The sequence below is a fragment of the Eucyclogobius newberryi genome, unplaced genomic scaffold (assembly GCF_026437365.1).
Source record: "Eucyclogobius newberryi isolate DKJ021-1_F unplaced genomic scaffold, fEucNew1.0.hap1 SCAF_10, whole genome shotgun sequence".
Classification (NCBI taxonomy): domain Eukaryota; kingdom Metazoa; phylum Chordata; class Actinopteri; order Gobiiformes; family Gobiidae; genus Eucyclogobius; species Eucyclogobius newberryi.
In genome coordinates, this window is record NW_027315724.1 from 35,146,703 (window position 1) to 35,207,650 (window position 60,948).

The 60,948-nt window shown below is 43.2% G+C and overlaps 1 protein-coding gene across 4 annotated transcripts; it reads right to left on the minus strand.

Annotated features, from left to right (window-relative positions):
• Nucleotides 1-24,150: 24,150 nt before the first annotated feature.
• Nucleotides 24,151-60,716, minus strand: fam131ab (family with sequence similarity 131 member Ab). 4 transcript variants are annotated; one of them, XM_072455808.1, is made up of 5 exons: nt 60,543-60,716; nt 42,052-42,145; nt 40,673-40,852; nt 29,324-29,455; nt 24,151-24,780 (listed from the first exon to the last, which is right to left on the minus strand). In XM_072455808.1, exons 2-5 carry the CDS (start codon nt 42,119-42,121, stop codon nt 24,173-24,175), a joined length of 990 nt encoding a protein of 329 aa, XP_072311909.1. In that variant the 5' UTR covers nt 42,122-42,145; nt 60,543-60,716; the 3' UTR covers nt 24,151-24,172. The 4 variants fall into 4 exon arrangements, with proteins under 4 accessions (XP_072311909.1, XP_072311917.1, XP_072311902.1 ...); XM_072455816.1 differs by lacking the exon at nt 60,543-60,716 and adding an exon at nt 60,439-60,537; XM_072455801.1 differs by lacking the exon at nt 60,543-60,716 and adding an exon at nt 59,890-59,939.
• Between the last annotated feature and the right edge of the window lie 232 nt (nt 60,717-60,948).

Genomic DNA, 60,948 nt, shown 5'->3' on the forward strand with positions numbered 1-60,948 from the left:
ACACCAAAAGGTAGAAATGTGACATAATAATGTTTTTTAGTTTTGTGTCCTTTGGTATATTTAATGCCTTTAATAAGATGTATTCTTTGTATTCATTTGACTTTCTAGGTGAAGCTAAAACCTCTCAAACATTGATGCAGAGTGTGGTTCTCCCCTCAGAGTGGAGTGCATCCTTCAAGTTCATTTGCCATCGTCTTCAGACAGAACACATTGCCGCAGTAAAGTGAGGGGTCAAAGGTCAGCCTCATTGTGGTGAACAGGGCCCGAGAGGCTCCATTTGTGGAGAGCAGTTTCTCCTGACGCTGACGACCAACACTCCATCCGAGTTCATTATCCCACTCACAGACAGAGGGTCCATGTCCTCCGGGAGCAAGGACTTGTGGGTAAAAGTGTCACCCACTCTCCCGTCATCCAAAACCTGAAGGACAAGTGCAGAAGAAGAGCGTTAAAAGAAGTCTATAGCATTGATTATTGTACGTTTTTACACAGAGAAAGGCCCAAAACCGCCCGGGAGCCGTATTTGATTTGAAATACTTAAGGATCGGTCAAAAACACACAGACTTTTCAGGCAAGGGTCCACCACTGTTATTATTTCTTATTATGTAATCAAACTTATCTGTTTTTATTCAAATACCGGTCTTTTTATTGCTCAAAAATACCTTATTGTAAGTGGAGTCGCCTCTCCGCAGACACAACCTGTAACTTGGCTTGGTGGCTTACCCTGCTCGTCTAAATGGAGAGCAGTTTTTGGGCCCTTTCCCAGAAAAGTGATTGTTTAAATATGAGAAACAACCGACCGAACCAGAACGTCTCAAACCCAATGAGAGTCAATAATGCAGAAAACCACAACTACCGTATTTTCTGGATTATAAGTCATATTATGCGACTTATGCGACTTCTACTCCAGAGTGATTGATATGTGATATTATTTGTTATTTTCACACTGGCAACTGCAATTTCACATGTTGATTATTTCCACATGACAATCACAAGAGGGCGCTCTAGGCTCTAAACGACGCAGAAGAAGAATCTGCACTTCCTCTTCCTCTGGAGTTTGTGGAGTTGTTTAGAAGTGACACAGAGGAAGAAGAATTCAATGGATTTAGTGATTTGGGGTAAAACTGATGCTTTGGTAAACTTGTTAGCATGTTCTTTATGCTATAGTTCTCTGAATAACTGTTCATATGTTACGTTAACATACCAGACACTTACCACAGTTCTGTCTGTGCCTCATGTAGCTGAAGGTGTTAGCGTTAGCACACGTCATGTAGCTGAAGGTGTTAGCGTTAGCATACGTCATGGAGCTGAAGGTGTTAGCGTTAGCATACGTCATGTAGCTGAAGGTGTTAGCGTTAGCGTACGTCATGTAGCTTAAGGTGTTAGCGTTAGCATACGTCATGTAGCTGAAGGTGTTAGCGTTAGCATACGTCATGTAGCTGAAGGTGTTAGCGTTAGCATACGTCATGTAGCTGAAGGTGTTAGCGTTAGCATACGTCATGTAGCTGAAGGTGTTAGCGTTAGTATACGTCATGTAGCTGAAGGTGTTAGTGTTAGCATACGTCATGTAGCTGAAGGTGTTAGTGTTAGCATACGTCATGTAGCTGAAGGTGTTAGCGTTAGCATACGTCATGTAGCTGAAGGTGTTAGTGTTAGAGCCCCCCCTAGTGCTATTTCTGTAGCCACATCATCACACAGATGGAAAAACAAAATGCGAGTCAGGCCCAATCTGAGAAATGTGATTCATATTCCCTGTGAAAAGATAAAGCCCAGTCTCACTGAAACTAGTCTGAAACTTGCTGTGCTAAATGTCAGATCCTTATGTAACAAATCTCTCTTAATTAATAATTTTATTTCTTCTTATAATCTTGATTTTATGTTTTTAACTGAAACATGGCTTGACAAAAACACAGGAAATGTAGTTCTGATAGAATCTGCTCCACCCAACTTTAAGTTTGAATCTGAAACACGAGAAAACAAAAAAGGGGGTGGAGTCTGTGCTGTCTTTAGAGATGAAATAATTACCCGCAGGTTGTCTTTTGGGGTGTTTTCATCATTTGAGTATGTATCCTTTAAAATGGAGCTAAAACGGTCTCCATCCATTCTCTTCATTGTTTTATACAAGCCTCCCCAGCACTGCCAAAGTTTTATTGATGATTTTACTGAGATGCTTTCAGTCGTATGCACAGACTTTGATGGTTTGGTCATTACAGGTGATTTCAATGTGCATGTTGATAATATTTGTGACAGAAACGCTAAAGAGCTTGATGCTGTCCTTGAAACATTCAGTCTTACTCAGCATGTGAGAGGCCCCACCCACAGCAAAGGACACACTCTAGATCTCATAATTACAAAGGGGGTAAATATTTCAAATGTTAATGTGATCGATGTTGCTCTGTCTGATCATTTCTGTGTCTTCTTTGACCTGTCTGTTTCTCCCCAACCTCCGGTTGGTCCTGCAGTTGTTCAGAGGAGACACTTAAGTGATGGCACAGGTGCACTGTTTATGGAAATGATAAACTTTGAAAATGTCTCATGTTCTAATGTAAATGATTTGTTGAACTCTGTTACATCTAGTGTTTTGAATGTTCTGGACACCATCGCCCCTATAAAGGCTAAAATGGTTAAAAATAAGCAGAAGACGCAGTGGAGAAATGATGATTCGGTCAGGGCACAGAAAAGGGAGTGCCGCAGGGCCGAACGGAAATGGCGCAAGTCAAAGCTCCAGGTTCAAAAAGAGATTTACAAAGAAAAGCTGAACATGTACAACCTAATCTTATGTAGAACTAGGGAAAGATATTTTTCTGAAATAATTGGAAGCTGCAGTAACAACTGGCGTGTCCTGTTTGCCACAGTAAACAGATTAACAAACCCTCCAGCTCAGCTGCCGTTAGAACTCATTTCCACATCCAAGTGTAATGAGTTTGCATTATTCTTTAATGACAAAGTTCAGGGCATTAAAAATGCTATAAATCCCACAATGCAAAAAATTACCCTAAAACCACCAAGACACTTAGAGCTAACTCACTTTGCACCAGTAACTGTCAAAACTGTCCATGAGATCATCACCAGTCTGAGTTCATCTACATGCTGCCTTGATGTGTTACCCACCAAATTTCTAAAGTCTGTGCTGAACAGTTTGTTAGCACCATTCACTCACATAGTTAACATGTCGCTTCAATCTGGAACATTCCCAATATTTTTCAAAACTGCGGTCATAAAGCCTCTCCTAAAGAAGAGCAGTCTTGATGCCGCAGTACTGAGTCATTACCGGCCCATCTCTAATCTGCCATTTTGGGGCAAAGTCCTTGAAAAGGTTGTTTACCAACAGCTCACAGATTTCCTCTTAATAAACAACTCATTTGATGTTTTTCAGTCAGGTTTTAGACCTCATCACAGCACTGAGACTGCTCTTGTCAAAGTGACAAATGACATCCGCCTGAACACTGACACGGGCAAAGCCTCAGTCTTAATTCTGTTAGATCTGAGTGCTGCTTTTGACACTGTCGATCATGGGATCCTCTTACAGAGACTAGAGGACTGGGTGGGCATCACTGGCACTGCCCTAAACTGGTTAAGGTCCTATCTGGAAGACAGGAAGTACTTTGTTGAAATTGGTAGCTGTGTCTCAGACCACATGACCCTGACCTGTGGAGTGCCCCAAGGGTCAGTCCTGGGTCCCCTTCTGTTCAACCTCTACATGCTGCCGTTAGGTCAGTTGATACGCAGTGAAAATGTGTCCTATCACAATTATGCAGACGAGTCAGATCTATGTTTCACTATCGGCAGGTGACTATGGACCAGTAGATTCACTCTGTCACTGCATCCAACAGATCAGTTTGTGGATGCAAAACAACTTTCTCCAGCTGAACTCAGACAAGACTGAAATAATCGTTTTTGGCCCACAGAAACAAAGAGAAAGTGTTAGCGGTCACCTCCAGAGTCTCGCTCTAAAACCTACAAACCAAGTTAGAAATCTGGGGGTAATAATGGACTCAGACTTGAACTTTAATAGCCACATCAAATCAATAACATCAGCAGCTTTTTACCATCTAAAAAACATTGCCAAAATCAAAAATATTCTGTCAAAACCAGATTTAGAGAGACTTATCCACGCGTTTGTCTCCAGTAGATTAGACTACTGTAACGGCCTGCTCACTGGCCTCTCCAAACGAGCTGTAAAACAGCTGCAGTACATCCAGAACGCTGCTGCTCGGGTCCTGACTAGAACCAGGAAGTATGAGCACATTAGTCCTGTTCTCAGGTCTCTGCACTGGCTCCTGTGGCTCAGAGAATAGACTTTAAAGCAGCTCTGCTTGTGTACAAGTCTCTCCATGGCCTAGCACCAAAGTACATCTTGGATATGTTAGTGCCATATGAACCATCTCGGACTCTGAGGACCTCAGGGACCGGCCTCCTGCTGGTGCCCAGAGTCAGGACAAAACATGGGGAATCTGCGTTTCAGTTTTATGCAGCTAAAATCTGGAACAGTCTTCCTGAAGATGTGAGACAGGTTCTACTCTGACAATGTTCAAATCTAAGCTAAAAACAGTTTTGTTTAGCTGCGCATATGACTGAAAGGATTTTTTCTTTGCACTCTTCTCTTTTGTTTGTGATTTTATTAGTTTAGAAAATCAGTTGGATTGATAATTTTTAATTTAGTTAATTTTATTGTATTTCTGTAATTTCTTTGTGATTTCAATGCATTTTTCCTGCTGTGAAGCACTTTGAATTGCCTTGTGTATGAAATGTGCTCCACAAATAAACTTGCCTTGCCTTGCCTTGCCTTGCCTTGCGTTAGCATACGTACACCTATTCACCATGTTCTCTCATCTGTTATTATTTTAAACTGCATTTCAAGATTAAATGTCTGTTCTTGGTCCTGGATTTTCTCCAAAACTTATACTCCAGTGCGACTTATATGTGTTTTTTTCTTCTTTATTGTGCATTTTTTGGCTGGTGCGACTTATACTCCGGAGAAACTTATAGTCCGTAAAATACGGTAAACAGATCTAAACCAGGACTAACTCAAAAACACTGCATTGGTCCATGTACCACCAGAGCAAGCCTCACCACAGGTTGAGAACCTCTTGATGACTCGAACCACAGATGGAAATGAAGAGCGACTGGCTCTCTCTACAGACTCTTTCCTCTGTAACAGCGCTTCAAGGCAACGGTTTGAGCCAGTTTGTGTTCTGACCTCCATTAAAAGCTGCTCCGGCTCCTCCCGAGACCGGACCCCGCTCCTTCCACGGCCCCTTTATGTTTCATTACCGTCAAACTGAAGAGAGCAATGCACTGAATGGCAAGGGAGATGCAAGAGTGGAAGTGTACGTGTTTGTCCAAATGCAGTGCAGACATGTTTGGGTGGGAGGAGTGGGAGGTAAAGATGGGAGGAGTGGGAGGAGTGGGAGGTAGAGGTGGGAGGAGTGGGAGGAGTGGGAGGTAGAGGTGGGAGGAGTGGGAGGAGTGGGAGATGTGTTTAAACATGTATAATTTTGTTGTTTTGGACAAATGCTAAATTAAAATATATTGTCTGTATGACAGAAACGTCCAGTGTCTTAGAAACTTTGGTGCAAATATGATATTTCTGCCCTTTTGTGACACATTAAACTTCAATGAACATTTCAGGCACATTTTTGAACATTTTAGCTCATTTCTGATGCATAGATGAAATATTGACTGATTGATGTTGTCGGGGTCTTTTCTCTGAGAAACTAACGCTTTGCAATGTGTTGTTTTTGGTCCTCTTTTGATGCCAGTTTCGTAGAAGTCGACGTAACAATGTTGTTTTTGGTAATTATAGAATACATAAATACAACTTGTGACGTGGTCGTAGTCGCAGTAATAACATATCTAGCTAATATCGCTCAAATTAAACTTCCTAAACAAGACTTATACATACAAAACTTGTACATGCTTTTATATTTAGTCCGTTGGATTATTGCCTATTGGATAGGTCTATAAAGGCAATAAATATTTAAATGACCCAAAATACATACTTATTATTTTTAGAGCTTCCAGGAAAGGTTTGCTGAATGTCCCAAGAATCACGACTGAACCGAGCGAAGTAGTTTTAGTAGTAGTTTAGTTCTTTTTACTCAGATCTGCCCCAACTTTACCTCCTTCTAAATATGAGCCAAAACAATTATACCCTGTTGACTTCACTACAACTCTTTATTCTATTTGAACCTTTTAGTGTGTGTTAATGCCATGATCGTTATTATATTGTATGTGTGTCTTTGGTGAAGTACGTGGGGTCGCTTGTACACAAGTTGTGCTTTGTAAGTACTTTTGCCTGGTACAGTATGTGACGTCCGTGTAGCTCTGATGCTAATGTGCGTCCTTGAGCTAAAGCCACCTCGCCTCCAGCGCCTGCTCCGACTGCTGAGTGAATGTGAAGAAGGTTAAATGATTATACTGTAAATACTGCACGCTGTTGTTTCCGGGCTCAAGGGTCCGAGGGGCCCAGGAGTGAACTCTCTTTCAATGGAGCTTCCTGTCGAGATGGAAACGTCCTGATATTGAGGTTAAAGGTTAAAGGTCAAAGGCATGACAGAGATTATTGATTCATTTTTGTTCAGAAAGTCAATGGGAAAACTGAATGGGAAATGGACGTGTGGGACCGTGTGGCGGTGTCTGTTTACGCCGAGTCCATATGGAATATATTTAGTCACCTTTTTCAATTTGAATATTTAAAGGCAAATTAACTCAACAAGGTTTATTTTGTCTTCTTTTGATGCCACAAAACTCAAGTTAAAAATAAGTTAGTAAGCATGTTTCGGCTGCCACGCCTCCTCAGACTGACCACGCCTCCTCAGACTGATCCCACGCCTCAATCTGACCACGCCTCCTCAATCTGACCACGCCTCCTCAGACCGAACACGTCTCCTCAGGCCGACCACACCTCCTCAGACTGACCACACCTCCTCAGACTGACCAGACCTCCTCAGACTGACCACGTCTCCTCAGACTGACCACGCCTCCTCAGACTGACCACGTCTCCTCAGACTGACCACGCCTCCTCAGACTGACCACGTCTCCTCAGACTGACCACGCCTCCTCAGACTGACCACGCCTCCTCAGACTGACCAGACCTCCTCAGACTGACCACACCTCCTCAGACTGACCAGACCTCCTCAGACCGACCAGACCTCCTCAGACTGACCACACCTCCTTAGACTGACCAGACCTCCTCAGACTGACCACGCCTCCTCAGACCGACCAGACCTCCTCAGACTGACCACACCTCCTCAGACTGACCACACCTCCTCAGACTGACCACGCCTCCTCAGACCGACCAGACCTCCTCAGACCGACCAGACCTCCTCAGACTGACCGACCAGACCTCCTCAGACTGACCACACCTCCTCAGACTGACCAGACCTCCTCAGACTGACCACGTCTCCTCAGACTGACCACACCTCCTCAGACTGACCACGCCTCCTCAGACCGACCAGACCTCCTCAGACCGACCAGACCTCCTCAGACTGACCGACCAGACCTCCTCAGACTGACCACGTCTCCTCAGACTGACCACGCCTCCTCAGACCGACCACGCCTCCTCAGACTGACCAGACCTCCTCAGACTGACCACACCTCCTCAGACTGACCACACCTCCTCAGACTGACCAGACCTCCTCAGACCGACCAGACCTCCTCAGACTGACCACACGTCCTCAGACTGACCAGACCTCCTCAGACTGACCACGTCTCCTCAGACTGACCAGACCTCCTCAGACTGACCACGTCTCCTCAGACTGACCACGCCTCCTCAGACTGACCACGCCTCCTCAGACTGACCAGACCTCCTCAGACTGACCACACCTCCTCAGACTGACCAGACCTCCTCAGACCGACCAGACCTCCTCAGACTGACCACACCTCCTTAGACTGACCAGACCTCCTCAGACTGACCACGTCTCCTCAGACTGACCAGACCTGCTCAGACTGACCACGCCTCCTCAACCCGACCACGCCTCCTCAACCCGACCACGCCTCCTCAAACTGACCACACCTCCTCAGACTTGCTTGAATCCCAGACTATTTACTTTGAATATACATACATACATACTCTGGCCAAATCCGGCCCGCCAGACGTTTTAATAAAATAAAATGCCACAATGCCGCCGGTGGCCGCCCCTCCCCCACGGGGCTCTGCTGCACTGCTGTGTGAGCTGCCCCTCCCCCACGGGGCTCTGCTGCACTGCTGTGTGAGCTGCCCCTCCCCCACGGGGCTCTGCTGCACTGCTGTGTGAGCTGCCCCTCCCCCACGGGGCTCTGCTGCGCTGTTGTGTGAGCTGCCCCTCCCCCACGGGGCTCTGCTGCACTGCTGTGTGAGCTGCCCCTCCCCCACGGGGCTCTGCTGCGCTGCTGTGTGAGCTGCCCCTCCCCCACGGGGCTCTGCTGCGCTGCTGTGTGAGCTGCCCCTCCCCCACGGGGCTCTGCTGCACTGCTGTGTGAGCTGTGAGGGAGAAGTGCACTTTAAGCACTTTAGAGCAGAAGTTTAGTGGTGTCAGTTCAGGTGAACAGAGAACTACAGACATGAAAATGTTAGTTAGTACATTTAAACGTTTTTTTTTTTATCTTGAGAAGTTTATTTTGTTATAAAGCCAAATGTTTATCTCTGTTTATCTCTGTAGATCAACTCTGAAGTTGTGATGCACATAAACTGAAGCACAGTGTTGGTGAAATTACACTTGTTTTTCTAAATACATTTCAGTTTATGATCGATCCAGTAATCGCTTCAAAACAGCGTAGGCTATATAAAGCTATTTATTTCTTATATTTTTAATAGTTTTATGTTTTACGTCATGTTCGGCCCGCGACCCAAATGAGTTTGACACCCCTGCATTAGATAATCAAGATAACAAAGGTGATGTAATAAACTGCCAACTATTCATAGATTTGAGTGTACTGTATTTGAATGTATTTTCTCATATTATACACACATTTAGTCATATCCATAAACCTGCTCAGTTCTTCACATGTGAATTGCGTCAGCCGCAGCCCCTCCTCACCTTGGCAGCCTGTATGACCACGTGCTGGTGGTACGCCATCACGACCACGTCCTGCGGCTCAAACTGACTGACATCCACCGACACAAAGTACATGTCTCCACGGCAACGCACCCCTCCTCCTGCCCCCGGGCTGCTGCTGCTGCTGCTGCTGCTGCTGCTGCTGCTGCTGGGACGTCCCATTAGTGGACTGCCCAAGGAAACTGCGAGAGAGAGAAAGAGAGAGGGAGAGAGAGAGAGAGAGAGAGAGAGAGAGAGAGAGGTTAGATCAATGATGGTGGAAGATGTATGGAAATGTAAACATGGATTCTTACAGTAAATGTTTAAAGAGCGTCTCATGAATATTCATGAGTTTATTTACACTGAGCTTCTGAAGAAAACATAGAGTTTATTTGCCTACAATATAATGATGGCTCGTGCTATGAAGCTGTTTTATTAATGGACTCAGATTAAACATATTTCTTGTTACTATTATCATGTTGTTAGCATAACTGTTAGATGATTTACTTTAACTGCAGATGTATGAATCAAACTGTATTCATTAAGTCAATGTAAATGAGCAACTTGTTGAGGAACATAACATAATAAAATAAGGTGAAATTGGTTTGTATTTGAATTTCATTTCCTTCATTAAAACAAGAATATATAATAGGATTGATTGTCTGACTAGTTTACAGCTTTATTTGACAAAAACCCAAGTTAGCGAGTACTCCAGAGAGTTTAGATTAGTTAGTTACGTTGTTTTACACGTGTATAAGTACTTGTATTGCAGTTTCATCCTCCACGACACAAACACGTGGAAGTCTAACACTGTCCCTGTCCCTCACCCGAGTTGCCAAACGAAGAGCGGCGGTTCCAGCTGTAGGGAGACGAACATTTGGGTCCCCCGGGTCCTTCGTCCTGGAACAGACTCGGGTGGTCGCCTGAGTCCAGATAGGTCCCAAACGGGGCGTCGCCGGAGTCCCCTGCCCCGCACGTGCTGCTGTAGCGGGCCGTGGAGTGAAAGGACGAGGACCTGCGGCTGCTGGAAGTCAAGAGCGCCATCGCCCAAAACCCAATCCCTGTCACAGAAACCGCGGCTGGATCAGGGTTTTATGCACGAGACCAGACCCAAATGCATTCTGGGTCAGCGGAGTGGCCCTTCCTCTTGCCTTAAACGGCCGTGGGCAGAGAACGCAGGTGGTAACGCCTTCGTTTTGTGATGATGACTTTATTTTTATACTTTATTTATCACATTTGTTGAGGAAGCAGAATTTGTTTTACTGTTTAAATCACCAAAACTCAAAGATCTACACATATAAAAGGTTTGAGCGAATCTATGTGAGTCTTATAAGGATATTTACTTGCTTAAGCGTGGTTTAGAAGTCACTGATCTTGCACTTTAGAATCCTTTCGAACTGCTGGACCCGTATGCGTTCGTTGGTCTGATATTTTGAGCCGAGAATGTGGCGGTTGCCGTGATAAGACCCCGGGGTCCTCACTCAGCGGACAGAGGAGGGACGATAAGGTGAAGAGGTTTTGGAGAGTCTTTGGGTCTGAAATAGCCCAGTGTAGTGGTCATTCTGTCGACCGTTTGACTGGCCGCATTCATAACGCTTCATCAATAATTCAAACACAGACACAGGATGTTTGAGGGGCCCCTGCTTGGCCCTGGAAGAAGAGACAACGGGAAATGTGAAGCGGTGGTTTGAATAAAAATGTGGTGTATTTTGTGCTTTTCAGGGTAGTTTTCGTACTTTTATTCCGTCTTGAGTCATATTTTGTTGAAGTAGGAGTAGTCTTACTTTTGGTTTCTCTTCCCACTGTGAGGAAGTCTACAAATTATGGAAATTCTAAGTTTTCGATATTAAATGATCATGTGTGTTTCTCATTTTTGTGGCATGAACCTTCGAAATATCAAATGTTGTTCACTATTTATGGATTTATCCTTTCCCAGACGGTTCATCTTAAATGTACTTTTACTTTAGTCATTTCCTAAAAACATTTCTTGTATCTCTTGTATCTGTACTTTTATTATTTTAGTGTAATTTCAGTGAATATCTATCTATTTAATCCATCACTCACGGCACTGTTCACTTTCTGCACTACATCTGTAAATTTACCTGTAAAGTTTGTGTACATAGTAAGCCTATTTCTATCCTATAGTCCATTATATTAACATATATTTTTTTAATTATTGTTCATTGTTGTATGTTGCACTGAATCACAAAAGGAATTTCCTATGTTTGTGAATTGTGTTCATTGACAATGGCGATAACAATAATATGCTAAAGACAATAATGTTAAGATTATTTTATGGGAATTGAGACGATAGTTGTTTGTTAGTTATTTGCCCTTTATAGTTCCTGAAATGAAATTGTACTTAAAGAAACAACGACACAAGAATACGCAGACACATAAATACAGCACGTGAATAGCACATAACAATAATATTATACTTTACAACCAGAAACACACCATTCCTTTCTTGCGTTATTCAAACAAATCCGACGTTCTTCGTAAGTCGCCACGTCGCGCTGTTACGTCGCGTTTTCACTTTCCAGATGTAATATTTCTGCAGAGACAAATCCACACGATGTACTTCCCGTGCGGCTGTGGCCTGACCTTTCCCGTTTCTCTTTAATTGCGGTGACATTTGCCTATGGACGGCGCGGCCGCTCTCCGCCCGCCTCATGTCATCGCCGACGTCCACATCTGTCATATAAATACTTTTACGATATTTGGCCGAGCCATCTGCCTGAGGCTTAAATGCGACCACCTGGCGCTGATTGGGAGCGGGGAGGAGTCACTTGAGAGCGTTGATTGGGGATGAGGAGCAGGTGCGGGGGCCATGATGCAGATGCCCCCTGTCCTTCCACCCTCCTTCTGTTCTTACACCCTCCTTCTGTCCTTCCAACCTCCTTCTGTCCTTACACCCTCCTTCTGTCCTTCCAACCTCCTTCTGTCCTTACACCCTCCTTCTGTCCTTCCACCCTCCTTCTTGGCCGGGAAAAACTTCATAACCTCTTTGGGATAAATTCAGGAACCTGGAAGAGTCCATGGTGAAGTGAGGGATCTGACTCTCTCAGACGGACAGGCGAACGCCGCTTGAGTGCGATGATGGTGCTGGGGAGAGGGTGGCCTTGACGTAGATGGGTGGAGTTAGGTCTTCCAGGCTAAATTTACGCAGGCTTCACTTGTGTGTGTTTTTTTGGCACTGCTTGAAAAGGCCTTGAAGGGGTCTTGAGTGTAGTGGCCCGTGTCGCCGTGACGCAGGTGCGGTGTCCACTCTGGTCCACTGGGACTGGTCCGGGTCCGGGTTAGGGTCCTGTCGGTCCCCAGAGTCCAGTTTGAGTTCAGATCTTGACATAATGGATGGTAAAGGTGAAGCACAGAGCGGACCCTTTAAACTGCTACGTCAGAAGAATGTTCAAAATGTCACAATGAAGGCAACTGGAGTCGAAATGAAGTGAACCATAACTTAACACGCGTTCTTCTTCTTCTTCTTTGTTAGTTGTACGTCTTCTGTAGTCGTACGTCTTCTGTAGTTGTACGTCTTCTGTAGTTGTTGTACGTCTTCTGCAGTTGTACGTCTTCTGTAGTTGTACGTCTTCTGTAGTTGTTGTACGTCTTCTGCAGTTGTACGTCTTCTGTAGTTGTACGTCTTCTGTAGTTGTTGTACGTCTTCTGTAGTTGTACGTCTTCTGTAGTTGTTGTACGTCTTCTGTAGTCGCACGTCTTCTGTAGTCGTACGTCTTCTGTAGTTGTTGTACGTCTTCTGCAGTTGTACGTCTTCTGTAGTTGTACGTCTTCTCTAGTTGTACGTCTTCTGTGTTGTACGTCTTCTGTAGTTGTTGTACGTCTTCTGTAGTCGCACGTCTTCTGTAGTTGTACGTCTTCTGTAGTTGTACGTCTTCTCTAGTTGTACGTCTTCTGTGTTGTACGTCTTCTGTAGTTGTTGTACGTCTTCTGTAGTCGCACGTCTTCTGTAGTCGTACGTCTTCTGTAGTTGTTGTACGTCTTCTGCAGTTGTACGTCTTCTGTAGTTGTACGTCTTCTCTAGTTGTACGTCTTCTGTGTTGTACGTCTTCTGTAGTTGTTGTACGTCTTCTGTAGTCGCACGTCTTCTGTAGTTGTACGTCTTCTCTAGTTGTACGTCTTCTGTGTTGTACGTCTTCTGTAGTCGCACGTCTTCTGTAGTCGCACGTCTTCTGTAGTCGTACGTCTTCTGTAGTTGTTGTACGTCTTCTGCAGTTGTACGTCTTCTGTAGTTGTACGTCTTCTCTAGTTGTACGTCTTCTGTGTTGTACGTCTTCTGTAGTTGTTGTACGTCTTCTGTAGTCGCACGTCTTCTGTAGTTGTACGTCTTCTGTAGTTGTTGTACGTCTTCTGCAGTTGTACGTCTTCTGTAGTTGTACGTCTTCTGTAGTTGTTGTACGTCTTCTGTAGTTGTACGTCTTCTGTAGTTGTTGTACGTCTTCTGCAGTTGTACGTCTTCTATAGTTGTACGTCTTCTGTAGTTGTACGTCTTCTGTAGTTGTACGTCTTCTGTAGTTGTTGTATGTCTACTCTAGTTGTACATCTTCTATAGTTGTACGTCTTCTGTGTTGTACGTCTTCTGTAGTTGTACGTCTTCAGTAGTTGTACGTCTTCTGTAGTTGTACGTCTTCAGTAGTCGTACGTCTTCTGTAGTTGTTGTACGTCTTCTGTAGTTGTACGTCTTCAGTAGTTGTACGTCTTCTCCTAATAATGTTAATGGGCCCAAATCATAATCCTTTTCATATCGTTTTCTGAGGCTAATCACATTACAATCTATTTCACTTGTTTTGTACTTTGTTTTTAGACTATTGTTCATATACAAACCTTACACAGCCAAATGCAAGAACGACCAATGAGCTGCTTCTTTGAACGTTTCCCACAGCAACCGTCTGTGTGCGATTGGGCAGGTTTGACCTTTGACCTTTGAGTGAGAATGTAGACAGTGTTATCCCAGAATACAGCCACTGTCAAAGAGTCATTCGTCTGAACAGCAGCTCCTTTCCTTTCCGCTAATAATTCGTTTCCCTTGCATTCCTCGCTCACCATTCATTTTATTTGCTGTCCACTTCCCCCATATTCATCAAAACGTGCGACAGAACCAGCATCGCCATCATTAATCTACAGTTATCGCTCTACAAACAGTACCACAGACCCTCCCGGATACAAAGTAATGACATAAATCAAAGGTGCCCCATGTAAACAAGTGAGACGTGTTTCCATTGTGACTGAAATACCTTCAAAGCTGGTTCACTTCTCTTCTATTATAGTCTCATTTGGAACATCACAAAAGTTACAAAGTGTGGCTTTAAATAAGAAAACACTACGCGGTTTGAATTCTGTACAATAATCGAGTCACATATGCTGCACTAACCTGTACATAAACATAACCAGAGCCACTTCATGCACAGAACAGTCGTTTTACTCTGTTTACACAGTCTTGTATTTTATATTTGATGCTGTTTTTTGTATCTTAACTAAATTATATTCTCACATTCTAGTCAAATAGTTAAATTTTAATAGTTCCAGTTTTTTTATCTATTTTTTACGGCACACTTTACCTCCACCGTGGGACCGATCCACGCTCTCTCTTTCTCTCACTGTCCTTTCCTCTTTTGGCTCCTCCCACCGTGGCCCCTCCCACGTATGATGTCATGTAAAAGTGAAGGACTAATCACGACCGGAGCCAGTCTCGGGGCCCCATGTGTCACGTGACCGCCCGACCCCTGACCCGGCAATAACTTCCCGATGATGATGTCGCCATGGTAATTACTGGCGACTTTATAGACTGTGAGCTAACGACCGCCCATAACTGTGAATGAAATACACGGAGGTTAATGGACCTTGAAACCGGCGCAGGGACATTATCCAGCTCAGTCTGACGCACTGAAGTATTTGTAGTTGAGAGTGCAAATTACTACAAAGTACAACGTAAACAGGACCATTTTAGGGACCAGATTAGTCACAAACTAAGTGTTAATTGTTGTATTGTTATTCAGTTGTTATTCAGTATTTTTGAAACACTTATTAATGCTTGTTAAGGGTATTGTTCAGGGCCCAGATGTCTTTGGAGGGCGTGGCTCCTGCTCAAAATGCAACTTTGACACATTTTGGAGTTATAATAAAAAAATCCCCCCAAGAAAATTGGTTTAGTTCTGGTTTAGTCCTGGTTTAGTCCTGGTTTAGTCCTGGTTTAGTTCTGGTTTAGTTCTGGTTTAGTCCTGGTTTAGTCCTGGTTTAGCTCTGGTTTAGTCCTGGTTTAATTCTGGTTTAGTCCTGGTTTAGTCCTGGTTTAGTCCTGGTTTAGTTCTGGTTTAGTCCTGGTTTAGTCCTGGTTTAGTTCTGGTTTAGTCCTGGTTTAGTTCTGGTTTAGTCCTGGTTTAGTCCTTGTTTAGTCCTGGTTTAGTTCTGGTTTAGTTCTGGTTTAGTCCTGGTTTAGTTCTGGTTTAGTCCAGAACTAAACCAGTTATAATAAAAATCCCCAAAATAGATCTGTTACAATAATGTGAATATAACTGTTTTTTAAGCCTTGTGTATTCTCTTTATCTGTTTTATTGCCCATTAGAAGGGGGCGGGGTTATGTGTAATCAATATGCAAATTAAACTATAAACACTAATTAAAATAATGTGATGTCTGCAAAGGCTTCACCAGCATGTGTCAAAGCCCATGTGGCTAGCACCGCTGCAGTGTCCCTGCATCCGTCTTGTGTCCTGCAGTGTCCCTGCATCCGTCTTGTGTCCTGCAGTGTCCCTGCATCCGTCTTGTGTCCTGCAGTGTCCCTGCATCCGTCTTGTGTCCTGCAGTGTCCCTGCATCCGTCTTGTGTCCTGCAGTGTCCCTGCATCCGTCTTGTGTCCTGCAGTGTCCCTGCATCCGTCTTGTGTCCTGCAGTGTCCCTGCATCCATCTTGTGTCCTGCAGTGTCCCTGCATCCGTCTTGTGTCCTGCAGTGTCCCTGCATCCGTCTTGTGTCCTGCAGTGTCCCTGCATCCATCTTGTGTCCTGCTGTGTCCCTGCATCCGTCTTGTGTCCTGCAGTGTCCCTGCATCCGTCTTGTGTCCTGCAGTGTCCCTGCATCCGTCTAGTGTCCTGCAGTGTCCCTGCATCCGTGCATCCGTCTAGTGTCCTGCAGTGTCCCTGCATCCGTCTTGTGTCCTGCAGTGTCCCTGCATCCGTCTAGTGTCCTGCAGTGTCCCTGCATCCGTCTTGTGTCCTGCAGTGTCCCTGCATTCGTCTTGTGTCCTGCAGTGTCCCTGCATCTGTCTAGTGTCCTGCAGTGTCCCTGCATCCGTGCATCCGTCTAGTGTCCTGCAGTGTCCCTGCATCCGTCTTGTGTCCTGCAGTGTCCCTGCATCCGTCTAGTGTCCTGCAGTGTCCCTGCATCCGTCTTGTGTCCTGCAGTGTCCCTGCATCCGTCTTGTGTCCTGCAGTGTCCCTGCATCCGTCTTGTGTCCTGCAGTGTCCCTGCATCCGTCTTGTGTCCTGCAGTGTCCCTGCATCCGTCTTGTGTCCTGTAGTGTCCCTGCATCCGTCTTGTGTCCTGCAGTGTCCCTGCATCCGTCTTGTGTCCTGCAGTGTCCCTGCATCCGTCTTGTGTCCTGCAGTGTCCCTGTATCCGTCTTGTGTCCTGCAGTGTCCCTGCATCCGTCTAGTGTCCTGCAGTGTCCCTGCATCCGTCTTGTATCCTGCAGTGTCCCTGCATCCGTCTAGTGTCCTGCAGTGTCCCTGCATCCGTCTTGTGTCCTGCAGTGTCCCTGCATCCGTCTTGTGTCCTGCAGTGTCCCTGCATCCGTCTTGTGTCCTGCAGTGTCCCTGCATCCGTCTAGTGTCCTGCAGTGTCCCTGCATCCGTCTTGTGTCCTGCAGTGTCCCTGCATCCGTCTAGTGTCCTGCAGTGTCCCTGCATCCGTCTTGTGTCCTGCAGTGTCCCTGCAGTGTCCCTGCATCCGTCTTGTGTCCTGCAGTGTCCCTGCATCCGTCTTGTGTCCTGCAGTGTCCCTGCATCCGTCTTGTGTCCTGCAGTGTCCCTGTATCCGTCTTGTGTCCTGCAGTGTCCCTGCATCCGTCTTGTATCCTGCAGTGTCCCTGCATCCGTCTAGTGTCCTGCAGTGTCCCTGCATCCGTCTTGTGTCCTGCAGTGTCCCTGCATCCGTCTTGTGTCCTGCAGTGTCCCTGCATCCGTCTTGTGTCCTGCAGTGTCCCTGCATCCGTCTAGTGTCCTGCAGTGTCCCTGCATCCGTCTTGTGTCCTGCAGTGTCCCTGCATTCGTCTTGTGTCCTGCAGTGTCCCTGCATCTGTCTAGTGTCCTGCAGTGTCCCTGCATCCGTGCATCCGTCTAGTGTCCTGCAGTGTCCCTGCATCCGTCTTGTGTCCTGCAGTGTCCCTGCATCCGTCTAGTGTCCTGCAGTGTCCCTGCATCCGTCTTGTGTCCTGCAGTGTCCCTGCATTCGTCTTGTGTCCTGCAGTGTCCCTGCATCCGTCTAGTGTCCTGCAGTGTCCCTGCATCCGTGCATCCGTCTAGTGTCCTGCAGTGTCCCTGCATCCGTCTTGTGTCCTGCAGTGTCCCTGCATCCGTCTAGTGTCCTGCAGTGTCCCTGCATCCGTCTTGTGTCCTGCAGTGTCCCTGCATCCGTCTTGTGTCCTGCAGTGTCCCTGCATCCGTCTTGTGTCCTGCAGTGTCCCTGCATCCGTCTTGTGTCCTGCAGTGTCCCTGCATCCGTCTTGTGTCCTGTAGTGTCCCTGCATCCGTCTTGTGTCCTGCAGTGTCCCTGCATCCGTCTTGTGTCCTGCAGTGTCCCTGCATCCGTCTTGTGTCCTGCAGTGTCCCTGTATCCGTCTTGTGTCCTGCAGTGTCCCTGCATCCGTCTAGTGTCCTGCAGTGTCCCTGCATCCGTCTTGTATCCTGCAGTGTCCCTGCATCCGTCTAGTGTCCTGCAGTGTCCCTGCATCCGTCTTGTGTCCTGCAGTGTCCCTGCATCCGTCTTGTGTCCTGCAGTGTCCCTGCATCCGTCTTGTGTCCTGCAGTGTCCCTGCATCCGTCTAGTGTCCTGCAGTGTCCCTGCATCCGTCTTGTGTCCTGCAGTGTCCCTGCATCCGTCTAGTGTCCTGCAGTGTCCCTGCATCCGTCTTGTGTCCTGCAGTGTCCCTGCAGTGTCCCTGCATCCGTCTTGTGTCCTGCAGTGTCCCTGCATCCGTCTTGTGTCCTGCAGTGTCCCTGCATCCGTCTTGTGTCCTGCAGTGTCCCTGCATCCGTCTTGTGTCCTGCAGTGTCCCTGCATCCGTCTTGTGTCCTGCAGTGTCCCTGCATCCGTCTTGTGTCCTGCAGTGTCCCTGCATCCGTCTTGTGTCCTGCAGTGTCCATGTGCTGATGTGTGCAGTATTCACCGTTCTGTCCCAAACAAATGAACAAATACAAATACGAGTCAGGGCCAGGTCTAAACCAGGACTAAACCAGGTCTAAACCAGGACTAAATCAGAACTAAACCAGAACTAAACCAGAACTAAACCAGGACTAAACCAGAACTAAACCAGGTCTAAACCAGAACTAAACCAGGACTAAACCAGGTCTAAACCAGAACTAAACCAGAACTAAACCAGGACTAAGCCAGAACTAAACCAGGACTAAACCAGAACTAAACCAGGACTAAACCAGGACTAAACCAGGACTAAACCAAAATTAAACCAGAACTAAACCAGGACTAAACCAGAATTAAACCAGGACTAAACCAGGACTAAACCAGAACTAAACTACGACTAAACCAGAATGAAACCAAGACTAAACCAGAACTAAACCAGAATTAAACCAGAACTAAACCAGGACTAAACCAGAATTAAACCAGAACTAAACTACGACTAAACCAGAATGAAACCAAGACTAAACCAGAACTAAACTACGACTAAACCAGAATGAAACCAAGACTAAACCAGAACTAAACTACGACTAAACCAGAATGAAACCAAGACTAAACCAGAACTAAACCAGGACTAAACCAGAATTAAACCAGGACCAAACCAGCACTAAACTAGGACTAAACCAGGACTAAACCAGCACTAAACAGGACTAAACCAGAATTAAACCAGGACTAAACCAGGACTAAGCCACCAGGACTAAACCAGGACTAAACCAAGACTAAACCAGAACTAAACCAGGACTAAACTAGGACTAAACCAGGACAAAACCAGGACTAAACCAGCACTAAACAGGACTAAACCAGAATTAAACCAGGACTAAACCAGAACTAAACCAGGACTAAACCAGAATTAAACCAGGACTAAACCAGGACTAAACCAGGACTAAACCAGGACTAAACCAGGACTAAACCATAAACATTTTTAAGATGGACCGGATTATATCATTTGGAGGGCCTGATCTGGCCCATGGGTTTAAGTTAAACAAGCTTGTTATAATGTATTTATTAACTTGTAAAATATGGACTTGGTCAAATAGACATGTAAGTATTTCATAAATACTAACAGAGTAGTAGTTTTACGTTTTACTCTTTGTTAGGCATTATTATGTGGGCCCTAAACCGAAGTGTAACAAGAAATTAATCTATGCCTGAAGTAACTGTGGTATTCTATATGCAGTCCTTTTACTTTATACTCCAGATGTAATACATGTACAAGTATCTGTTATAGAAGAGGCTGTAATTGTAATAGATTAAACATATCTGTATAAAATGTGTATCTAATGCAGAACAAAATCACTCAGTTGGTTTGGTGTTTTTTTTTTGAAAGAACAATACCAATATTTTATTAACTCCAAATAAGTTCAGATGCAGCAAACAAAGAGAAACCCATTTCCAAATCCAAGATGGCAATATTCAAATCAATACATTCAAAAGAGCCAGAAGAGAAAAGGAGAGAAAAGGAAAGAAAAGGAGAGAAAAGGAGAGAAAAGGAGAGAAAAGGAGAAAAGACGTGTTTGAGAAGGATGACGGTGAAGATGGTACATTCACTTTGCACTGCTGTATCCTGATGTATCCATGATGTGTCCCGCTCCGGCCCGGTCCGGCCCGCTCCGGCCCGGTCCACATGGAGCTGCATCAGGGCGTATCATGCATCACTGGGTGGATTGTATGGCTTTGCTCTTTGCTCTCTACAGCCCTTCTGAGTGTCATGGTGCCCCCTTCGAGAACTCTGGGACATTTTAATTAAGACAGAAGCTCTTTCTCTTTCTCTTTCCTCCATTTCTCTATTGTTCTCTCTGTCCAAATGAACAGTGGGTTTAATTGACTCTTCCCTCTTGTGGTCTTTTCTTTGCAGTAGTTTAGTTCAGCGCTGGCCTCAAGAAATGAAGCCGGTTGTATAAATACTTCCCAAATAAAAGGTACTATTCCTCTCCTGGTGATGCAGTTGGTTTTCCTAGAATATTCAGCTGTGTGAAATAACCCCGCAAGTCATTTTTGAGCAATAAAAACGTGTGTCGCTGAATAAATGCAAGATCACTTTCATGCAATATTGTTCTACTCGTCAAACGATTATTTCTATTGTACGTTAAGACTTTTTAAATACATTATCAACTCAATAAAGGTGAAATATGGAGACTGAAAGCTTCAAAATTGAGATTTTCTTTCTTTTGTAATGTATGAAGCTGATAATATCAAATATCGAGTACAACTATCAAAATATGACTACGATTATTGTTTAAAGTCGACCACTAACAGCCCCTTTCTACATGAAATAACTAAATTACTAATAATATAACATAAATGCATGTATTTTACTTTGAATTTAAAAGAAACAAACTCCCATAATATAGTTTCACGAATTATTTTGCACTTTATTTGGGAAGATTTGTATTTCATTCCCGCAATGACCCGTTTGACTAAAACCCACTCCTGCACACACCTTCCATTAGGTTAATTTGCTCTTATTTGTACAATTAAAGTCATATTTCATAAGGGAAGACAGCGCACCCGGCCCTGACACCGCACTGTCTGTACCAGTCGCTTCAAATCACTTCAAAGACAACCAGAAGTGACACAGACGTTTCACTCTGGGCTCGTCGTCACACATTCGAGCTCTTCTAGTGCGCCGAACCTCTGACCACGTCCCTGTTGTCGGGATCGTCGCGGTAACAGACGGAGGAGCGATCAGACTTTTTAATGGAGGGGAAAAGGCTGCGCACAAAGGTAGCACTCTATTTGTTATGTAACGCGCCCCTGAGGGAGAAGGACGACGAGGAACAGACGTTGTAAGCGAAAATGTGACATTAACGGGTTTTGTCTTCAACATTTAGATCAAAATGTGTTTGTAATTTGCTAGTTATGGTTTGTGGCAACTTTTAAGTCTAGGCTTTGAATTTTACACATTTATAATCAAATCTGAACATGTTATGTAAAGCATCAGTGTGATATTTAGATGAAATATATAGCAACTGTTTATTTTATGTCAGTAATTTAGTTGTAATTGAACTGGTCTATGCATGGGTTTCAGGGGATGAAATGCAGCCCTGTTTGTACCTAAAAGCAGCTTTAAACAGGAATCTGAAATCTACGAATTAAAAGCTTAAAATTTTCTCTCTGTCAACAGTGTTTTAATTTTTGTGGGGTAAAAATAATATTCCACTTCTTCTTGAGCAAATCTCTCCAGCTAAACGATCAAGAAGAAGAAAAAATACTTTCAAAAAATGCTCTCTTATTTGCCAAATAACTCTTATGTGGTTAGTTAATTCTAATAATTTGAATAATATTACATATAGGGTTACCATTACACACAAGCACAAACTTAATGGCTTTGTCTCTACATGGGACAAGGGTAGAGTGACATCATCAAGACGACGCCCCACATTTACCGTTCTGTCCCTACAGAGGACAGGGACGCACACCGGACGCACACAACCAAGGACAACTGTAGGCCCGGGACACCGCCGGAACGCGAGGGAGGCTTGAGCGACAGCAACCGCGGAGAGGGCGGGGCTTAAACTTGGCGACTATGCGACCTGGATGTCACGAAAGGCGCAGCGTCGACGGTTCCCCCTGAGTTGTCTTTGCCAACTTAACGTCTTTACGTAAATGTCATTGTCAAGAATTATTTTGTGTTTTAGCGCGCGGCGGGAGCTGTGGGTGCAGTTCTACACATGGCCACTAGTAGCACTTGTCCTCACGCCATTAAAGTCGCTCAAAAACATCGAAAATAGTTGATTATCTTGAGCGATATGAACCAGTTACTTCTCATTATTTGCCTCAAAACCTTTAGAGAATAAATATTTTACGCAAACAATTACGAGCTTTAGAGAGAATCTTTAAAGAAGACATATTATGCTTTTGTCTCCTGTATATACCTGTAATCTAAGGCAATCCTGAATCATTATTTTATAGTTTGAACATCTAAAATCGCAATATTGATCTAAAATGCCTTACAAGAATAAAGATGACTCAAACATACGTAAAATCTCTCGGTAAACGACAGGAAAACAAACGATAACACAGCTCTTAAAAGTCCATTTGTGCATCACGCGTCCCCTTTAACCATCTCAAAAATCATTGTTTATTGACGTGAGATAAGGACGTGGCAGGTTTCTCCCGAACGCGTTTCGAACGGCGCTGAGACTCGGTTCGAGCAGCAGCACCGGTGAAATGTTCCGAGCTCTCGGGGCGACACCAGACGGAGTTAAAGGGACGTGCTGCATCAGAGGGAATGACACTGTACAGCGCAAGCTCGGGGCTCGCTGACATCTTTAATATGAACGTGTCCACGCAGAGAAACGTGGTGGGATTTTACAGATGGACAGAGAAGAGGACGGTGGGATGTGACGGTCCATGGGTTTCCTGAGTTTATGAATGACTCACGAGAGAACCTCGGCTCATGCTGTGTAAACGGAGGTGGGTACAAAAGACAGGAAATGTACTAAAGTCGCTGTGCTGTTGGTTCATAATGATGTCAATAAAGGAGGAATAATGACGCTGATGTAAACCGGTGAGCAATACATAGAATACATACACTCATTTTAGGCATAAACAGTATTAAAAACAAAACAAATCTTATAATGAGCTATTTCTTTCTTGAATTAGTTTGAATATAACTCACTTTTACCCACCTCTGCTTAATAACATGTGCCAAACCAAATGTGTACAATAAAAGGCAAAGCTTTTGTCTGATGTGGACAGCATCATGACCAATGGCATCACAGTAACCTCTTTTGAAATAAAAATCAAATAAAAACTTCACATTTTTCTCAGTAGACAATATCACACAGTGATAATGAAGAGAAGGAGGAATCTACAGCCACATTAGCTTCGTGCAAAAACCACATACACTGGCACGCCGGAGAGGCAAGAGATCAAAGCAAGACGAGGCATACAAAAATATAGAAAATCTCCAATGCAACGCTGAGTTCACAGAAAAGTCGCTTTCACATCACGCACCGCCAAACTTCACTAAAGACTACTTCAGGGACATTCTGTGTTTGTCAGCGTCGCCGCGGCTACTGCGAGAGGTTCAAACATCCGCCAGTCGAGAATCAGATGTTCAGAATAATGTCAACATGTCAGTGATAGAAAACTAGTACAATAAAAGCATACCCTTTCCATTGTTTAATTTATGACAAATATTTTTGAATTTTATATTTAAAATACATACTATATCCTGTCACTTTAAGACATTCCAGCATTAGCTTATAATTAGAAGTGACAGGTTGGATTTGGCATACAGCAGGCCATGCCAAAAGGATGCACTTTTCTCTTGCAGGAGTCGGGCGGAGAGAGGCTGCAGGCTCCAGGATGCGTTGTCACCCGCCCCTCTCCCACTGGGACAGGAAACAAATCGTGCTTAAGACTGGGTCAGCCCATCAATTGCACTTGCAAAACACATGCAAAGACAAGTCAGTTTCAGTTCAGTTCTTCAGCCGGCCTCACTTTGGGAGTGTTTGACGATAGGCACAAAAACCTATAATCGTGTACTAAGAGTCAGCTGCTGAACTCGGAGAGTGGCCAGCGTTCTTGTTTTCACATTGATAAAAAAGATTGTTTGGACGCTTTGAAGAAAAACATGACTGACGCCAATATGGACAAAGCAGGTACCAATCAGGACGTGGAAATGTTCCAAGTAAGAAAAAGACGGATGAGTTACGTTCACTCTGAAGAAAAACATGCACAAATGTCTCTACACGGCTCTGTTCGAGTCACAGTTCAAAACTGGACAGTCATTGGCTGTTTGCGTTCCCCACACGTTCCTCTTCCTCCTCCTCTTCCTCCTCATCTAAAGACACCACCCCGGAGGAGGCCACGTCCGACACCCTTCGGCGCAGGGCGTATTCAGCGGGACTGTCCCCCGCTCTGAGTGCCTCTGTCTCTGAGGGACACACTGTGTTGTCATAGTCCTTACAGGGGCTGTCGTCATCTTCTCCGGGACTCAGGTACGTCTCTGAGTAGGACATCGAGAAAGGAGAGTCCTGTCCGCCCTGCGCTCTCAGGCCCCGCCCCCCGCTGCAGGTGTGCCCCGCCCTCTGCAGGCGAGACAGGAACTCTTCGCCCCCCTGTAGCGCGGACAGGATCTTGGCGGCCAGTTCGGCGGCGTTGCTGTAGGCGTTGCTGTTGCCGCGGCTACTGCCCAGGTCTCGGAGCAGCGGGTGGTGCTCGTCCAGGCTGCAGAGGCTGGAGCACAGAGTGTCTGGAGACCCCGCTGTGGGGGAGGGGTCGCCGCTGCCCCCCTCCCCTCCGGGCCCCTCGCAGCACGGCCGGCGCACACCCAGCTGCTGGCAGATCTGACTGTGGATCAGGTCCTTCAGGTACGGAGGGTACGACGGGACATCTGCAGGACACAACGGGACATCTGCAGGACACAACGGGACATGTTAAAGTACCACCAGCGTTTGTTTGAAACGTTTGTCGTCGTGATTTGTCACATCTTTAGTATTGAGCTATAGCATAAGTAGATTAGAACTTTACATTTTGTTAAATTTAAAAAAACTGCTCTAAAACGACTCAGGGACCGTCCTCCTGCTGGTGCCAGAGTCAGGACTAAACATGGGCCGGCCTCCTGCTGGTGCCAGAGTCAGGACTAAACATGGACCGGCCTCCTGCTGGTGCCAGAGTCAGGACTAAACATGGACCGGCCTCCTGCTGGTGCCAGAGTCAGGACTAAACATGGACCGGCCTCCTGCTGGTGCCAGAGTCAGGACTAAACATGGACCGGCCTCCTGCTGGTGCCAGAGTCAGGACTAAACATGGAGCGGCCTCCTGCTGGTGCCAGAGTCAGGACTAAACATGGAGCGGCCTCCTGCTGGTGCCAGAGTCAGGACTAAACATGGACCGGCCTCCTGCTGGTGCCAGAGTCAGGACTAAACATGGACCGGCCTCCTGCTGGTGCCAGAGTCAGGACTAAACATGGACCGGCCTCCTGCTGGTGCCAGAGTCAGGACTAAACATGGAGCGGCCTCCTGCTGGTGCCAGAGTCAGGACTAAACATGGACCGGCCTCCTGCTGGTGCCAGAGTCAGGACTAAACATGGACCGGCCTCCTGCTGGTGCCAGAGTCAGGACTAAACATGGACCGGCCTCCTGCTGGTGCCAGAGTCAGGACTAAACATGGACCGGCCTCCTGCTGGTGCCAGAGTCAGGACTAAACATGGACCGGCCTCCTGCTGGTGCCAGAGTCAGGACTAAACATGGACCGGCCTCCTGCTGGTGCCAGAGTCAGGACTAAACATGGGGAATCTCCGTTTCAGTTTTATGGAGCTCAAATCTGGAACAGAAAAGATGTGAGACAGATTCTACTCTGACAATGTTCAAATCTAAGATAAAAACAGTTTTTTTTAGCTGTGCATATGACCGAAAGGATTTTCTTTGCACTCTTGACCCTTTTATGTCTTAAACTGTTGACTGCATTTTTTCCGGTTGTGTGAAGCACGTTTGCATCGCCTCGTGTATGAAATGTCAGAACTGATAAGCTCCGCCTCTTCATCGTGACATTTCCCTGTAGCGTGCAGCGGATGCCTGGTTACTTTAAAAACCCTACAGTCTTCATTTTTCAGGTAATCACAACCAAGTACACGCTTGTGGGCTGGGATAGGGGGCAGGTGAAAACAGGAATTTTCCGCGCGCTCGAGCCTCAACACAAGATGACTCAAACAAGCATGAATCTAAATAGAACATTTAGTGAGAGAATGATGAGGAAACACAGTTGAAACAAGGTTATAAGCTCATCAAAGTGTATTTTTCATCACACGTCTCCTTTAAAGTCGACGGCGCCTACAGTGTGAAAAGAAATGATTCATACCAGTTATGTTCATAATGAAATTACCAAACGATATTCTGACACTTTTATGCGCCCCCCTTTTGAACATGCTGCTGACACGCCCCTTTTTATGTGTTATCAGTTTACGATCGTTTAGCAGGAAGCCGCGGACGTACTGTGTCTGCGCGCGGGCGGCCGCTAAATGGACTGGACTGAATATTAGCCGTGTCAGTGCAATCACGATGAAAGCCTTTCCCCACAAACACACGCGCCAGGCTGACCGGGTCTGCGGGGACGTTACAGACACTCGCACTCATTCCCCCAAGCCTAACTCTAACTTTGAATAGACGTACAACTCTAATAAGGCCACAGTTATTTTATTACTTGGTTTACGGATCCGCCGCACTTAGATTATCGATTTCTACAATATAAATAAAATAGTTATTATCATTTTTTTTTTTATAAAGTACCGCCGACAAGGCAAAATAGCATTAAATGAAATATAAAAAGCAGTATTAAGTCAAAAGATAAGAGCGCGTGAAGGAATTTTTGACGGCCCCTGCGCGCGGCCCCGGGAGCATGAGAAGACGCGCGCGCCCGTTTTCTTGTCTGCTACGCGCCGCGCCAACGCCTTTATAACGCAAATACACATTTTAAACCCGTTTACCACATTTTCTCCAGTGCGTTTTGGCGTGACTAAGGCTGCACACTTAGAAGCGTCTGTTCTACCGATGCAAAACATGCTACTGTGCTACTGTTACACTCACCTGCGCGCCATGCCCCCCCCTCCTCCCGTGGTGCGTTTTGGGTAAACCCGAAAGAAAAAATCTATTGAAATTATATTTATATTTATATTTCGCCCGCCTGTTCAATATATTTCATTTAAAAATCCGTAAACCAAGTCATAAAATAACTGCGGCCTAACCAAGAATAACACAACCTGGCCCAAGTCTTGTCCAACCTTTATCTAAAAAATAGTGCTGGAATGTTTAATATGACGTGCAATTTTCAGACAATTACAATTAGATTTACAACGTGATCATAGGCTAATCACGAACCTGTCGGATTGGGATATTTTGTTCTTTTCAGAGGACGGTCTATTCCAAATAATTGCCTCCTTTGCAATTCACAAACTACAACCATTCTAATCGCCTTCTTCATGCTTCAAATGTGATCAATAATTCACTTCTAATGTAAAGCAGTCAATGTAGAGATGGGGGAAATAGATCATATTGTAATTGCTGTTCTGGAGATATGCATAATGATATGTTTACTGTTCAAAAAATCTGCAAAAACTGACCCAAACAAGGATATAAAAGGACAATTCTGCGCTTTGGCGTGCAAATTTGTGGTCCATTCGCGTCTTGTGCAACACTTGAACCTTACATTTCAGCACGTCGTAAAAATATAGTCTGATTATAGTTGATTTGAGTCAACATCGCCCTCCCAAAAACGTAAACCTGAAACCTGAGCCCTGAACGTGAGGGTGAGGAAACAGCTTCACGTACCGGCCTGTCTGGAGCGGTCCCCACAAGACTTGGTACACATACACAGTACACACTCGGGCAAAGACACACTCTGCGTATTTATAACCTGCTCTCACCCGCCGCGCCGGCCCTGTCCGTCTCTGCAAAGGAAATGATATTAAACTTGCAGGAGGGATATCAAATTGCGCTGAGGAACAAAAAAAAAAATGTCGACAGGATGAAAAGTAGGGCACTGGGACAATGGGAGAGGAAGAGTGCGCGGCCGGAGGGAATCGCATTATATCTTTATTATTTTCAAGGGACGTTACGATATACAAATCTCTCTCTCTGTGCAATAGTAACGATAGGCCTCTCATATACCGTCATATTTATTGCAATATTGCCGATTTTTCATATAATAAATGCCATGCTTTGGTATGAATCATTGTTTTTTCATTGGTTGAATGTCACTTTAGGGCAGATTGTGTTATTAATGTATGAAATATGAACAGGACAAGGACAAACCTGTGATACTTCTGAAAGGAGAAATGCATCATACGTTATGTTAATCTCAGGCTTGGTACATTCATGATGCATTGATACATTGGTACAAGTTGCTTGAGCGTATAGTTGGTTGTCAGTTGCCAACTATGCCGGTTAATCTGAACGGTTTCAATACAATGGGTTAAAAAGACGTCCTGTTCAGGCAGAAAAGTATGAGATAATAATATAAAAGAATAACAAACTGAAACAAGTTTGGAAAAACCCTGATTCAATTGTGTTAACGGCGAGGCGGGGGAGCGCGTTTAAAGTTTATTTGTAGAGCACAATTCGTTCAGAAGGCAATTAAAAGTACAAAAAGTTAAAAAACACAGAAATTACCAAACAGTTTAAGACATAAAAGAGAACAGTGCAAACAAAACCGATTTAAGCTTATATTTTAACATGGTCTGTGGGGCTGGATAACGATTAAAGGCGGTATGGACGATTTTTCGGCGATTTGAGAACGCAGGCGGAAGTGCACATGCCACTCCCCCGTGCGGACTGATACAACACACGCAACGGATCGCATCGCATCTCTCGTCTCCCGTAGATTTCTGTCCACTTCTGAGTCAGCTCGAACTGTCTTTCTCCGTCTTCATTTTGCCCCGTACACTGAGGGAACTATATTATGATAGATCCATGCGCTTAGGCATGCGGAAACGTGGGGACGAACCGCAGGCGGCTGCAGGTGAGCGGTAGGTGCGTTTTATGATTGATACGTGACAGGACAAATGATTTATCCACGCCACGAGGAAATATGATAAAAAATTTGCTGAAAAAAAATCGTACATACCACCTTTAAGATTAAATTCTTTACTTACATTGATCAATCTCTATTTTTTCTTCTACAAAACAAAATAAAAATACCTTTCAGTGTCGCTTTCATGAACATAAACAATAAAACGACATGATTTGTTCTCGATAAAAAAAAAATCAAAACATATTCTTGTCTAAATCTCAATTCAACTCAATTCATTCCCCAGTTCTGAGTTAAATAACTAAAACACAATTGAAATGAAGATTAGAATTGTAGAAAAGATTGCGGATTTCTGCCGTGCAATGAGAGAATATGTGTTTTTACTGATCCCACGCGCCACATGCATGTTCTACCTGTGCTCTGTGTGGACGGCTCGTTGGCGGGCAGAAAATCTTCGTCATATGAGTCGTCGTTGGACTCGTCGCCGTCGACAGAGGACCAGGCCCTCAGCTTCGCCTCGGCGATGGCAAACTGCTCCGCCACACCTGCGCCAACACAAACAAATAAACATAAGGCATAAACAACACAGCGAGCGAGCGAGTACAAGGGTCGTCATAGAAACAAGCCGCAGAGCCGGGGATGCGCGGTTGTGGTCGCGTTGCCAGGTCAGGAGAATGTGGAATTAAAACTGGAGGGTCACATTTCAGACAGTGTGTTTGTATTTATATTTATTCATTGTACTGTTGTTGTTGATGTTTACTTTTATTCAATTAAAATACTCCAAGCTTGATTCATTAATGTTACATTTATTGTTTCGGTCAATTGGTCAAACGACTAAACATTACAATTATGTCTTATGTAAACCCTCATCTTCCAACCAAAAAGTCTTAAAAATATACAAAATGTTACTGGTTATTATTATAATATGTTTTTATTCAAACACAAAACAAAGAAAATGACAGTAACAGTGACAAGTAAACAAAAATAACAGTAAGAAATAAACTAAATAACAGTAACAAGTAAACAAAATAACTGTAACAAAAATAACTGACAAGTAAACAAAATAACTGTAACAAGTAAACAAAATAACTGTAACAAGTAAACAAAAATAACAGTAAGAAATAAACAAAATAACAGTAACAAGTAAACAAAATAACTGTAACAAAAATAACTGACAAGTAAACAAAATAACTGTAACAAGTAAACAAAATAACTGTAACAAGTAAACAAAATGACTGTAACAAGTAAACAAAATAACTGTAACACGTAAACAAAATGACTGTAACAAGTAAAAAAAATAACTGTAACACGTAAACAAAATGACTGTAACAAGTAAAAAAAATAACTGTAACAAGTAAACAAAATGACTGTAACAAGTAAACAAAATAAACAAGTAAACAAAATGACTGTAACAAGTAAACAAAATAAACAAGTAAACAAAATGACTGTAACAAGTAAACAAAATAAACAAGTAAACAAAATGACTGTAACAAAATAAACAAGTAAACAAAATAACTAACAAAAATAACTGTAACAAGTAAAAAAATGACTAACAAGTAAACAAAATAAACAAGTAAACAAAATGACTGTAACAAGCAAACAAAATAAACAAGTAAACAAAATAACTGTAACAAAAATAACTGTGACAAGTAAACAAAATAACAGTAAAACAAAATTTAAAAACATCCCTTTGTTCAAAAACGTAGTAGTCGGAATCACAGTACCACCGCTGATACGTTAAAAAGTAGTCGTACTCAAGGCCTTGACACGAGTTGGAAAGCAATAGATACAAAGATGGATTCTGTTAATAGTCTATAATTACATTGTGATCCATTGCTATGGGCGACACGCCTGATATTATCATCTGCGCATGACAAACACATGAGAGCTGCTTTACAACAGCCTGTGCGCTTGGAAAGGTCAGGGGTGCTGTGTAACAACCTTGTAACACGCCACGTAATTAATTAACCATACACGTGTGAAGGGAGTGTGCGTTTGTGTGCGTGTGTGTGTGTGTGTGTGTATGTGTGTGTGTGTGTGTGTGTGTGTATGTGTGTGTGCGTGTGTGTGTATGTGTGTGTGTGTGCATGTATGTGCGTGTATGTGTGTGTGTGTGTGTATGTGTGTGTGTGTGTGTATGTGTGTGTGCGTGTGTGTGTATGTGTGTGTGTGTGCATGTATGTGCGTGTATGTGCGTGTATGTGTGTGTGCGTGTGTGTGTGTGTATGTGTGTGTGTGTTTGTGTGTGTGTGTGCGTTTGTGTGTATGTGTGTGTGTGTGTGTATGTGTGTGTGTGTGTGTGTGTGTGTGTGTATGTGTGTGTGTGCGTTCAACTTTAGACCCTTTAAGTTCCCTCTGTCACTGGGTCTACGGGAGTAAATAAGCTCAACAAATCCACACAATTATAATGAATCTGATCTGTATTGAAATGTTTCTGATATTTTGAATGAAAAATGTGTTCATTTTAAGGACCAATGTCTAATGGAGTTAAGGTTCAACGCAGACAAAGACAAAGTCGTTTGCAACTTAAGTCAACGGAATTCCCGCTCGATCGGAAATGCCAAAACGACAGAAGTGCATATTTGTAGCTGTCAGAAGCAATATTGCAGGTTTGTTTACTTGGTTTATACGGTTAGAATCCACACAAAACCAAATCAAGCATAACTCTTAAAGTCAGGTGAAATTAGTTTTTCACATCATCTTTTAAAAGGGGTCACATTTTTTAATACTAAAGGTTTGTGAAGCCAATGCCAAACAAAAACAAGATCAAGTTAAATATTGAACTTTATCATGTGAAGGAGGTTTCACAGCTCAACCCTTCTGCTGCTGTCAGACGCAACAAACACTGTTAGCCCTGAACACGTGTCATTCAGCTTCATAATCATGTGCAATACTGTCATAATCATGTGCAATACTGTCATAATTATGTGTAATACTGTCATAATTATGTGTAATACTGTCATAATTATGTGCAATACTGTCATAATCATGTGCAATACTGTCATAATCATGTGTAATACTGTCATAATCATGTGCAATACTGTCATAATCATGTGTAATACTGTCATAATCATGTGCAATACTATCATAATCATATGCAATACTGTCATAATCATGGGCAAAACTGTCATAATCATGTGCAATACTGTCATAATCATGTGCAAAACTGTCATAATCATGTGTAATACTGTCATAATCATGTGCAATACAGTCATAATCATGTGCAATACTGTCATAATCATGTGCAATACTGTCATAATTATGTGTAATGCTGTTATAATCATGTGCAATACTGTCATAATCATGTGTAATACTGTCATAATCATGTGCAATACTGTCATAATCATGTGCAATACTGTCATAATCATGTGTAATACTGTCATAATCATGTGCAATACTGTCATAATAATGTGTAATACTGTCATAATCATGCGCAATACTGTCATAATCATGTACAATACTGTCATAATCATGTGCAATACTGTTATAATCATGTACAAAACTGTCATAATCATGTGCAATACTGTCATAATCATGTGCAATACTGTCATAATTATGTGTAATACTGTCATAATCATGTGCAATACTGTCATAATCAGTCAGAATCATGTGCAATACTGCCATAATCATGTGCAATACTCTCATAATCATGTGTAATACTGCCATAATTATGTGCAATACTGTCATAATCATGTGCAATACTGTCATAATCGTGTACAAAACTGTCATAATCATGTGCAATACTGTCATAATCATGTGCAATACGGTCATAATTATGTGCAATACTGTCATAATCATGTGCAATACTGTCATAATCATGTGCAATACGGTCATAATTATGTGTAATACTGTCATAATCATGTGCAATACTGTCATAATCAGTCATAATCATGTGCAATACTGCCATAATCATGTGCAATACTCTCATAATCATGTGTAATACTGCCATAATTATGTGCAATATTGTCATAATCATGTGCAATACTGTCATAATCATGTGCAATACTGTCATAATCATGTACAAAACTGTCATAATCATGTGCAATACTGTCATAATCATGTGCAATATTGTCATAATCATGTGCAATACTGTCATAATCATGTGCAATACTGTCATAATCATGTGCAATACTGTCATAATCATGTACAAAACTGTCATAATCATGTGCAATACTGTCATAATCATGTGCAATACTGTCATAATAATGTGCAATACTGTCATAATTATGTGTAATACTGTCATAATCATGTGCAATACTGTCATAATCAGTCAGAATCATGTGCAATACTGCCATAATCATGTGCAATACTGTCACAATCATGTGCAATTCTGTGACATAATATCATCATCAATATCATCCTGGTGCAATATGTTCTGTCCATATAACAACTGTAAATAACAGTGTTATTTCTATTAAGAGTATAAGATTTTTTTTTCTTCTGTTTTAATAAGATATCTGTTATTTTATTATTTATTTCTGTGCCTAATCTTTGTTGCAACACTGGAATTTCCCCATTGTGGGACAAATACAAGTCATCTTATCTTAACATAACCTTGGATATTATAGACCACTGGCTTCCATCTCAAACTATGACAATATCAAACTCTAGAAAATGAAAGCAACCTATAATGGAGCAGCTTTCTACCTCGAAGTATACTTTCTCTGCAGATCACAGAACTTCCTCCGTCTGTTTAGTATTCCGACAGTTCATTCACTGCTATTGAGCCTTTTCCATTGACTGACACATCGCTGACTCGCTTTAGGCCGGCTGTTGCCTTGTTCCTCCGAGGTCTCCCCCTTCTCATTTTGATTTAAACCCTTCTGTCTCCTCTCCAAAGCGGGCGTGTCTCTGTGCCCTGGTCAATGCTCAGTATTCATGCATCGAGCCTACAGAGAGGCATCGATCCACTCATTCATCCTCCGCTGCGGCTTTTAGATCCAGTACACACAAACTCTGCTCTTTTGGAGATTCAGAGATCTTTAGGTTAGGTATAAAATATTAAAAGCTTCTTGAATTCATAGACTGGCTTCGACTGCAGTACCTGTAATGTGGAAGTGTGTGACAGTGATAGTTTTAAGTACAGTATTCTTTGTTTAGTTCTTTATCTTTATGAAGAAGCACTGCAGTGTTAGAGGTTAACATGATGTTTTAACTTAAAAAACATACCTAGAGTTGTACGTGGCCTAATTTATTTGCGTGTTTAAATAATCTTGTTTATGAGGTCATAGATCCTCAGAGAAACACTCTGTTTAAAGTCTTCTGGATTTATGACATCATAAGTAGAGCTCCAAACTCTCCTGAACTCTTTTAAATTAACTTAACTGCCGAAAGGCTCAGAACAACTGCATGCTTGCATTAGCATGTCAGGGCAAGCTAGCTTTAGTTTGTTGCCGTTTGGTAATTTCCTCTGCTGCCAGTAGGTGGTGAATTAACACAAATCATGACAAGGGAACGCCTGCATCTAAACTGAACAAAATCAGACTTTAACTGCTAAAGTGTATTTGTGGAGCACAATTTGTACACAAGGCAATTCAAAGAGCTTCACACAACAGGAAAAAGTGCATTAAATCACAAAGACCCACCCACACAGCCATTTTTCTTTTCCAAAATCAAACAACAGCAGCAGCTACAGTAGAATGGACTTTAATTAAATGAAAAAAGGAAAGATGACGTGGCCAAAATACAGCGAGGAGGATCTGTGCCAGGAGCCAAGGTCACGCAGATTGTTTTGGTTGGGGACGGCGCGATAAGTCACGTGACGCATGAAAAGATAAACACACATTCTTTTCCAAGCGCCACTGTTTCTGAGATAACGTCACTCCTTCCAAATATTATGGCTAAGCATGGAGGAGCTAAACAGCTGATTGTGCACGTGGGTGCAGTGGACATGCGGCGGGAACAGACTGAAGTTTTGAAAAAAAGACTTCTTGAAGTTATTCGACGTGCTTGATAAAATGGAAATCAAAACATTCATAAGTGGACCTCTTCCAAACATCGACAGGAGGATAAACAAGTTTAGCCGGCTTCTTCAGCTGAACACATGGCTGTCCAAAGAGTGTTCCCCCGAGAGGACTACACTACATTGAGAACTTCTATCTATTCTGGAAACGAGAGGACCTGTTTAAGATAAATGGCCCCCACCTATGCAGAGGTGGAGTGAGGGTGCTGACAGAGAACCTGCTCCACGCTCTGAGGCATTGGACTGGGCCTGGACAGGGTCCTGAGCAGATAGTTAGAAGAGAGGAATGAGAGAAGAATTCCTGCTCCATCAGCCAGAGACCGAGCCAATGTTTCAACATAAAAAGCACCACAACCTCAGCCTCCACCAAAGGATTCATCAGCAGCTGCTCCACCACCACCAGCAAAGGATTCAGCTCCAGCTGCTCCACATTCACCTCCACCGCCTCCAGCAAAGGAACAATCTTCAAAGGCCTTGGACCCATCTGTGACAAGCCCAACAACATCCCTGTCATCGCCCCTGCCTTCACACCAGCCCTGGGTTCCCCCTGCAACATCTACTCCCACTAAAGATTCATCATTCTCTTTCTCATCTCCACTCTCACCCATGGGCCTTCCCAGCCATTTTGAAAGTCTGATCAAATCAGGCATTAAGATGGCTCCACTCACGCAGAATATAGCAAGGGCTATGTCCCTGCACAAGCCGACTACACCAACAAAAGCCCCACCACCCATCCCCCCTCGCCTCTCACCTGGTCCCAAACTCTCCTTGGCTACAAAAGCCCCACCACCCATCGAACCTCGCCTTTCACCTGGTATCTCCCATAGCTAGGATGCACTGGGTCTCAGCGTTGCCGGGACTTATTGTCACATTAAAAATCAAACCAACCCGGGGCCCTATGTAAAAAGAGCCCTAGTGCTATTTCTGTAGCCACATCATCACACAGATGGAAAAACAAAATGCGAGTCAGGCCCAATCTGAGAAATGTGATTCATATTCCCTGTGAAAAGATAAAGCCCAGTCCCACTGAAACTAGTCTGAAACTTGTTGTGCTAAATGTCAGATACTTATGTAACAAATCTCTCTTAATTAATAATTTTATTTCTTCTTATAATCTTGATTTTATGTTTTTAACTGAAACATGGCTTGACAAAAACACAGGAAATGTAGTTCTGATAGAATCTGCTCCACCCAACTTTAAGTTTGAATCTGAAACACGAGAAAAAAAAAAAGGGGGTGGAGTCTGTGCTGTCTTTAGAGATGAAATAATTACCCGCAGGTTGTCTTTTGGGGTGTTTTCATCATTTGAGTATGTATCCTTTAAAATGGAGCTAAAACGGTCTCCATCCATTCTCTTCATTGTTTTATACAAGCCTCCCCAGCACTGCCAAAGTTTTATTGATGATTTTACTGAGATGCTTTCAGTCGTATGCACAGACTTTGATGGTTTGGTCATTACAGGTGATTTCAATGTGCATGTTGATAATATTTGTGACAGAAACGCTAAAGAGCTTGATGCTGTCCTTGAAACATTCAGTCTTACTCAGCATGTGAGAGGCCCCACCCACAGCAAAGGACACACTCTAGATCTCATAATTACAAAGGGGGTAAATATTTCAAATGTTAATGTGATCGATGTTGCTCTGTCTGATCATTTCTGTGTCTTCTTTGACCTGTCTGTTTCTCCCAAACCTCCGGTTGGTCCTGCAGTTGTTCAGAGGAGACACTTAAGTGATGGCACAGGTGCACTGTTTATGGAAATGATAAACTTTGAAAATGTCTCATGTTCTAATGTAAATGATTTGTTGAACTCTGTTACATCTAGTGTTTTGAATGTTCTGGACACCATCGCCCCTATAAAGGCTAAAATGGTTAAAAATAAGCAGAAGGCGCCGTGGAGAAATGATGATTCGGTCAGGGCACAGAAAAGGGAGTGCCGCAGGGCCGAACGGAAATGGCGCAAGTCAAAGCTCCAGGTTCAAAAAGAGATTTAAAAAGAAAAGCTGAACATGTACAACCTAATCTTATGTAGAACTAGGGAAAGATATTTTTCTGAAATAATTGGAAGCTGCAGTAACAACTCGCGTGTCCTGTTTGCCACAGTAAACAGATTAACAAACCCTCCAGCTCAGCTGCCGTTAGAACTCATTTCCACATCCAAGTGTAATGAGTTTGTATTATTCTTTAATGACAAAGTTCAGGGCATTAAAAATGCTATAAATCCCACAATGCAAAAAATTACCCTAAAACCACCAAGACACTTAGAGCTAACTCACTTTGCACCAGTAACTGACAAAACTGTCCATGAGATCATCACCAGTCTGAGTTCATCTACATGCTGCCTGGATGTGTTACCCACCAAATTTCTAAAGTCTGTGCTGAACAGTTTGTTAGCACCATTCACTCACATAGTTAACATGTCGCTTCAATCTGGAACATTCCCAATGTCTTTGAAAACTGCGGTCATAAAGCCTCTCCTAAAGAAGAGCAGTCTTGATGCCGCAGTACTGAGTCATTACCGGCCCATCTCTAATCTACCATTTTGGGGCAAAGTCCTTGAAAAGGTTGTTTACCAACAGCTCACAGATTTCCTCTTAATAAACAACTCATTTGATGTTTTTCAGTCAGGTTTTAGACCTCATCACAGCACTGAGACTGCTCTTGTCAAGGTGACAAATGACATCCGCCTGAACACTGACACGGGCAAAGCCTCAGTCTTAATTCTGTTAGATCTGAGTGCTGCTTTTGACACTGTCGATCATGGGATCCTCTTACAGAGACTAGAGGACTGGGTGGGCATCACTGGCACTGCCCTAAACTGGTTAAGGTCCTATCTGGAAGACAGGAAGTACTTTGTTGAAATTGGTAGCTGTGTCTCAGACCACATGACCCTGACCTGTGGAGTGCCCCAAGGGTCAGTCCTGGGTCCCCTTCTGTTCAACCTCTACATGCTGCCGTTAGGTCAGTTGATACGCAGTGAAAATGTGTCCTATCACAATTATGCAGACGAGTCAGATCTATGTTTCACTATCGGCAGGTGACTATGGACCAGTAGATTCACTCTGTCACTGCATCCAACAGATCAGTTTGTGGATGCAAAACAACTTTCTCCAGCTGAACTCAGACACGACTGAAATAATCGTTTTTGTTCCACAGAAACAAAGAGAAAGTGTTAGCGGTCACCTCCAGAGTCTCGCTCTAAAACCTACAAACCAAATTAGAAATCTGGGGGTAATAATGGACTCAGACTTGAACTATAATAGTCACGTCAAATCAATAACATCAGCAGCTTTTTACCATCTAAAAAACATTGCCAAAATCAAAAATATAGTGTCAAAACCAGATTTAGAGAGACTTATCCATGCGTTTGTCTCCAGTAGATTAGACTACTGTAACGGCCGCTCACTGGCCTCTCCAAACAAGCTGTAAAACAGCTGCAGTACATCCAGAACGCTGCTGCTCGGGTCCTGACTAGAACCAGGACGTATGATCACATTAGTCCTGTGCTCAGGTCTCTGCACTGGCTCCCTGTGGCTCAGAGAATAGACTTTAAAGCAGCTCTGCTTGTGTACAAGTCTCTCCATGGCCTAGCACCAAAGTACATCTTGGATATGTTAGAGCCATATGAACCATCTCGGACTCTGAGGACCTCAGGGACCGGCCTCCTGCTGGTGCCAGAGTCAGGACTAAACATGGACCGGCCTCCTGCTGGTGCCAGAGTCAGGACTAAACATGGACCGGCCTCCTGCTGGTGCCAGAGTCAGGACTAAACATGGACCGGCCTCCTGCTGGTGCCAGAGTCAGGACTAAACATGAGGAATCTGCGTTTCAGTTTTATGCAGCTAAAATCTGGAACAGTCTTCCTGAAGACGTGAGACAGGCTTCTACTCTGACAATGTTCAAATCTAAGCTAAAAACAGTTTTGTTTAGCTGTGCATATGACTGAAAGGATTTTTTCTTTGCACTCTTCTCTTTTGTTTGTGATTTTATTAGTTTAGAAAATCAGTTGGATTGATAATTTTTAATTTAGTTAATTTTATTGTATTTCTGTTTCTGTAATTTCTTTGTGATTTGAATGCATTTTTCCTGCTGTGAAGCACTTCGAATTGCCTTGTGTATGAAATGTGCTCTACAAATAAACTTGCCTTGCCTTGCCTTGCCATCAGAGAGGAGCGAGAGCTAGAGAGAGCATAAAAAGAGAGAAAGAACAGCGGTGGCATGCAGAAAAAGTGCTCCGTCATGGTGGCAGTGGCCAGGAGCAAAAACTTACTGTGCAAATTAACCTTGAGAGTGTGCAGAGGGGGAGAGGGTGGAGGGGAGGGAACCATTGGGCAGGAAAACAGAGGCGATAGAAGAGCATTGGAGGAGGGTCAAAGAGGAGGAGAGCGTGATCAGGAGAACGCCTGAAGGTGTACGGAAGAGTGTGTACGGAAGAGTGTGTACGGAAGAGTGTGTACGGAAGAGTGTGTACGGAAGAGTGTGTACGAAGAGTGTGTACGAAGAGTGTGTACGAAGAGTGTGTACGAAGAGTGTGTACGAAGAGTGTGTACGGAAGAGTGTGTACGGAAGAGTGTGTACGGAAGAGTGTGTACGGAAGAGTGTGTACGGAAGAGTGTGTACGGAAGAGTGTGTACGGAAGAGTGTGTACGGAAGAGTGTACGGAAGAGTGTGTACGAAGAGTGTGTACGAAGAGTGTGTACGAAGAGTGTGTACGAAGAGTGTGTACGGAAGAGTGTGTACGAAGAGTGTGTACGAAGAGTGTGTACGGAAGAGTGTGTACGAAGAGTGTGTACGAAGAGTGTGTACGGAAGAGTGTGTACGAAGAGTGTGTACGAAGAGTGTGTACGGAAGAGTGTGTACGGAAGAGTGTGTACGGAAGAGTGTGTACGAAGAGTGTGTACGAAGAGTGTGTACGAAGAGTGTGTACAAAGAGTGTGTACGGAAGAGCGTCAAATGTGTCTTTTATCTTGCATAGATAATCGTGTACAGCGCTAAATTACTATCAAGGGCATCAGAGCAGCTCCAATATGAGGATGAGAGGCCCTAATGTCTTCATTTAAACCAATATACTTCTAATCTAATCATATTTTAGACAGTAGTCTCAAGGCAGAACTAACTGTACTAGAACTGTGGGGTATTTCTTGATCATTAGTGTCGATGTCCACAAACGTTACAAGATGGAGCAGTAGAGATTGTGTTTCAGGTAAAGTATTAGCTACAGTTATGTTGTTATGCATTTGCTTTGTTACCCGCATTTTAATATGCTCCTGTGCATTTTATACATTAGAACTGAAAACTATGTAAATATTGAAGGCAACACATTACACGTAATGTGTTCCCTCATCGGGATTTGTGTTGGCGCGCCGTCCACAGGCATGTAGATGTGCACACAAATGTACTTAACAGATATGATTTATGGCCTTAAAAACAGCAGGAAAGACCCTCCAGATTACTACCTACAACGTCACACATCTGGGAAATTTGCTCAAAAACTCAATTTTGCATAATATGTAAGGAATACTTTAGTGTCACGGAACAGACATTGCTTCTCCTCATTCGACCCGTCCTGCAATGCAGCTGGAGAAACCGTCCTAAAGCAGTGGGGGGCGACAGTGAAGTGCTTGGGGTTGTTTCGTGAGTTATGGTTAGGACGACCTGGCAGAAGGGTCGTCCTAACCATGTTGTGCATGTCGAAGGAAAAACGTGTCTGCAGTTTTTCTATTGAGTGAAGGGCAGCCTGTTTGGGAAATCCTCTTGCTCTATTTCCACACACACATGACTAAGAGTCAGAGCTCGTCACCTGCAGCGAAGCGCGCCTCCTGCTCGCCCTCGCTCAGGTCGGAGTAGGAGTTGAAGTCAGACTCTAGCGCTGGGGCCTCCATTGGCTTACACCAGCCCTTCCACTCGATCAGATGAGCCACTCGGCCCTGAGCCATGGCTGTGGGCTTGGTCACATGGTCCTTCACCACCTGGGAGATACCTACCAACAACAGAGAAACATGAGGATGCTCTCTGTTACATGCAGTGGTGGCTAATGTTTGCTGCAGACGTGGGAAGTGATGGATCAAGTTACATAGGAGCTGTGCAACTGCTAGAGTGATTAAATGAATAAGTCATACTTCAACATGGTTCTTACAGAGAAAAAGTATACATCTTAGCTTATTGCATGTATAGCAATAAATACTGTGACTAGAAAAAAACTCCTTTTTGAATTTGTAACTATTATATGTTTTGTTTTTAAAAAGTCAACATGGTTTTTGTCTCTTCTGATATTTGATGAAGATGTATTGACTGACACTTTATTTATTTAATCATATGCACTTTACTGTATATGAAGACCTAAAAGAGAAGCGCAATTTGATTTATTATTTTTTTAGATGGTTCACAATTTAATCTTTTTCAATCAGCAAATGCCAAATTTATTTTAGTGCAGTAAAATTATTATTCCATAACGTTTATAGCAAATGCCCTCAACTACACTGTTATTAATAATACATGTAAAGGATGGTTCAAAATAATAATAATAAAAATACTAAAATACTATAAATTAATCAATTGGTCTTTACGTAAAAAAAATATTTGCAGCAAATGCCTATTTTCACTGACTTTACAATCATTTAAGTAATATTAATCTAAAGTTACATATATCCTACTTTTGATTTAACATAGTAAAACATATATCTTACTTTTGATTTAATATTGTACAACCCTTAAAGCAATAATTGAGGATTTTTGGCGTGGACAGCCGAGTAGTTCTCCCTCATGTCAATCATTCCCTGCGTGCTACTGCACACCTGCCGCCTCGTTCCCAGGATAGCAGCACGTTTCCCTGTTGCGCATGCACGGTTGATATGCCGGTGTGTATTTAGCAAGTTCCTTCAGTGTAAAGCACAAAATGACCACAGAGAAAGACTGTGTTCGAGCTCAGAAGAGACGGAAATCTGCGGAGACGAGAGATGCGATGCGATCCGTTGTGCTAATAAACAAACGCACGTGTAGCAGCGCGGCAGTTCCGTTCACGAGGTTTGATGGGAGGCGGCCTCTTGGAAACAGGAGGGAGGGGGGTGAGTGCGCACATTTTTAAACAGTCGCCTGAGTTCTCAAATCTGCAAAAAATCCTCTATTATTTCTATAAAATAAATTCGGGCAGATAAAAAATAGACAGGATTTTGAACTTACCGTGCAGAGAAGACCGCGCCAACGCCGCGATCTCCTGTATGGTCAGAGCTCGTCTAGATTTGGGCAACATTTCAATGGTGTCGTCAACATTCACCTGAAACCAAACAGGACAAAAAGGCACATGTTACGAGAGACGTGCGGGAGCAGAGGGAGGCAGTGTGATCGTGACAGAATCCATCACTGAAACTCAAGAGGAAACCCGGCAGCTCGGGGACTCCGCTTTTTCAAACCACTTCAACAGCGTCTTTGTACTTCAAGGCCGAGAGAAACGATGTATTTTTAATCACGGCGTCCTCCCGTGAGCCACAAGCTGCAGACCAACAAAGGCAAGTGACGTACCGACTGATCGATGGAGGGACTGCCACTGTACGCACCCTTTTCTTTTACTCATTTATGAAGCGCGTGTGTCTTTCCATGTCTTACATTTGTGATCTATAAAAAAAACAACTTTCTACATTTCTCAAAACTTTGCTCATTTCGGCTTTCAGAGACGAGGAAGACCCGTGTTCAAAGAGAGGAGCGAGACAGTTTGAAGAAGTTTACGTTGTGACGGTACATGCACTTTTAATAAGAATTCCACGTATAATTAGATAAACGAGACCCGTGACCTTTGACCTGGCCTGGTGGGTTTGGTTTAATGCCGAACCGTGCCACGTTCCAGGTTGTTGGTGTTACGAAAAGCGTTTGATTTGCCTCAGATTCAAATAAAGGTTCTGAACAAATGCGATTGCCTGTGTTTAACTCCAGCGCGGCCGTGTGTGGAGCGTTAACTTCACTTGTGCCGCTGGTGGAATGAGCCTCAGGTCTAATTAGGAAAGTAATGGTTTGTTGAGGAAGCCAGCTGTCTCTTCCTCTTCTTCAGCTGGTGCGAGGTGCAACATCAGATAACAATACATAACGCAAATACACCACACAATTAAACGCATTTTCACTACGACAACAGAGGAAGTACATTATAAAATGCCAGGGTTGATTAATTATGAAGAAGAGACAATGTACATTAAATACAAGCTTGAAGAGCTATTTTATGTCCTGTTTTTCAGCCCATTTCATTTGCTTATAGAGGACTATTTAAACATATCTTGCATTTACTTTATTCTGGATGTTTTTACTGCCCTGAAATACATTAAAAAAACCTTCTAACAGCAAAAGTCTTCTTTGTTCACACCTCGCTTCGGTGAAATGCCAGGTACATTTCCAGGTCAGGCTGCATGTGTGAATGGGGCTTTAAAATATGATATACACTTAAATATTTCATTGGCTATTAATCTGTCATTATAATTTCTATCCAAACCCAGTGCACTACTATAGAAACTACTGTGTGTACCGTTCCCAAGCCTGGACAAACACAGAAAGTCATATTTTATTCAAATCATTTACTGTTGAACCTCGACAACAGGATTGGTTGTTATGTGTGGAATATATATATATATATTTTTTACGATGGTATATCAGTTATTGGTGATATATTTGTCTGCACTGCCCCAGTCCATGTGTGCGTTTGTCCTCTGTGAGACAGGAGGTAAATTAGACAAAGAAATAAGTCTGCACGTTTACACAATCACTCCATAAGTGTTTACCACATACAAGATAAATACAATTATTTTTCATTTTTTTACAAAAGTGAAACGTTAATTTGTGAACTAGACTACGACTTGATCAGTTTTGGCCTCGACAGTAAGACAAACATCGGATATATTGGCTCAAAATGATTCAAATCGGACCATCATCACTTTATGTCAGTAACTTTAATGCACAATTTTGAATCGTACCAATATTTCAACGAATAATGATAACAACGTGGAGTTTTGTGTGTCCTGAAAACACTCGACTCTAAACCAAACGTGATGCGCGTAACGGTGCATTTTGCCAAGTGAGAGAAGCGTAAAAAACAGGGTCATAACAAAGCTCCAGCGCCTCCACGGTGGATCTCGAGTGTTACCTGCCGCTCACGTGGGGAAAGGCGCAGCGACAGTTAAGGTCCCGCGCCCGGAGCAGTGCGTTACCTAATCGGGGCCGCCACACTCGGCTGACGGCGCAGTTTCATCGTGGTGTCGGGTGAGCAAATACGTGCGCACACTACCGTTTGTGAAGAACGGGGAACAATAACGCCTTTGTGTGGCTTTGCTTTTCTTTCAAAGTCATTAAGTGAGGTATGGCGAGGTGAGAGAGGTCCAATAAGGTCAACTCTTTGTTATTTTTAAAGGCGCGCGGCGTAGCATTAGCGTAGCATTGGCGTAGCGTCTTATTGCCCTTGTAAGAGAATAAAATTAGAAAATTACAGCGCAACATAAAACAATGAAAAATAACACATGAACTACGCTAAACAAAATGCAGGGAGATGTTCTGCAATACGGCATCGCCATGGAGACAAACAGATGAAGACGCTCGGTCAAGTTACAGTTCAATTTGTGGAGAATTCCTGTTTGTTACGTTTTTTTTGACCAATAAAAACAATTGGGGAAATGTAGTCATACTGTGAAACGTTCTGATCAAAGCAGCGCCATCTAGTGGACAAATGGGGCAGAAACGATACACAGAGCAATTTTAAATGTCTTTATTTCTTGTGCCCTTCAGTCAATGTTTTTGATTTGCAGTCTCAACTGGACAGGACAGAAAGCGGGATGAAAAGGTGAGAGAAAGGGGCGAGACATTCAGACCCAGTTATCGATCTCACCACACCAAAGTAGGGTTTTCAAAAGTGTTGAAAATCATATCCTCGATAATCGATGCTGAAACTAGTATCAAAACCAGACACATAAACAGGACAAAATGTGACTTTTCCTGAACAGTTTTAGAATGATTTGGAGCTAGTAAAAGACATAGAGTTAGAGATAATTTTGTACTGAAAATTACAGTCTATTATTTTTCTTTATATTCCTTTGTTTGTTTCAAAATCTTGAGTGACATTTTAGCACCATGACAACAATACACAAAAACAAGCCAGTGTACACAAGATGTGTGGTGTGTTTCATTTCAGTCTCAGCTCATTGCCATTTGTAGCATAAAAGAACCAGATTGGACATGTCCAGCATTCAACCCTCAAAAGAGTTTTGGAAACACAAAACACACATTATAAATGTATAATTTAGAAAAGGATAAGAGCAAATGAAAGTGCATCGTTTCTGCCTGTGGGAAGAAACTGCTGCTGTGGCGGGAAGTAGTACATTTAATGGCACGATAGCACTTCCCAGATGGAAGAAGTTTGAATGTGTCACTGGCAGATGATCAGGCGGGTCATTAATAATTGATAATGCCTGAGAAAGAAAGTTTCTGTTTATAAAGGTCCTGCAGGGTCGTCAGCTCCACACCTACTGTACCTAGGCAATGAGCTGAGACTGAAATGAAACACACCTACTGGCTGAGAGAACGCCTCTGCGGAGCTCGCTTTTCTCCCAACCACACTGTTATTGCACTCGTGAGGACACATTCAGTAGCACAAACATAAAAGCTGAAAATAATCTGTTTGTTTGGAATAAAAGCTTTCAATTTACCTAAAAAGAAATGCCACTGTCGGGATTTGTTAACAATTGCACTCACAATTGTGTGTGAAGGCCAGCTCAGGTCGTTCGAAAGAGTCACACACAGAAATGTACACTTTTCAACACTTTGCACTACAGTGTCATCCATAGATTTCGCCAAAATTACTGACCAATCCATATATTTAGGAAGAGTTCAGTTTCTCTTGCTCCTGCACACAATATTTTCCACCTCTATAATCCCAGATCAATGATAGTTTTATAGGTGTACAAGGTAAACAGCAACGGACCTAAAACACAACCTTGTGGAACTCCAGTGTTCACAGTGAGTTCATCAGAAAAGCAGCTGGCGTGACGTCTTCGACAGAAGAAATGAGCTCTGTAATATTACTGTGAACTATAGTCAATACTAGAATCTCAAACTTGATTGTGATGTTAAGGAATAGGCTCGATACAGAATACCGATTTCAGTACCACAAGATGGACAAAATAGATAATAGACTTAGACACAACATATTAGTACTTTCTTTATGTCATGTTGTAGAGCTCAAGATTCAAAAACTGCTCTGGAAACGTCACATTTGGTCCTCTTTATAAACATTCATACACTTTAAGATAAATATCAAGTTTATTTAGTTTAGTATCAATTAATATGCTATTTTTGATACTTTTGACAACCCTATTGTGAAGTCAAAATGTATTCATGAGCCGTATTCGAGCACCAAAGTGACACTGATCATGAGATAAAGTAGGATTCAGCTCTGGAAATTCAAACAAAAAAAGGACCAAAAGCAAAGAAAATACATTCGTAATACGCGACGAAACAAAGCCACAACAAAACTACGGCTTTAATTCAAGTCTAAGGCGGCCTCATCTTAAACTTTAAACCAGTTTCGAAGACCACCACCCAAACCAATCCCCGACCACTTGAAAACCTGTGCGCGACTACTTCAAGAACGACGAAACGCAAGACATCGTGACGCTTTATCGCGACCGTGCGGCGTCGAACTCTGCGACACAACAACGACGCGTTTAAGGGCGATCGTAAAGCAGCGAGGCGTCGTAATCCTCCCAGATCAGAGCGGGATAATCTGGCTCAGTCACGACAAATCCTCCAGGAGACTTTATACTGGTTTTGTTTGAAGTTCGAAGTCCCCTGTGGCCCCTGTGGCCCCTGAGGACAGTGGTTTCCAGTCACAGATGGCGTACGCTCAACGAGAACATGAGCACGGGACGCTTTTCAGTCGGAGATGTTCAAGAAACGTTTTTGGAGACGGCGCATTTTGTTCAGACTAACAATTCTTTGTCCATACAATAAATAACAACAACATATTAGCTTCAGTGCAAGGAAATATCAGCTTAAATGCCAAATAGATGAATGTCTTTGAGCTGGAGGATAAGGCAGAATTGATTTCCCCTGGAGAGCTATTTGTTCCCTGCATTTTATAAGTTTCTGCTCTTTTCTTGGAGCAATCTTTTTTCTTTAAAGCTGCACTATGTAACTTTTCTGGTGGAGGGTTTGACACGCATATTTATCATTGTTCAGGTCACAATATACTGTAATTTTAAGCACAAATCATTAGTAATTGTGACCATTTTAGAAGCAAAATTAAGTCAGTTTAATTCAATGTACACTCCATATTCGTCTGTTTAAGTGCAATTCATTTTACTGTATTTAGGGCTCTAGTTCCTTAGTCGTTTAGTTGATTAATCCGTAGATAGGGTCTTAGTCTTTGTAGTATTTGACTATTTATGTGATTTGAGTGATAAGGACGTGGGACAACAGCAGAAAGAGAAGACAAAGAGTGAGTTATCTTAAGATTTTGGAGTGAATCGTGAGTTTAATAGGCATGTTCGCAAATAAATATACCTTTTCCTTGTTCTTTTCTGCACACATTGTTGTTTTTTTCATAATTACCCGTGCAGTTGTAGACTTCTGAGTGCTGTTCGGTCAGATACATCGAGATACGTCATAGTTTTGAGAGCTTTTTCCACTCAAAGTTGACAAACAGTCGACCGATCATTGCTTTGATGATGGCTACTTTACTTTAGATGGCTACTTTACTTTACTTTATCATTTAGAAAGTTTGATTTCATAAAGCTGGTCATTAACTAGAGAAATGGTGATCAATGAACGAAAAATGAAGAATTTCATTGTTGTTTGGCCGTGGTGTCAATAATAATAATGATAAAATGACGATGTTTCTTCTCACAATCGTCGTAATCCTTCCACAACAACCAATGCACTTTTCCACTTTGCTCTTTTGAAACGCAGCCAGAGTTCAGACACTTTCCTAGACAACATTTGGCCTTGTTTTAAAAATTCATGTGTGATGCAATCTTGTTTTCCTTCGGTCTGGCTGACAGCTGCATATGTGGCACGGTGGGCCACGCCCGCTCCCCCCACCGGCCCGCAGAACACGGCAAGAGTCACATCAAAGGAAACACTGTACATCTCCAGTCTCTTGTTCGGGATAAATACAAAACAGGTCGTACGTGTAACCATTACTGTCTGAGTGCTTTGGCCCGCACGCGCTCAGAGGACGTGCTGGAGGCTGAACACGAGGGCGCGACGCTGCGGCAGCGGGAAAGTCTCTCCGTGATGGAATAACACAAGCAGAGAAAGCGTGGAGAGGTCGTCAGGAGAACAACGAGTGAGAAAAGTAGAGCTGACTGACGGCGGCAGGTAGATTCTATTGGAGATATTAAAGCTTGTATAATGCGCTTGATAAGACATTTTGTTAAAAGGTGCGGAGTAAACATACATACAAACTTTTTATGTTAATTCATTTTACACTTATTTTTTTCAAATATAGAGTTCATATTGGCACATTTCTGCAAGATAGTAATGTCTAAATCTTTGGGGAGTTAGAAGTTATTATTATTTTTTCCCCGGTACCAACCAACCCTAATAATCAATATAATCAAATATTTGGGAGTATCAGACTAAATCATTTATGCACTTATGACTATGTTTTCCTTTTATCAAGACTAAAAGACTAAGAATAAAGATGACCAGAACATGATACTAGTCTATATACATTATGTGCTTGCGTTCGTCTGAGGAAACAGATTGACATGTCAAAATATAGTGGGTGGAGAGTCCTTGGCTCAAGTGGAGGAGTTCAAGTATCTCGGGGTCTTGTTCACGACTGAGGGAAGGATGGAGCGTGAGATGGACAGGCGGATCGGACTGTTGGTGAAGAAGCAGCTGAGTCGAAAGGCAAAGTTCTCCATTTACCGGTCAATCTACGTTCCTGCCCTCACCTATGGTTATGAGCTTTGGGTAATGACCCAAAGGACAAGATCGCGGATACAAGCGGTCGAAATGAGTTTCCTCCGCCGGTTCATAGGGTTAGTTAGTTATTTAGTGTTCTTGAGAGGAGTTCCCGTGGATAAACCAGGAAACGCTGCAGGGACTTGGTACAGTTTGTCTCCTCGTGGCCTGAGAACAGACTCCTCTGGAAGACCTGGAGGAAGTGTCTGGGGAGCAGGAGGTCTGGGCCTCTCTGCTCAGACTGCTGCCTCTGCGGCCCGGCCCCGGATACAGCCGAAGAAGACGGGGTGGATGGGAACATTTCTATGGCAACCGGTCGCCATGGCACATCTCCGCCGGTGATGTCATGCTCCGAGCGCTGAGCGTCGTTCACAAAAGACAAATTAATGAGAGCGTGTGCGTTTAGGTTCAGGAGCCGCGGCCGGAGCACAAAGGGGCCCTCCCACCTCACACAAGAAGTCCATTTTTGGCACACTTGAAAACCACTCACATGGAACAAGAACAACACGGATGGAACACATGCCATTTCGGAACAGACTGTTTTTCGCCGAAAATTTTCCGTTTTCCATAGACATTTTCTATAGATCTACAACATAACGAGTTTTACATATGAAGATAAATCAGTGCAACAACAACACAGTATGTAATTATATAATAGGATCAAATATTTATGGGTTTCATCATGAAGTAATTACTGACTTGAGCCCAGTGTCACGTCCTTCAACAGAAAACACAAACTATTATGAATAAGAAATACAGGGGTGTGAATCTTCAGTAGCTCAAATGGACCACATTACATCAATAAGTGAATATACAATATGCTGTATCCACCATCTCTTTAAGACAAGACCATTATGTCTCTCACAACCTGGCCATGTTTTAATAATAGACACAGACTGTTGTTAGCATGAGGCTATTCTCTCCCTGCTCTGCTAATCGTCACGGCAGCCTCCCGGTGACACCTCACACTCAGCCCCAGATGGTGCACTCAGCGGTGGGTAAAAGAGGAGAAGAGGCGGGGCCGTCTCCGTCATCACTCAACACCCAAACCGACATTCCCACACATTTCCTGCACTTTCATCCCACTTTGCTTCTCCAGTCAGAGGCAAAAGCTTTTGTCCCAGGTCCACATAACACAAATTGCTTTGAACAAATGTTAAACTAACAGAAGAGTGTAAAAATAAAGCAAAAGCACTTCACAAAAGCACTTATTGCCCATTTTTAATGCCATATGACATTTTAAGAACAGTAACAAACCTAACCCTATATAAAAGGCTGTTATTCTTCACACTGATCCATCTTGATTATATTTGAATATTGAGCAATGATTTCATGAACATAAAGAAAACAGGCTTTTTATATGTGCCATTTAATACAAATATATTCACATTTCTTTCTTCAAAGTCTCTATTTGTGGCTCTGACATCACAAGAATTTGCTGTGAACCTTTCGATTCAAAATCCCCAAACACGTCATTGACATGATTAAAGCCGTGCTATAAAAGCAACATATGCTAATTATACTTTGCAACTTGGAATTACCTGAACCAAAAACAATCACATTTTCTTTATTATGAAAACTGTAATTACACTAAAAGTCATTCACATCATAAACAAAGTTGTTAACGTTAATTCAAAACTAAAATGAAAGGAGAGCCACGTTTGAAACGCACATTGATGACTTGATTAATTGGGTAATTATTAAAGCAGGAAGGGTGAGAAAACAATTTTCTGCTTCATGAGGCAAATGACTGGAGTTAGACACTGTGATTACGTGTTCCTCTGACATGCCACATGGACCTGCTGTTGTTGGGCTGTAACATGCACAATATTTATGTCATGTCCCAGCAACAGAACAGTCGACCTCTGCAGTGATTAGAGGGTCACGCCTTTCTGAGCTCAACCTTTGTTCACAATGACAATGGAAAATCCAACTCAAAGTCTTGATCGTGAGGTTATGAATGATCATATATTCAAAAACAATGTCTATGTTTGTCCATGTCCAGCTAAACCAACATTTGTGAGCAAAAATCTGAGCTGCCAAAGTGGACAAAAAATCTCATTATTTGCTTAAATGTAACTGTATAAGGGATTTTCAATTAGCGAAATGTTAAACTAGCAGAGATGCTGAATAGTAAAGTCAGCGTTCATTCAAAAGTATGTTGAAATGTGTGTTTGTACATGTGGTCCACGGAGCACAGACACAAACGGATTCAGCAAATAAATGTCACTTTGTTGTGTTAAATTCATCAATTTTTATATCCAATTAGTTCCTTTTTTTGTTTTTTTAGACCTGAACCAAGTTTCTGTTGATGTAACTCTGCTTGGACTCAATGAATAAATTGACACTGGTTTTGGGCCCATCCATCTAAACATCACAGTATCAAGTGTTCCTCGAGTGTTTGGCGTTCAACAATCATTCTTCGGGTTTAAAGACACACTCATTGGACTACACCTACTGCGTGCGATGTCTACGTCAGCGTCAAATGTCTGCGGAAAGACGAGCCGAACCTTGCCGAAGTCCAGGACCCTCAGAGGTGCGGCGAGAGCGAGTCTGCGCACCAGGCCGGTCCGAGTGTTCCCCAAAACGGACAGGTCGGAAACGGAAGTGGCCGCGCTCCAGTCCACACGCAGCGCCACGTCTCCCGCCACTGTCGAGGAGAGAGCCACGTGAAGGCTACGGCCGTAAACGTGGTAGTCGGTCCACACAGTCTCGTACAGGTCCATTTATACTGATGAGCGGGGACATCAACCGGGATCAGGCATAACTTTATGACCAATGGCACTAAAACAACACATCTATTACTTATAGGATTCAATAGATGATACGTGAGACAATATTTTTGGGCTGAGTATGTATTGTGTGCACCGTTTCTTTGAGTATTTTGTTGTTTTCTGTTGTACTCTAAAGATGTTTGCAGCAGAATTAATAGCTCGTAGATAATAAATAACTAATTAATTCTGCCATTTATTTGCACCGGCTCATTATTTTCATTTTGAAAAAGGGGCATAAAGCGGTTTCAAAATTGTTGTATTGTATTTGCATTATTATCATGATATTTTCTGTAACGATATATTGCACTTATTGTTATTGTGACAGGCCTAAACAGAAGCTTTACTTCTAAAGGACGTCCAAGGAAGTGGGTGGGTTTAATTGTTGGTGAGAAAAAAAGGGGGAAATGTAATGGTATGAAGGAAGATTGGTGAAGGTTTGAAAGCTAAATTTTGACAGGAATTTTGCCAATTCTTTTGATCTACCGTATTTTCTGCACTATAAGGCGCACTGGAGAAAATGTAAGGCTTTTAAGTGCGCCTTATCGTGCAGAAAATACATATTCCCAAACTACCGTGGTCAATAGGGATGGGACAAGAGCTCGTGTCAGTTTAAACATGCAGAGCTACAATGTAGGACTGTCACTATTTATTATTTTAGTAGTCGTCAACGATTGATTAGTTGACTAGTCAAACGATTATTTATGTTGTCCATTGAGACTTTTTAATTACATTATCAACTAAATAAAGGTTGACGTTTGGTGACTGAAGACTTCTGGATAGAGAATGTTGTGTATTATTGATGAAAAACAGAAAATGTGTATTCTTTTTTGACATTTGGATGTAATAACGCCACTGTCTTTGTCATAAAAAGGTCTTTTGGCATGTGTTTTAGAGATTTAGGATTATCAAAATAAGCCTATGATTATTTCTTTATAATGGACAAGTCATGATTAGTTGATTAATCGTTGCAGCCTTACTACAATGACAACAACATTTAAAGTATATTACAAAATGTGAGGTCAAATTTGTAAACTGAACAGCACAATTTAGTTATAAAAAGGTATTTCAAAATCTTGCATAAATTGTTTCTCGTCCCATTCCTAGAGGTCAATATCTGTTAAACGAGACCAAATTAAAGAAAAAGGCTCTGCATTTGTTTGTTTTAGGAGGTCTTAATGTTACGTCTGATCGGTGTGTTTGATTTACTGCAGAAGGAACACTCAACCACAGATGACAAGGACTGGTTCATCCTTATTCCACTTCAAGACGTTTGTGTCGCCATGCCAACCCATGCCCGACACCTGCAGCAGCCGATGACGAATGGTGACATTTGGAAAAAAAATAATGTTGCCATAACTCACTGCAACTTTCATTTAGGTGTCTTTAGTTTAGCTTCGTCTCGTTCTGATTAAGGCACAGCATCTTGTTTCTTGTTATAAATCCAAAAACAACTTCAAAACCCAAGCAAGTTACGACAACATTCAACAGAGTCTTCCCTCAATCGAACGGCGAAAAAGCAAGCAGCTGCTCTTACAGTAAGTATTGTTGCGGGTGGTCCGTATCTGATGGTGAACGATAAGTAACGTATCAGTGTCAGTGTGAAAGCTGTGTATCAGATCGCATTCCACTGCCGCGAGATGCTTCCAGCCAGATAAGATGATTTACAGTGCGTCCATGCTCCGCTTCAAGCCATGCCACATCATGCAGCCAGGTGAGGCCCAGGCAGCAGCCAAAGCCTCGTCTCCATTTCATGAAGGGGAGAAGTGAGTGGAAGGAGGAAAACCGTGTGCTCTTCAACATTACTTCAACGTCAACTACCTTGGGGTGAACAATAGTGTAAAGAATAATAATATGTGCTTAAAAAAGGCCTGTAAATGTCTTGGTTCTTACACAAAACATGAACGGATCACGTAACATTAAGCACAAAAGAACAGAGATGACATTTTATACTCGTGTTTTGGGAGATGACATTGGATTTTTCTATTAAAGTTCTTACTCGATTTTACTGATCTATCTCCAATACAATAATTGCAATACTATCAATATTTGTATATCTAACCAACTCTATTAGTACTGCAGTTCCTATCAATTTGATTCGGTTATAGTTTTCATAACAGTGTCATTTTAAAAGGATTTGAAACTACAATAGCGTATTTATATATAGACTGCAAACAATAAAAACATAATAAAGTTTCATCGTTTGTGAAAATACACAACAATTCACATAACTGTGAAAATAAAATAAATCCTGGTATTCAATAATGGAATCAATAAATAAACAAACAAATAAAGTAGAATAACTAAAACACAAAAATAGTATACAGCAAAAACTAATTGCACAGACAACTTACAACAAAATCTGCTCTTGCCAAAGTCCCCTCCTCGACACCTCACGGCGAAACGTCACCAAACAAGCTGCAAATGTCACTGACGGCAGACACATCAAGAGTCAAGGGTCACAGCACATGTTTAAGCTTTCATATCCACTGTCTCTTCTTCAACCTGTAGCCTAATGTGCGCCAAAGCATTTCAGAACCACGGACAGCTCCCGGGCTACGAAGTGCAGCGATTGAAGGCTTTTCATTTAAAGAACTACAAGGGAAGTGGTTTGGAGAGAGTCTTTCTTATAAGCTAAAGTCAAGAAAGACACTTTTTTCTGTACTTCGATAAGATTTGAGCAGCAGACTTGTGGACTGTTGAATAAATAACTTATTATAGATAAGATAAGATATTCCTTTATTGTCCCACATGGGGAAATTTCATTGGTGCAACGCAGGTAGATACAGAGGTAGATACAGAAGAACAGATCACTTATAGGAAGTCTGAAAAACACTCTCAGTAGAAGATCTCCTATAAATAAATAAAAACTCCCATAGACAAATAAATACATAAATACCATTGCATGTGATCCCGACAGTAATTGCACATGAATATGTGTCACGACAGCACATAGATTGCACATGAATTTCACAGTAATTGCACATGAATTTCACAGTAATTGCACATACGACAGAATTGCACATCAGTATTAGGTTAGGTCAGTATTGCGACGGGATAACGTGACGATCTCCGGGTAAGACGACTGTTCTCCGCAGTTTCATGAGTTCCTCCTTTGTGGAAACGCGGTACGGCGCCGGCCGGGGGGCGGGGCCGGAGCCGGGGGGCGGGGCCGGAGCCGGGGGGCGGGGCCGGAGCCGGGGGACTCAGAGCCAAAACACATCGCAACGACACGACGAAAACACTCAATCCAGCCGAATAAAGTCAAAACAAGTTAATTTAAAGCGATTCCAGTGCGTGTCCTGATCGTTCGTGAAGTTCCTCTTTCATATAAACGTGTATATAAACGTGTACCGACGACACGCCGTACTTTAGCGCGGCCGGAGGGCGCGGGGGGGGGGGGGGCTGGTGGGCTCGCTCGGAGCTAGCTCACGTCACAACAACACAACGAACGCAACGAAAAACGCTCAAATCCAGCCGAAAAAAGTCAAAAACAGTTGAATTAAAAAACTATTCCAGCGCGTGTCCCTATCGTACAGTAAAATAGAAAAAATATACTAACTATATTTACAAAATATAGGAGATAAAGCACAAGTGTGAGAAAGAAGAGAGAGCGTTTACACCGGGCTGCCAGCTGTACCAGCGCCTTATGACGATAGTAGATACAAATGAACAATCAAAGTTGTTGTTGTTGTTGTTGTTGTTTTATGGCGGTTGGCATCCAATTGTTGCATTACCGCCAGACTTTATTCCTCAGACTTTTCGTAGTCCTCAGACTGTCATAGTCCGTAAAAGTACTCCTTCCATTGCTTTGGTGTTACAAAGCCCATGAGGTCATGATATGTCTTTGTGACCGGCTTTATTCCAGGGAGACTCTTCTTCATGTGTGGAGGAGTCTTTATGCGGGGAGGAGGAGTCTTTATGTGGAGGAGGAGTCTTTATGTTGTTGTTGTTGTTGTTGTTGTTTTATGGCGGTTGGCATCCAATTGTTGCATTACCGCCAGACTTTATTCCTCAGACTTTGTCGTAGTCCTCAGACTCTGTCGTAGTCCGTAAAAGAACTCCTTCCATTGCTTTGGTGTTACAAAGCCCATGAGGTCAAAGTGTTTCATTCTGCTATTTATGAATTATGAATTATTTATCAATTTTTTATGAATTCCTTTATTTATAATATTGTACATTTAGAAAGACTTTTTGGAGAGAATCCTACTTTATGTTTATTGCGTCGGTGGCATACATTAGTTTCTTTGATATTGGTTTGTCGCCTTTAGCAATATATCGCCTTTCGTGACAGGCCTAAAACCAGGACCAAACTAGGACTAAATATGGACAAAACCAGGGCTAAACCAGGGCTAAACCAGGACTAAACCAGGACTAAACACGGACTAAACCAGGACTAAACACGGACTAAACCAGGACTAAAAACGGACTAAACCAGGACTAAACCATGGCCAAACCAGGACTAAACCAGGACTAAGCCAGGGCTAAACCAGCACTAAACCAGGACTAAACCAGGATTAAACCAGGACTAAACCAGAGCTTAACCAGGATTGACTTTGGGCCTTGGACGGGGTACACTCTGGACAGAGGTCAAAAAATCTATGACATTGCAAATCTTTTGGAGATGAATATTGGGGTTATCATCTATAATTAAAACTATTACAAATCTGCATTTATGTGGATCATTTTATGGCCCATTTATGTTTTGCGAGATACTTGAACATCCACATTGACACCACAAGACATTTACAGACATATCTGAGCATATTCCTATTATTCCTTTTTGTCTAAGCAGGGTCAAATCTAGACCGGTAGTAAAACACAACTAAACCCGGACTAACCCAAGACTAAACCATGACTAAACTAAGACTGATATTACTGTGAACTACAGAAAACAACCTGGAAATCAACACACTTTGAGACACACAATGAATCCCAAAAGAGAAAAACAGCTAAATCAACAACAGAAAGTCCTTGTATTGTTTCCATTCATGTGAGCGGTCCTCAAGCCGCTGAATTGCTTGTGACACTTTTCTCTCATCAACAATACTTTCGCTGACCCCCGCGGCCTAGATGCACAGATATAATGGCCCCAGAGCATCTGATCTCATCACAGCCAATTAAACGGCACATATTGAATTCTACTGGTGGGCAACTTGAGCTGAGCGCGCTAAACGCAGCTGCTTTGACCCAGTGGGGGTGAGTGATTGCTCTTGATATTGGTCTATTTGAGATGGGTGCCGGCAACTAATCGAGCGACTTGTTTTTTCTTTCACGGACAGTAACTAGAACCGGCTCCCTGCGGTGGAGAGAGAGAGATGGAAAGAAGAGAGAGAGAGGAAGAGAAAGGGGAGAAAGAGGCGACAAGCAATGGCATTTAGAGGAGCAAATACGACTTGATCTTCTCGCTTTAGGTTGGGGTTTAAGACATGGTCCGACAGTTTGGAGAAGATCAGTGGTTTACAAAGGGAGGTATAGACACTACATAGTCCCGGTTTAGTCTGGATTTAGTAAATGTCTAAGAGTAATATTCTTGGTCTAGTCCTTCTATTCTGTCCTAGTTTGGGTTTTGTCCTGGTTTAGTTTGGATAAAGTTACAAAAGACGTAACAGTAAAATCCATCAGAATCCTCTCCATTTGCCTACGTTGTTTTGATTATGGAAATTGACAGTCGAATGTGAACAAACATCACTTTATGCATGCTTTTTTTCACTCATTGTTGCAGTAAATTGCAGAATCCCTTTCTTTGTGAACTTTCTTCACTGACAATAGCATTGAATCTTTCTGATTTCTGATTTCTGTCTTGGTCTTGATTTAGACGCGGTTGCAAACAGTCTTTGTTTACTTCTTATTCACTTTTATACCTTTTGTACGCTCCTCTTTGTGTGTCACTGGATAATATATGAAAAAGGAATCTGCCACTTCATGCATTCAAATGTTGAGAGAAAACATAGTCGACTAAAGCAATCACTATTTGAGCAACTGGATAAAGCAATTGAAGCTCTACGAATTCACCAAAAAAAGTCAACTATTTCACACGTTTGAGACACGCCGGACTCTGCTCCGTATCGACCTAAAGCCCCTGAATACTGAAGACGTATAGTTGCGGCACTCGCTGATAGATTCCTGAACTGCGCCCTCCATTCACCAGAGCTTGCATCCTCACAAGTCCTTTAATCCATGGCTTCTGCAGCACCGGCCCCTGAGTCAGCAGAGCGATGCAGATGAAGTGGCAAAAGGCTAAAGCAAATGCAGCTGACCCCGACACACTCGAGCGTGCGTGTTACAAAGTCTGTTTATGAGGGAAGGAAACAACTTTGGGCAAAAGGTTCTGGCAGGAGAATCCGTCTGAAGTATTTTGCATCGGCCTGTATCGATTCAATTATGCAATCGGACAGTTGAATGCTACTGAACTGCACATCGACACTGCAGTGTTTATTGCAGAACGAAGGTGGAGCTAAAGGTGGGAGCTATACAGACAAATATTGCAATAGTTGTTTTGGAGATATGCACGATTAGAATATCCAGTTTATTGTCAATAATGAAACTAATCAAATGTATCGCAAAAAGAGACGGAAACATCTCGTAATATCTCCCAAACAGGGAAGATATTTCTCTGCTTTTGTGGTTAATTTAAGGTGAATTAACATTTTGTGCAACACTCAAAATCAGAATACTTGAACCTGTTTTGTTTGTTTTGCTTGTGCTTTTATTTGATTCCCTCTTATGTTGTTGTTGTTGTTTAGATTTAGAAAAAGAAGAAGAAAAAAGAACCTCAATCAGTCAATTGTAATCAATTCCTGATGCATCGTTAGAACATCAGAATATCATGATTGACACAAAACAACATCGAGATTTTCATCCCTGTCAATATCGCCCACAACTAGATTGAGCTGTTTTACTTACTAACAGCCAAAACAAGATATTTTACATAAGGTTGTGCCGCGAAAGTGCCTCGGACATACGGGGAAAGACAAATCCTTCTCCCGATCAGTTTTATCGATCAGATCTTGTTCTTTGACATGTCCAGGTCATAATTACATCATACTTCTCGTCCTGCAGATAAGATGTAAAATGTGTGCGCACGATTGACTCCTTCGCCATGTGAACGTGGACACAAGCTTTAAGAGTCATGGAACAGGAAATATGGCCGAGCTACATGTTTACAAGTGCAATGGTTATGATTAAAATCTCTCTGGCAAGGAAACAAAACCAGTATTTGTCACACAACTGTATAATATTCAGTCCCAGGTTTGAGTATTCAATTGACAGAACCAAAGCAAAACACAGAGAGCTTCCGCATAAACCCAATCAGTATTAATGATCGGCGACTGCCCTTTACGTTAAACCTGCTTTCTCTCCTCTTCTGACCAGCACAAACATCAATTACTCTTCCCATTTGCATTTACAGCAGGCGTCCGCTCAATTACCCCCCTTTCCCATTTTCTGTCTATTTATTTTTCTTGCCATTATGACTGACGCACACGACGCGCGCGCACGCCCGTCGTCTCTGTAGTCTATGTCGTTGTCGTGGAAACTGCAGAGAGAGAGAGAGAGAGAGAGGGAGAGATAGAGGGAGAGACCTCTTTCTTTAATGCTACGTTGTTTTGCCTCATTCTGTTCTTTATTTCTGTCTCCAAAACCGACCATGGAGCAAGTCAGACAAACAAACACAATTCAGGTCAAAGAAAACGCGCACAGAATCAGCGCAATTTCCACAACTCCGTCCGTTATTCCGCGGCGAACAGGTGGCGGCTGCTGCTCCTGACCTACAAGTGAAGACGCGGGCTAATAACAATGGCACGGAGCACATCGAGGGGACGCCATAATCACCACAAAAGCCAATCCGCGGCCGTCAACAACACGCTGGACACCGACCAAATAAACGCGTGCGTCTCAGACAGAATTGACGCCACTGCGGTCGCGTGAACAGGTTGAAAAGGCGCATTACGCAAAACCCCCCGAATGACAAACGTGTAACCCGCGCGCGGCGTAAGGCACATGACTGATGAGGAGACTTCGGTGTAAATGAGTGAACATCCAGGCGGGCGGGGAGGGGGAGACCGTTAACGCGCCAGAGGTCCAGGAGCGCAGCGTCCTTTGGCGACATTTAGCTGGACGCCAAAGCCACGATCGCGCTAATGTGAAAGGTGCAAACAAGCGCGCGCGCGCGCCGATGCAGACCCGGTGCCAACTAGAGAGGCTTTTTCCTGGCACGGAATAGAGAAAATGGGTAAAATGAAGGGGTGAAGCCGGTGGGAAGACGGTGCGTGATTGTGCGTCTGATCTTATGCGTAAAAACGAGTCCTACCTTGCAACTAAATTGGGTCAGTGCGGTCAGAACCATAGCGTCTGCCGCTCGCGTGATTCCTCAGGTTATAGGGAAGGGGGGGAATGTTGCTGAGCTGTCTTCTAAAGCAGGGGCATATCCTATCTTCTTCTTCTTCTTCTTCTTCTTCTTCTTCACGCAGCCAAGATCAGAGCGAGCCAAGCGGAGGAAAGGCGAGCGTCTGCGTCGCGACCGCTGCTCAACCCAAAAGCCTTTTCCTTCTCCTTCTTCTGCTGCTTCTTGCGACTCTCTCGTAGCATCGCTATGTTAAGGCGGTGTGTAACCAGCCGCATCCGTCACCTCTCTCCTGCGTCTCACAGCGTTTAACCTCGAGACGTGCGGCTAAATCGCTGAGGTGCGCGCGATCTTTTGCGGATTCGCCAAATTGCGCAAAAGGGTTGCAAGAAGGAGGAGAAGAAGAAGAAGTAGAAGAGGACAGGAGATAATTCTGCAGCGTGAAATAAAAATAAGAAGAAGAAAAGCAGCAGCAGCAGCAGCAGCAGCAGGCAATGAACAGGTTTGAAGTCTTACCAATCGGCGCTTTGGAGCTGACACAGCCCATGTTCTCCCTCGCGTCTATAAATCCCTATTGGAGTTGATTTTTTTTATGTGTGTGAGAGGAAAGCGTGCGGTACCTCGCAGATGGAGAGCTGGGTCCGTCTCACGCAGACCACCGGAGTGACGCCGAGCCGAGGGCGGGGGGCAGCAGCCGTCCACACATCACTCCAGCCGCGCGCCGCATCTTCGTCTGTTTCCCCGTCAGTGTAAAAGCCTCATCCACAGCACGTCCCGCAGTGGCGCATCCCCGGCTCTGACACTCTGTGGGCGGCGTGCACATGGGCTCGGAGCGCACTAAGCACATGCCAAAGTGGCTTTTATACCGCGCCAGAGCGGCGTCCGCCTCCCGCCGCTGTCAGTGCGCCGGGCGGGGAGCGGAAAGAGAGCTGATTGGCCGGTATCAGCTTACAGCGCGGGGAGGGGCCCCGGAGGCGGCGCGGAGAGGCTCCGGCTCTCGTGCTGTAGTAGTACGTGCAACCAGTG

Bases quoted from the DNA above. Each gene is read 5' to 3' on its own strand.
- fam131ab (XM_072455801.1), bottom strand. From the start codon at position 59,925: ATGGTTCTGACCGCACTGACCCAATTTAGTTGCAAG. The intron at 40,853-42,051 runs GTAAGTTCAAAA...TGTTGTTGGTAG, and splicing joins GGCGCGGTCTTCTCTGCACG to GTATCTCCCAGGTGGTGAAG. The intron at 29,456-40,672 runs GTGACGAGCTCT...GTGTTGGCGCAG, and splicing joins GGAGGCGCGCTTCGCTGCAG to GTGTGGCGGAGCAGTTTGCC.